The following is a 72,089-nucleotide window of genomic DNA, read 5'->3' as shown; positions in this document are numbered from 1 at the left end:
GTTCCAGCTCGTGCATGGTCTGCTTGACATAAACCATCACTGCCGAGAGAACGGTAATGTTGGTCATGTTTTCACACCGTAGACACCTTCTGATGATGGCATGGGCAATGGTCCTAATCTTATCCCTGGTTTGCCTCTTTCCCATAAGCAGGCGTTTTATCTGATCACTGCATGTTTTTAACGCCTGAGAATCCTGCATATGCTGATTCTTCAGTTGCTGCACTTTTATCTCCATTTGGGCCAACGAGTCGTAACAGCGTCCGCTTTCAATTTGGAAATCCTCAGCCTGCTTAACTGCTTTACCCTCAAGTGTAGTCAGCTTTCTCTTCATGTTGGCAACAGTTTTCTCATGGTCGCGTTTCAATTGATTCAAGTGTCGGCGATGCTTATCTGCTCTTGTACCCCACTGTACTTTGAGCTCTGCCATGACGTTTTCAGACTCTTCTAAACCATCTCGCCATTCCCTGACTTCATTTTTCAGCCCTTTTATCAACTGCTCATCTGATCGACTCCTTGGTTGTTTATCAGGAGCCATTCTCAATTTCTGGATTTGGGCCCTAAGTTCTTCATTTTCTTGGGCCAATCTATTCTTTTCGCCTCGATCCGCAGCAACTTGCATACTGTTATTGAATTTCAGACTTTCGACCTGTTGCTTCAACTAACCGATCTCCGCCCGATAACCCTTTTCCTTTGCTAACCAGTTCCATTGCTCCTGGGATGACTCGGCGAAATCTTTGAGATGAGGTCTTTTAGCTGGTCTCCCGCATGACATGTCACCTCTAAACCAAGCGTGATACCCCGGGGAAACTTCTCCTTTAGACGTATCCAATACACAAGTATTTGCCGTGAGATGTTGACACTCACTCCAGATTTGGCGAACTTCTTCTTCGGGGAACCGACCATCCAGACTGATTTCAACCACTTGGGTACTCAAGTCTTCATCTTTCGGCACTACTTGATACCTCCCAAGTTGCCTCAAAACCCGATATGGTGCATAGGGTTGGATACTTTTAAGTCCCATCAACAGAAAGTGGGGCCTGGTTGCCGGCATGTATATGATTTCCTCCACAGGCAACCATCCGAGCGTCCACTGGTTTGGTTGGCAGTGAAAGTTCGGAAGAATGACGTCCAAGCTGTGACTCCCTCGGGTAGACTAACCCCTTTGATTATTGTGTAGAATTCTCCAATACAAGTCTTCTCGGGCGAACTGTAACCCAAGAGCGGGAGCGGTGGCATAAATGATCGGTCATCCATATTTGCAACAATAGGTTACATCCTTCGAAAAAGTCACCCCCGGCTCAGCAAGCAGTGAGATCCCGGAAGATGTCAACCATAATCATAGGCGCCAGAGTACTTTTATCCTGGGCGAGCAAGGTACTGACGACCCTAACTACTTTCAGATCAATGTTTCTGTCTTTCCTTGGGAACACTATAAGACCCAAAAAAGCTATCATAAAAGCTACTAGCCTGTGTTCATCCCACTTTTGTCGGTTACCTCTACTACATAGTTTGAATTCTGGCTTATTGAACCCGCCCACGTGGCCGTATCTAGCATATATGAGGCGGAGACTGCAGTAACCTTTTGCAAAATCTGGATGGTGAAATGTTTGGGGTATTTTTAGGAAATCCAAAAACCGGTGTACAGTGACGGCCCTAGGTGCAATCAAGTACTTGAACCTTAACGGAGCTTCATCACTTCCGATGTATCCCGCTATTTCTTCCAATGTCGGGGTGAGCTCAAAGTCCGAGAAATGAAATACATTGTGTGCTGAATCCCAGCAAGTGACCAATGATCTGATAACATCACCCCGAGGCTGGATGTCTAGTAGATCAGGGAGATCTTTCATATGCTTCTTTACTTTGTCTTGCCTTTCCTTGCCTAGGTCATTCCACCATAATCGCAACTCAAAAGGGATCTTGGTCATTATTGAAAAGGGTTTGTTTTGTATCGTGCTCATCCTGCATATTTATTAAGGTGACCTTAAGCAAAAAGGATTTGACTCAAAAAAAAAAATATTTCGACGATATTTTAAAAAGGGAGATCCGATTTTCGAACACGGCCTTTCAGCACTTCGGGGATGAAGATTTTAAGGCTATGAGGGTCAACCGATCAAAACTCTAAAAGATGATCGAAAGTGGCCGTTTATGCAAAGTTAACCTTCCATCGTCCCTTTCGGGAACATTTGGCTGTTTTTGACAAAACAGCATCACTTGATTTATTTACGACTCTTTTTTTCAGAATGGTGACCCGACATTGGGAACATGGCCTCGCAGAGCCTCGGGGACGAGGATCCTAAGGCCATTGGGCAATTTGGTCGGATTTTTAAAATGACCAAAAATGGCTGTTTGTGCAAAGTCAGCCTTCCGGCGTCCCTTTCGGGACCATTTGGCTGTTCTTGACAAAACGACATCGCCTGACTCATAAATTAAAATTCTGACATTTTGGCTATTTCTGAAAAAGGGAAGGTTGGACCCGATGAGGGTTGCCTACGTATCTCGCACCCTGTGAGAATCAAACCGGCATAGTTCGGTCCGATCAGGAATAGGGAAATAAACTAAACCCCTTTTTTTAATACAATTTTTTAAGAAAAAGGAGAATTTTTTTTTTTTTGGATTTCTATATTTTATATTTTTGTTTTGTTTTTTTTAGTTATTTTTTTGAAAAGAGATGAAGACTAAAGAAATATTTTTTTTCTTTGAACCCTTTTTTTTTACCTTTTTTTTTTGAAATTTCGAAAAATCTTTTAAGGAAGTATTTGGACTATTAGTCTGAATTTATACAAGAGATACTACAAAAGAAAACAATATTTTTTTTTGAATTTTGAATTTTCCCTTTTTTTTTTACTTTTAAATAAATATACATATTTTTTTTGGATTTTGAAAGTGATTAAAAGGATTTTTTTTATATGTTTTTTTAATAGATCAAACTAAAAGACAAATTTTGTTTTCATTTTTTTTTCTTTAAGAAAATTTCGGCGAGGTTTTGACACTACTTGGACATTGATTTTATTTTTCCAAAATAAGTAATTATCCCTCTACGCTGCTATTTATTTTTTAAGTTTTTTTTAGAAACCGGTCAACATGCAGATCTGAAGCAAATAAATGCGCAAAACAAACGGGATGCAACAGAATGGTCTTTTCATTTCAGGTTGCCTGTCCTAGACGGACCCAACCCCTGTGTTGAGTCCCCTATGTCAAATGCAACATGATGCAAATAAGCATTCCTACTAGGGATCCGACATGAGGTTTCGTTATACTAGGTTTATAACCTGGGTATTTGTTCTAGACTGTATACCCGAGCGGACAACTCAAGTCGAGGAGGGGGCAACTTACCGGGAACCAAAAGGCCATCCGGCTTCGTAACTTGTCCGAGCCTCTTTTTTATTTCAGGTATTGACACTAACAGAATAGGGAGTCTCGACCAGCGAGCTTCTCCCCGTAGGTAAGACGAGAAGGGTTTCGGCACAGTTTATATACAGTTCAGATAATATCAAAGTGGTAAAAGACAACATTTAACACGTTATGCCAAAACATGTAATAAAGATCAGATAATAAAGCCAAATATAACAATTATTCTAAGCTCGAATTCTTGAACCCTGAACCAACGTTCTGGGTTCTAGTCCCCAGCGGAGTCGCCAGAGCTGTCACACCTCTTTTTTGCGCACCCGGCCCCGAAGGGTTAAATGCGCGAGGGGAGTTTTTCCAATTTAAGTGACAATATTCGAAATGAGATTATTTATTTAATTCAGAGTCGCCACTTGGGAAAGGTTTGGCTTTTGGTGTCCCAAGTCACCGGTTTATCTTGAATCCCAAATCGAGGAAAATATTCGACTTTCCAAATGAAGTCTGCGAACCAGAAATTCTAAGTAAGGAATTCTGTTGACCCGAGGGAAGGTGTTAGGCACCCTCGAATCCCGTGGTTCTAGCACGGTCGCTTAAATTGTTATAATGGCTAAATATCTGATTTAAATACATGTTGTGACTTATGTGCTTTTATTAAGTTTAAACCGCTTTTATTATTATCATTTATTTTTATAGAATTGCAACGTCGTGAAAATGCATCTCGAACCACGTCACAATCAATGCACCCGTGGTCGTCGACACATTTTGACTCCGTTGAGATTCGGATTTGGGTCACATCAATGTGCACCCGTGTTTAAGAAGGTTAAATTATTAAAGGTGCGCCTAAAGCAACTAGCGTATTGTTATTTTGGGAAGGCCGTAAAATTCGCTAAACGGCCTGTCCCGAATTCTAAGTATTTTAATATATACATTTAGAGGGCCCCGCAGCTTGTGCATTTTTGTTTGTCGAGGCTCGTCTCATTTTTATTTAAAAGGATAAGCCTACGATGACTACATTTTTCTATTATGTTCGTCTCTAAGAAATGGAAGAGAAAAGGTCTTAATTTATTTACATGCTTGAGTTGTTATAGTTGGGTTTCGAATATGATTCATAAATTCTGAAAATGATACAAGCAGGGCAGTCCGTCGCCAATGCGGGCCCAGGCCCAACGTGTATGACATAAAACTAGATCTGGGCCGTCTTATTCACATGTTACTACCTAGGCATGTTCTCAGTTTGTCAAATTAAAAAAAAAACTTAGCAATCTAATTTTAATCATAAACCATTTACATGCTAAAATTAACCAATATTATTTAACTAAACAATATTTCTACAAGTTCCGAAATGGTCTATTCGTTTGATTTTTAGCTAGACGGAGTTACTACACCCTTCATTTATTTTTAAGCAATATATATAGATAGTTCATCCGATAAGCTATCGTCAGATGTTCCACTATATATATTAAATAGCTACATGATTCTGATTTTTGTAAGCTAAATAATTTATATATACAAATAAAATTCAGAATATAATTAAAATAAATTTAGAACTTCAACTCTTCATTTTTTGTATTCATGCTTCCTGTTTCAGTTTACAATAATCAGCGTGTCAGTTGTGTACCTAATATTGGAAGCAAAGAAAAGGGAGATCAGCAGAAATTCAGTAGCATACAACAACAGCAACCCCAGCAACCAGCAACGAGAAACTTAGTGACAGATTTTAAAATCAAGACCAAAATCCAGAAACACCAACAACAAACAACAGACAGAAGCAAAGGGAACCTTTTCAGATTTTGAAAGACTAGTTAGTGTTTAACCCTTAATTTCTGAATCTGTATATCAGAATATTTGGATTGTATATCAGGTGTATACTATTCTTCTTTTGAATTTCCAGAATGTTTTTCTTTTCATTTTTCTAAAGTCTTAGTATTTTTCGGAATTTTCTCTCTCTTAAAATTTTCTTCTGTATTCTGTCCTCTAAAATCTGATTCAAAATCTCTTATTTATATCCCATCCCAAACCCTTTAATCAATTAATAAAACCACCACTTTCTCCTACCAAACCCACTATCTTCCCACTCATCCCCTTTTAATCCCACTACCTAATGTTTTGTCCCCCACTTTATTAAACAAATACCTCATTATATCTTGTCCCCCATGCTTATTTTAAACAATTGCATTATTCAAAATGTTCAATTCTCAAACTACCCCTCCGACCTTATTGCAATTACCAATTTACCAAACTATCCCATCAGCTATAACCAATTCACCTAATCAATCTCAACCAAAATATAGCCAATATGATCAATTTCTACACAATTTCAACAACAAATCATATGAACACAAATTGAACAACATCAAATTAATGTGAATAAATTAACCATATTGGGAACCAATCCTGGTTAACTTAGACCAAAAATGGATGAGCAAGGAAACAACAATATTAATAACACAATACATGATTCAAACTAAATCAACAAATCAAAAACCAAACATAAACTCACATTAAATCACTGGATGAACTTCAAACAAAGAATAAACATGCATTAAATCCTATTTTAACAACAAAACATGACGGATTCAAATGATTAAACTAACATATTTCCCTATTACAACTAAATTCTTTTAGACAAATAACAAAAACAAAACCGAAGAAGAAACAATTATGAATTTAAACTTGAACCTAACAACATTAACAATTTCTGAAAAATACATAAAACACATGAAACAAATTGAAGAAATAATTAGTTAAATTTCAATTTGAATCTAACAACATTAAACTAACAATTTCTACCTAAAAAAAATAAACAAGAACAATAAAACAAACATGAAACAAACTGAAGAAAAATAAGAAAAATGATAAACACGAATTGGTTAAACAACTAACCGGAGCGGAACGACGATAAACTTGAACAAAACAAATCTGCCCGGAACGAATTATCGTGCCAAAATAACATCGATGCCGAAGACGACCGTGAACGGACCTTGAACGAGAAATCTGTTTTATCCATCACAGCAATGCCATGGTCCGTTTGTGTTCATAGCAACGAGAAAACTGGTCCGTTCACAGCAACGCCATGAACGAGAAAGACGAACTTTTTAAAGGTGAAGCTGAAGATGCGGCGACCAACAGCCATGTGAGCTCAGGCTTGAGCTCGACAAGGCAGCTGAAGATGAAGCAGGCAGCGATGAGGTTCGTTTGGACGTGATGGACATGGTTGGACGTAGTAGAAGCAACAAGGGTTTGTTTTAGGTGGCCATCCGACATGGTGAGGAGGAGCTGCATGTGTGTATTGACAGAGATGAAAATCGAGCAGCTTATGGGAGCTGGGGTATCGAGGGTGGTCGACGACGAGGGGGGGGGGGGGTTGCCGGACTATTCCTTGTTTGAGAAAGCGCAACAGCGTGGTGGCCGGGAGTGGAAAGGCCGTTCATGGCGGAATGACAGTGGAGCATGGAGGTTCGACGTGGGGTGGGGGGAAGCTGGATGAAGCCGTAGGGGTGTGAGGGGAAGGCCTGCCATGGTTGCTTGGGGTGTTTGGGATTTTGGAGAAGAAGAAGAGGGAGGGGGCGGGTAGGTTCTTTAGCATTTTTTAGGGTTTTTTGTTTTGTAAAATGTAAGATAGGGTGGTGTTGGGTATTTGGGTTATGGACTGGGTCGACCCGGTTTGAAATGGACCGGGTCATTTGGGAAGATTGGCTCTATTTGGGCCTATGACTTAAAATTGAAGAAAAGGCCCAATCCGATTTTCTTCATATTTTTTTACTCTATTTTCTTCTACTTTCTAATTAATAAAACTAAAATTCTAAATTAAGTTATAAACTAAATTAACTTATCAAGAAATACTAATTAATTCCAAATAAATATTATCGCATATTTAAATAGCAATTAAAGATAAAATCGCAAAATTATACGTTAAATGCTAAAATGCAACGTACATTATTATTTTTTTTTTTTTATGATTTTCTCATTTTTGTAAAACAAACTTAAATAAGTACTAAATGAAAATGTGACATATTTTTTTTTTTATATTATAAAACAAATAAACATGCACAGACAAAAAATACAAATAATTATACAAAAATACCACAAAAATTCAAAAAAATTGCACACCAAGGAAAATAATTTTATTTTGAATTTTTTTTGGGAGTAATTCTCATATAGGGCAAAAATCACGTGCTTACAGGTATCAGTTATTACCTTAGCCTTTCATGGGCGTTATGGAATATCCATGATACAATCTTCTAACAATTCAATCCTTTGTCTATGCTCTGGGCTCAATTCTTTCTTTTAACGTATATCAGAATCTTCTACGGCTGTATATGCTGCATGTATAAAACTTCGAACATTTAAGTGAGTTCATAACGTAACCAACTCTGGTTCATTGATCGAATAATTTTCTTTGTTCCATTTAGCTTTCTTTCACTATTACTTTTCCTGGTCTTTCTGCCCCTTTGTTGCGTCCATACTTAGCATATCTTAGTACCCACACATGCTAGAGTTTTTGTGCAACTCATATGATCTCGAATATTACTTTTAATTTTACTTCCCGTTCATTAGTCATGGTATGTGCCACTTTCCTTTGGAAGTCTAATAATGTTGTTGTGAGACTGTTTTTACATAACCCTTTTTTTCCTCCTTCGAGTTACCTCTTACTCGCCTTTTCTTATCCTTACCCATGCCTTCTTAGTGGTACTTTATTTTATCCCCATAACACTCATATGGAACGTTTAGCTACCCCGACACCTATTTGAATATATCTCATGTATTATAATGACATTACTGCGAGGCTAAATTGTCCATGTTGGGGTTTACTATACTAATCTTGCATGATCTACTGATTTGTCTGTAACTTCTTGTCTAGCCATTACTAGGCTTTTCCTGAATCAACTACTAAATACTCGTCGACCCATTCTGATATCCATATTCCGCGTAATCTCTCTTGTGCTATTTCGTTTGTCTAACATACCTCTTGCATTGGATCCTTATTTATCACTAACCTTCCGAGCAGGAACCCTTACTTCCTTTTTCTGACATCATGCTTACATAATGTTCTGGAATCATAGCATATCTATAGGATTCGGATAAGTATAATCTCATCCCTTTCTCATTTTTATCGCATTCTTCATTTATCATTTCATATTCCCCCCTTTAGGGGAGTATTAACACCTGGAGCTACAATGACCTGCCTATAGATGCTTTTCCTCTCCTTCTTTGTCGTCCTTTCGCATCATCAATGACTCTTACTCGCCTTGCAGTAATCTTTCTACACCGAGGATGACGAAATTCCTTACTCACGAGGGTAACACTTAGTATAACTGGCACATATAGTCCCTTGAGCTTAACTATGCTTGCATTGCTTTCTTTAGGGAAGCGTCTTCCTGAATGGCCTTTAAAGGTTATCCTTATGTCGCCCATTCTATTATTGTCGGAATGCAATCTCTGAAATTCTCATAATGCCGACCGTTATCATATCACTCAGTCCCTAATTCATGTTTAGTTTATCTTGTTCACCTGCCCATACTAATTTCTATTATTCTGGGGTTTAATTCTCCCTTCTGATAATAACGTTAGAGTCACGAACTTATTCCCCGAAATGAGGATGTGACTGCATGGCCTATACTATTTTTTTCTTAAGGCCCATCACTTTTCGTCTCTTTCTTCATTTGACTATAGGTTCTGTAACACTCTACCATTGTCATCCATGTATCACACCTTATTCATAATGCTTCCTTATCTCTCTTCTCGTTACTCTGCTAATATTTCTGCATATCTCTTTTTCTGTGAAAACTTCAACACGACATTCTTTCGCTTTTAGCTCCCCTTTGCTCCATTCACTGGTTCTTCGGGTTGCCTAGCATTATCTCTCTACTAGGGAAAAGAGTCATGCTAAGATAATATTTATCCTTTCCAGGTTTTTAGCGCCTATCTTTGTAGCACTCATATCTAATGGTACTATTTTAAAATTCACCATCTAGGTATGTCACAAGGAGATCTATTAGTATTTTCGCAATGTCCTTCGAAATTGTCAACTAACGCAAACCATCCATTTATCAATTTGGGTTACCCCAACCCTAGCCGGATCTTGATATCCCGTCCTTCTCTAAACTATACATGTTAGCCCCCACTAGGCATAACTGGAATGGGTGTGACCAGTTGTACATATCTCTATTACTGCTGAATATAACTCAAAAGGCTTATGTTCCCCCGCCCGAATTATAAACATTGTTGACCTTCATTAACTGGGCGCCTCGTACCCTTCTTCATCTTGCTTCTTTTGCTTGTTGAAACTTTTATTTATCTTCTTAATATCTCATTGTCATTCATCATTAAGATGGATAGGCATTCTTGCCTTAAGACTTCTTATCAGGAAGCTTATACCTTTCGGTACACCCATGATCTACTAGAGACCTCACATTTACTTATCGTAGGCATCATACAAAAATCCAATTCCTTTGACTCAGCTCTTCCACAACCATTTCTCTTTCCAACCTTCTTTCCAGATGTAGGTATCGTCTTATTACGAATAAAATAGAATTTTAGAATTTTAATTATCATAAATAAGCTCTACCACACGATCTAAAATAAGAAGAAAGAGTGGAAATCCTAAATGCCCTGTAGCCTCCTGCTTATAAGTGTGGTGCACGACACACCCATAAACAAGACTCTACTAGACACGGCTTGTAGACTCCCTAGGACAGAACTGCTCTGATACCACTTTTGTCACAACCCAAACCGATGGTCCGCGACGGGCACCCGGTACCTTACTCAACCGAGTACCAACGTAACATATCTTTCTTATTATATTATCATATACACGTGACATACGGGCCTAATAGGCCAACGTAATCCTTTATAAACTCAAAACATAGGCCAACAAGGTCATACAATCTTTTCCGTACACGACATATGTCTACAAGCCTCTAAAAGTACATAAACGTCATAAAGGTCGGGACGAGTCCCGCCATACCAAACAATACACGTCTAAATCATACTAACCAAACACGCAATTTCGAAGCAAATGGAGCGCACCAACATCTACCACTAAGCTGATAGCTTACTTGGAGGGTTCTCGACTTGTCTATCTGGACCTGCGGGCATGAAACGCAACATCCCCAGGCAAAAGAGACGTCAGTACGAATGATGTAATCAGTATGTAAGGTACATAAATAAGCACATAACAAACATGGAGGAAATATAGAGTAAATGACTCCACCTGTAAATCTGAAAACTTTGTAAATCATAAATTATTTTTAGCATCATACATATGCATATGGAGTGATTATTAGTGGATCTGGGTCAATATTACAGATCCATCTCCGGTGCGTGCTTCAGGTTTCTTTATCATTTCTCTTAGCCGGCGCGTGAGTTCCCGGCCGCGATTCGACTTTTCCGTTACCTTTTCCAGATGAGACCGTGTGTAATTTTTAGGCTCCATTTATTACTACGTTGCTATTAGCTGAAGTAATTAACTAGCACTGAGGAAGCTGACAGATCTGGAATAAAAATCCAGATTTGAAATTTTAGAAAGGGCTGAAAAGAATAAACAAGAAAAACCAGAAATAAGAGAAGATTTTCGATTTTGTTTCTTTGCTATTTTCGATTTTTGATTTTAGCTTAATAATTTCTGGGAATTTGGCGGATTGAATCGCTGTCCATTGCTATCGAGTTGCACTCGTTTGGTCACCGGTTTGTTGCTGTTATGTTGCCGAATCTCCTTGCCTATTTCAGAAGCTTGCTTGTTGTTTTTCTTCAGTTAATTTCGGCTGCTAGTTACTTTCGGTGCTATACCAGTGGTAGCGGTGACAGCCCTTTTTGGTTTTTGGGTCGTGGTATTTTCTATGTTTTCAGGGAAATTCTCAAAGATTGTTGGAGACAAGTTGGGCACACGAGCACTAGCAAAGGAGAGCAACCTGGACGAGCGTTAGCAAAGGGCGGTGGGAAGCGGTGTGTGAGCTTGCAAGAACATTGAGGGCTGCAAATTACCACAGGTTTGGTTCTCGGGAATTGGCACCTCCTGTTCTACTAGGTTCCTTTTGGTGTTAGCTAAATTGATGTTACTTTAGTTCACGATAGTTAAATCATTCAATAGGTGTACCGGTAGTCACTTGTTTCCTTCTAGTTTGATTCGTTGTCCGTTGTGCACTAGCGAGTCTTCGGTAGATTTGTCGTAGGTGTAGTGGCGGCAGTCTGGGATAATAGATTAAAGGCATGTCCTCAGAAGGGGCAGAGTGTGGGGCAAAGAGTGGGGCCGGGGTCAGGGGGTGGGTCGGGAGGTAGGGGAGGTAGAGGGGGCAAGGGAGCCTATAGGTTGAGAATCGAGTCATGGAACATAGGTTCGCTAACAAGTAAGTCTATAGAGTTGGCGAAGATCCTTCAGAAGAGGAAGATTAATATAGCGTGTGTCCAGGAGACTAGGTGGGTCAGATCGAGTGTGAGAAATACGGATGGGTATAAGTTGTGGTACTTTGGAGTCGTGAGGGGTAAGTATGGAGTGGGTATCCTGGTAGATAGCCATCTTAGGGAGTCGGTGGTAGAGGTCAAGCGTGTGAATGATAGACTAATGACTATTAAATTGGTGGTGGGTGAGTGTACTTTAAATGTCGTTAGCCCGTACGCACCACAAGTAGGTTGTGATGAGGAGATTAAAAGGCGCTTTTGGGAAGGGTTGGATGACATTGTTCGTAGTATTTTGCCTTCCAAGAGGTTATTCATAGGAGGGGATTTCAATGGTCATATTGGGTCGTCTGCAGGTGGTTATACTGAGGTGCATGGCGGCTTTGGTTTCGGGGAACGGAACGGAGGGGGCACCTCACAGCTGGATTTTGCCAAGGCATTCGATCTAGTGATTGCAAACTCGAGTTTTCTGAAACGGGAGGAGCATTTGGTTACTTACCAAAGTTCGGTGGCGAAGACTCAAATTGACTATCTCCTCCTCAGGAGATACGACAGAAGGTTGTGCGAGGATTGCAAATTTATCCCAGGTGAGATGATAAGAAGGAAGCAGAGGTCAGTACGAGGCCGCCCGAGGATTAGGTGGGGTGCCTTGACTAAGGTTAAAGCCCAGGAGTTAGAAGGAAGGTTGTCGGCAATGGGAGCTTGGAGAAGTAGTGGGGACGCAAACACTATGTGGTCGACGACGGCGGACTATATAAGGAAGGCGGCGAGAAAAGTGTTAGGGGTATCTTCAGGCCACACCGGTGGCCACAAAGGAGACTGGTGGTGGAATGCAGTTGTACAAGGTAAAGTGGAAGCGAAGAAGGTGGGTTACCTGCGGTTAGTGGGGAGCACTAGCGAGGAGGAGAAGAGAGCGAATATTGCGAGATATAAGGTAGCTAGGAAGGAGGCAAAGATGGCAGTGACAGATGCTAAGACTGCAGCTTTTGCTCGTTTGTATGAGGAACTAGGGAACAAAGACAGGGAGAAGAAGTTACTCTGACTCGCTAAGGTGAGAGAGAGGACGACTCGGGATCTGGACCAAGTGAGGTGCATAAAAGATGATGACGGCAAAGTTTTGTTGGGGGATGACCAGATTAAGAGGAGATGGCAGACCTACTTTCATAAACTTCTAAATGAGGAAGGGGATCAGGATATTGTACTAGGTGAATTGAGGAATACCGACAGCCCCCATGAACTAAGTGATTGTAGGGACATTGAGGTCGATGAGGTCATGGAGGCAATGCGTAAGATGAGAAGGGGCAGAGCTACCGGACCAGATGAAATTCCGGTTGAGCTTTGGAGGTGTGTGGGTAGAGCAGGCTTGGAATGGCTTACTAAGTTGCTTAATGTTATATCCAAGACTAATAGGATGCCCGAAGAGTGGAGGTGGAGTACAATGGTCCCGTTGTATAAGAACAAAGGCGATATCCAGATCTGTAACAACTATAGGGGTATTAAATTACTAAGTCATACCATGAAAGTCTGGGAGAGAGTGGTAGAAATGAGAGTGCGAAGGACGGTGTCTATTTCAGACAACCAGTTCGGGTTCATGCCGGGGCGATCTACCACAGAAGCTATCCACCTTATTAGGAGGATGGTGGAACAATACAGGGATAAGAAGAAGGATCTCCACATGGTGTTTATCGATCTAGAGAAAGCGTACGACAGGGTTCCTAGGGAGGTCTTATGGAGATGCTTAGAGGCTAAAGGGGCCCCGGTTGCCTACATTAGGGCGATTAAGGACATGTATGATGGAGCTAAGACTCGGGTTAGGACAGCAAGAGGCGATTTCGATTATTTGCCGGTTATTACGGGGTTGCACCAAGGGTCTCCGTTCAGCCCTTTCCTATTTGCCCTGGTAATGGATGCTATAATTCATCATATTCAAGGGGAGGTGCCATGGTGCATGCTATTTGCTTATGACATAGTCCTAATCGATGAGACACGACGCGGCGTCAGCGAGAGGTTAGTTAGAGGTTTGGAGACATGCCCTTGAGTCTAAAGGTTTCAGGTTGAGCAGGACGAAGACGGAATACCTTGAGTGCAAATTTGGGGCAGAGCCGACGGAAGTGGGAGTGGAAGTGAGGCTTGATTCTCAAGTCATACCTAAGAGGGGTAGTTTCAAGTACCTGGGGTCGTTTATTCAGGGGACCGGGGAGATCGACGAGGATGTCACACACCGTATAGGGGTAGGGTGGATGAAATGGAGGTTAGCGATGGGAGTCCTGTGTGACAAGAAAGTTCCACTGTTACTGAAAGGTAAATTTTATATGGCAGTGGTTAGGCCTGCTATGTTGTATGGGACCGAGTGTTGGCCGGTGAAGATCTCACACATCCAGAGGATGAAGGTTGCAGAGATGAGGATGTTGAGGTGGATGTGTGGGCATACAAGGAAGGATAAGATTAGAAATGAAGATATTTGAGAGAAGGCGGGGGTGGCCCCCATAGAGGACAAGATGCGGGAAGCAAGACTCAGATGGTTCGGGCACATTCAGAGGAGGAACACTGATGCACCGGTGAGAAGGTGTGAGCGACTGGCTATGGTGGGTACAAGGAGAGGTAGAGGGAGACCTAAGAAGTATTGGGGAGAGGTGATCAGGAAGGATATGGAGTGACTTAGGGTTACTGAGGACATGGCCCTAAACAGGGAATTATAGAGATCGAGCATTAAGGTTGTAGGTTAGGGGGAATTGTGATTTCTTTTTACAGCGCACTAGAGTGAGACTAGCCAGTTAGGAATTAGTCTTAGGATGCTATTGATCAGCTACTGGTGATGGGCTTTATCTGCTGTTTATTAGTATACCTTACATCTTTCTCGTATTTCCTATATCTCTTATATTGCTGTTATTTTGTTATTTTATGGTATTTATGTTATGTTATGGATTTTATGGTATTGTATGTTATTTTATTATGAGTCTATTGATAGTACTAATATAGTGTCTCTTGTTGCCTTCTTGAGCCGAGGGTCTCCTAGAAACAACCTCTTTGCCCCTTGAGGAAGAGGTAAGGTCTGCATACATATTACCCTCCTCAGACCCCACTTGTGGGATTACACTGGGTTGTTGTTGTTGTTGTATCATACATATGCATATGAATGTCATGTCGTGCATAAGTACATGTTTCATAACATCATCAGCTTCTGAGAGCATCCCATCATATCATATCGGTTATTGTGGGCAAAATCATCAACGTATACCAGCTGATCAGGTGGTGATGCGTATATAACGCCATAACCTTTCCCATATCCCATATACATACATACATATATATATACATACATACATATATATATACATACATATATATATACATACATACATATATATATACATACATACATATATATATATATATATATATATATATATATATATACATATATACATATATACGCGTATATAATGTCATCTGGTCACGAATCAATGTACATGAATGCAATGCATGAAAAGTACGTTAATCATGTCTTTAGAAATGTCATAAGACCATTTTGCCTTTGAGTAATATCATAAAGTAAACTCTTTTCAACTTTCATATTTTTCTGAGACCCATGAACAGATGATAAAATATTATGACACATGAAAATTCAAGAACATAGATATCTCTAATACTTCTATGAATAGAGTCATTTATGGAATTTGTGCATTTGCATGTTTCGTTCGTATCGTACGGATCATGCCAAAAGAAAGAAGGGTTAGCCTTAACATACCTGAGCCGGTTCTCTTAACAATATTTCAACACACTTTAATTGCAACAAAATACGTAACGCTGGATCATTGTAGGGAAAAATCCTTATGATATTCTTGAGAAAGATTACACCGTTCTTCCATAAAATACCACTCACGTTGTTGCTACTACAATATAGATTGATGTTAAGTTTTCCTCTTCAGTAGAGTATTTGAAGATGTTTGAGACTCTTGGCTACTACAATATACAAATCAAACTTTGGCACTTGACTTTTATTATCCGTTGTATAATAAAATTGCCATTGAGGGCGTGGAATATAACAACAAGGAACGAACTGATTCACTCCATTCCTCTTTGAAACTATTGGACTTCCCAGTATCATGGACTACATACCATCACAAGTTGCCATCTTTTTATATAAAAACTCACATAAATGCAATATATAGCTTCTCTTTTCTTAACAAATAGAAAGACTTGATCTCAAAAGAAGAAATTTGATTGCAAATCTTGATTCAAGATTATTAAACGAATTAAACATCATGCTAGATTAGTGGGCTGCCACGTTTTTGAGTTTAATCCTTATCCAAAATATCAATTACTTCACCACTAATTATCAATTAACTAGGTAATGTCATATTACCCAATAATTAACCAATTACCCGCATAGTTAAGAATTATTTCCACTTACTTAAAATACTACATAACTTTTCACATACCTTATACATCTTACTATCATGGCCATGTGTTATCTTGCACGGTACTAGTCCATAAATATCGAGTATTATAGCTCGGACCGTATTTTATCCCAAAATGTCAAACTTTGATAAAATTCATTTTCTTCGATTTGCTTACCCTCTCACCTTCACAAATTTACTTATTACTTGTTTGAAATAACATAATACTTAAAATCTAAAAAATAATCTCATTCCTGAGCTTATATCAATTTACTCATGGTGTACTTTCATGTACGAAAACATGAGGTGTAACATGCACCCGGTGCCATATTGGCCCAAGTGTACCACTCTATAACTGTGAACTCTGGAGGGGTAACCCTCAACTTAGGCCGATGAGGCCATATTTTAAATTATCTTAAAATAATGTCTACAACCAGCAATACCAAATTAAACATCTACATAGGGTTGGTAAAGCCACAATACTGATATAAAAAATATACATGACTCGTCTATAAGCTTCTAGGGATAACTGAACTGTATCATGGTGGGAACAAGGCTTCGACCTACCCATAAAATCAGTATATATAAAATGGACTCTACGGTAGACCTAGTAACTCCGAGGAATGGAGCTTACAAACCAAGCTGATATTTGACTTTGTCTACTGTGAAGGTCTATCCAGCTATCTATTAGGAACTGCAGGCATGAAATGCAGCGTCCCCAGCAAAAGGGTCGTCAGTACAAAATAATGTACCGAGTATATAAGGCAACAGAATAACTGAAAGCTGCAACTGAACTGATAAAATAATAACTGAAAGTACTTGGGCGTCAAATATAATTTGAAGATATGTTTACCTGCTGATACTGACTCATCTCTCTCAATATAGTAAGTAAAATAGCTGCCCGGCTCAATAAGGCTCGGTATGTGTAACTACTTTGTCGTAGTAGGCTCGCTCATAGCGTTCGGTCATACTAGGCTCTGTATCTTTGCCATCTGTGCTCACTCATAGGTGCTCGGCCATAGTAGGCTCGGTATATAACTTATCATCTAATCAGAGGTTGCCCAATAGGGGCCTGCCCATCGATTGTAGCTCGATACTGGTGAAAATACTGTAATATTTTATTTATATAGACTCTCTTCTCTTTTGGCATAAAGGAGACAAACTAAACTGAATATGAAGTCCCGATAAGGGAGAATGTTGTAACTTAGGGGACTAGGACAGTGTACCATGTAGTTACTGGATCAGTATATCTCATTATCAAACACATGTAGTTACTGGATCATGCAAAAATGAAAGAAAGGTTTAGCCTTAACATACCTTAACTCCGTTGAGTCCTTAATACCTTCCAAGCAAATTTTTCAAACAACTCAACTCAATCTACCACAACATAAGGAGATTCAAAATCAGTGCTGAGTAAAGGCTAAGTCCGCAACTTACGCTAGCAGCTCGTTTATGTAAATTTGGGCAGCATCTCCCCTATAACAAAGCCCCCCTCCAATACCATATACCAACAACAACAAGAACACAACAATAAAAATATGTATGCATCATTTTCCAGCCTTATCTCCATCACAATATATCGAAAAACAGTCTACACACCCTAATCACTTCATACATAAAACAACAACTAAAATAATGTCAAACAACCTAAAAAAAGTAACGATGAACGACCAACACTCAATTACATCAATATGTGATATTTCTCCATACTTTTTCTCCTCCAAAACTTCACAAAAATAATAGCAAAATAGACAATCCAACATCAATATGAAACAATCCACAAAACAGTCCCACAAGTTCAGCAACTAAAAATTGATTTTTCAGTTTACGAAACACATTTAGCCTTGTCTTTTCTTTCAAATTGAGCAACCCAAACAACCGTACATAATTAAGCCTCTAATCCATTAAAATAGCTATGAATTCAACTTAAAAATAAGTTTACAACCAGCCAACAATCACACAACAACAAACAACATAACACTCTTTCGAAACTCGCTATCTAGTCTATACGATCGAGTTACAACTCGTACAAGTATAGATAATGGAAGCATAACCTTACCTTGGACTGAGTATAACTCACAAAACCTAATATTGTTTCATCAAAAATCATACCTGCAACACAACTACAAGAAGGAGAAAGAGAAAATAGCATGTTGTCCGGGGATTTCGGCACTAGAATCACATCGTAACACCCGAAATAACCTAGGGTTTGTGTCGGATTATTGGGGAGGAGTTGCAGGGGTTTAATCTAGTTTTCATGGTCTGAAAGATGAGCGAATAAATGAGTTAATTAGCCCTTAAAATTCCCCTATTGGCCGACTTAATTGAGGCCTATCAGTCCACACAGTCTTGCAAAAACACGAATATCTCCCTACTATGATATTGTATTGATAAACGGTTTAATGCGTTAAAAACTGGATTGTAGATATTCAATTTGGTAGGTGGATCATCCCATAATTCCAATAATATTGGGAGAAAAGCTAAGCTACATTTGACCTGATTTTCAGCATATTTATGAATATACCTTGTGATGATCGTTTCCAATCTTTGTTCCACAACTCGCTTGACTTCAAAACATAACACAGAAATATCATACGACTAAAATAACTCATAAAATAATCTCCTTATAATGTTAAGCACCATAGTCTCACTCCAAAAGCACATGCTATAACATTCCCAACTTGTCGACTTTCAACGAAACCTATTTTCTTCAATTCGTTTAAGGTTCTAAGCCTTCAAATCCTCTTGGTACTTGGTATTCATGATCTTATATATTTGTAACCTACAAGTTAATATGATTAACTATTTTTGTAAAATTTTAAAAGATGATTTCATTTTTGAGCTTACATCAATTGACTTATGACGTACTCTTACGTACGAAAACATTGGGTGTAACATCATCCCCCCCTTAAGAAAATTTGTCCTTGGATGTTGGATGATGCGCTTATCATCTCATAACCTATAGCTCTTACAAATACTTTAGTACTATCCTTGACATCTAGGCAACTATTCTATGAATAAATCTAAAGGCCAGGGCATTCCCCGCTTTTACCCCACTTTCTCACCCCACGACTTATGGTCGGAATTCTTCCAATCTTGTGACTGTCACTACCTTCTGTCATGCAGCCTGTACGACTTTGTCCTTGTGTGTGTGCCTATGCGACTCTTCTATCCTTTTCCTCCAGCTTTTAGCCAATCTCTAGGCATCACTTTAGGAACATATACAGAACTATGACAAGTTGTTCCTCCCGATATATATAGGTGTACTGAAGTTCTTTGCTCGGTACTTTGTCGTACTTACGACTATTGATGTATCTTGTTTCATAGCCTCGGTTATCTATCCTTATGGATTTACTATATCTAGGTAGGTCATACTATGCCATAACACTTACTTTGGTTTATTATTATCGAGGTCTACTACCCAACTCTAGGTTACTCTCTCACTGCTTATCTCATATGTAATAATCTAAATCCTTTAATGCTTCCTCATTACTGTTCATCTTAAGAATGACAACCTAATCTCATCTCATACTTTGGAACTTTTATCCATCTATAGTTGATTTACCTTAATGTTGATCTATAATCTACCACTAATAACTTGAAACCTCTTACGTATTATATAGTCACTAGGGCTCACGTTTCATGGGGAACATCTAGAGTTATTTGCCTGATCCACCTAGGGACGATACTATACTTCAATAGCCGTATTTCATCACATCCCAATGTGATTCATCTTATGGGGGTATTCTAATCCCATGCAATTCATGAAATCCCTTCTATATGAATAATTACTCAATCGAAAGCCTAAATGTCATCCTCTTAACATTTATCACAATTAAACCCTTATTCTCCTACCACGGAAGCATTCCATCTCTTCTAGATGCTCATAGTGTTAAGCTCCTCCGAGTTTATTTGTCATGACCCAAACCTATGGTCCGCGACAGGCACCCTGTACCTTACTTAACCAAGTACCAACATAACATATCTTTATTATTGTACTTTCATTGGCAAATGGGCCAAACGGGCCATCATGGGCTAACCAGAATAAACATTAGGGAATACTCAATATAGGAAGACCCAACCTAATATAAAAACTTATACATGTGACATACGGGGCCTATAAGGCCAACATGATTATTTGCAAACTCAAAACATAGGCCGACACGGCCATACAAGCATCCGTATATATGACATCTATCTACAAGCCCCTAAGTGTACATACTTATAATAAAGGTTGGGACAGGGCCCCGCCATACCAAACAATACACGTCTAAATCATACTGACCAAACAAGCAATTCCGGAGCAAACGGAGCGAACCAACATCTTCCAATGAGCTGATAGCCAACTTGGAGGGCTCTCGACCTGTCTATCGGGACCTGCAGGCATGAAACGCAGCATCCCCAAGAAAAAGGGACGTCAGTACAAATAATGTACCGAGTATGTAAGGAATGAAAATCAGTAAACAATAGACATGAGAGAAACATGGAGTAAAAGACTCAACATGTATATCTGAATTGCTCTGTAAATCATTTATTATTATAATGTCATGCATATGCGTATAAATGTCATACCATGCATGGGTAAATGCGTTCATAATATCATCAAGCCTCTGAGGGCATCCCATCATATCATCTCGACCACTGTAGGTAAATCATCAACGTACACCAGCTGATCAGGTGGTGGTGCGTATATAATATTGTAACCTTTTCCCATATCTCATATATATATATATATATATATATATATATATATATACGCATGTATAACACCATTTGGTCATGAGTTAATGTAAATGAATGCAATGCATGAGAAGTACGTCAATAAAATCTTTCAGAGTGTCATAAGATCATTTTGCCTTTGATTAATATCATGAAATAAACTTTATTAACTTACGTATTTTCTGAGACCCATGAACAGATGATAGAATAATATAACACATGGAGAATCAAGAATATAAGCATCTCTAGTGTTTCTATGAATAGAGTCATTTATGGAAATTGTGTATTTGTTCGTTTCGTTTGTGTCGTATAAACCATGCCAAAAGAAAGAAGGGATAGCCTTAACATACCTGAGTCGATTCTCTTGACAATCCTCTAACATACATCAATTGCGACAAATCATATAACGTCAGATCGAAATAGGGAAGAATCCGTATGATATTCTTTGAGAAAGATTGCACCGTACTCCCTTAGAATCGGAAAATCTCATTGCTATAACATCACGTAGCCTCGTATGATCTTTGGTAGAAAAGTCACGATGATAACATTTGAATAAGTTGCTAAAGCTTCGTTCTTCATTTTAAAGATTCTAAAAATGAATTTGAAAGGTTTTCTTAACCTTTAGGAGTGGGCCCCACTTTTTGTCTTAGTTGGCCACCCAATTCTCTAAGAATGACACTATGATCATGATATAAGAGTCATATGTTGTGGCTGCCACGTTTTGGTGGTCAATTCTTATCCAGTAGTGTCCTAATTATTTCCTTAATTAATTGGCTAATCCCCCATTAACCAATAATTACCCAATTATCCACATAATTAGGAATTATCTCAAATTACTTAAAATACTAATTACTTTTAACACACTTTATACCTCGTACTATTATATTCATGTGGTACCTTATATAGCACTAGTCCATAAATACGAGGTATTAGCTCAGACCATATTCTATCCCAAATTGACAAACTTCGACGCTCTACCAAATCTATCCCAAATTGACAAACTTCGACGCTCTACCAGCACTTATCCTTACTCCTATCTTTCTAAAACCTTGTCGCTCTACCATACTTTAGGTTGCGACCTACACATATCCATTTATACTACTCACAACCTTCCTTCAACTTACTTGCACCATTGATTTTCTTGTGTTATTGTGGAACATTAAGCGAGACATCACATCGTCTCTAACTCTTCTTTACTCTCTTAACTAGACCTCTCGCTACGTAGAAACCATAGGCTAGAAGATATTCCACTAACTATACCGATATCATTCCTGGATATTGAATCCCCGCGCTTCTAGCCTTCTATCCGAAGTATGGACTATTCACAACCTCTTGCATTTGAGTATCTCTTACGTTGTTCATATTTACCTACCAACTTTAAAGTCTCGCATCATGTCTTCTATCTCTTTCATGACCTCTTTTTCACCTAGGTATAACTCACATCCACAACTTGAACTTATATTATAATACTTGCACCTCTTTACATGATTTGGTGAGAGCTTCATACTGAATTTTTATGAGGCTAGTACTCTTCTACCTGGATTTATCGTAGAGCCGTTATAGCATATGGTTGTTGTACTATCTCTTTTGTACCTCTAATACTAAGAGTAATCCTGCAATATTCTCAATCACGATTTCTACAATTTTCTGGGTCCAATAATCGGACTCCTGATTTACTTTGTTGATGTAACTCTTTAGTTTCCTCTTCCTTCTGATCAGCCTTTATGTAGGCTTAAGCTATCTTACGATCTGCATCTCATGGTATTACTTTAGCCCTTCATGGATGCTATGGAATATTCAGGATACAATCTTATAACAATTCTTTCTTTAACTTATACCGGGGTCTTTTACGATTGTATGATTGTCAACATATATGCTGCATAGGTAATACTCCAAAATTTTAAGTGTATTCATAACGTAACTAACTCTGGATGATTTACTGAATAATTCCTTTTGTTCCTTCTCAACTTTTCTTAAATGAGAGCAATTGCCTTTCCTGGCCGTTTTGCCGCTTGTTTCATGAATACTTGGCTTATCTTAGTTCCCACACATGCCGAATTTTTCTTTTCTTTTTTGCAACTCATATGGTTTCGACCATTACCTTAGATTTTACTTCCAGTTCATTATCCACGGTAGGTGCCACTTTTTTTGGATTGCTTACAATGTTATTGTGAGACTGTTGTTACATGACCATTTTATCTTTAGGTCATTGTGCTTAGGTTGAAGCCTTATTCTTTATTTCCTTAGCTAGTCATTTATTGTAGTACTTAGGGAGGACCCTCTGACTCTTGTAAAGCTGCGAGCTTATTACCTCGAATACTCGACGGACCTTGATGCCCTTCCTTGCCTATAATTATCCGTAGTTACTTACCACCATGGCCTTATGCTTATAGGGCTGCTTCTGAACTGATATTTTGACTGTCTTACCAATGACACTCTTTTTTATTCCTGTAACATTCATACGGGGCCTTTAACTACCCCGAGTCCTATCTGAATATATCTCAAGTATTACAATGACATTACTGCGAGGCTGAATTCACTATATTGGGTTTTACTGTGCTTATCTTGCACGATCTACTGATTCGTCTATATCCTCTTGCATAGCCATATCTAGGCTCTTCCTGAATCAACTACTAACTATTCATTGGCCCCTTCTCATATCAATATTCCACCTAATATTTCTTGGGTTATTTCCTTTGTCTTAACTTACTTCTCGCACTGGCTCCTTCTCTAACGATAACATCTTGGGCAGTGGCCCTTACTTCCTCTCTTTGACGTCATGTTTGCATAATGTTCTGGAATTACAGCATACCTGTAGGATTTTGATAAGTGCAATTTTATCCCTTTCTTAGTCTTATCGCATTCTTCCTTTATTATTCCATAGTTACTACAACTACTTAATTCCGACTTAATGCAACATCACTCCATACTCCCCCTTTAGGGAAATACTAAGATTTAGCGCTACGATGATTTACCTAGAGATGTTTTACCTCATTGGCATCTTTTCACATCATCGATGACTCTTACCCGCCTTGCGATAATCCTTCTACACTAAGGATAACAAAATTTCTTACTCACGAGGGTGACACTTAGTGTAACTGGCACAGTTAGTCCTTTAAGCTTAACTTTGTTCACATTGCTTGCTTTAGGAAAGTGTCTTCCTGAATGACCTTTCTCTGAGTTTCTTATGAATCTTCTTCTATTGTCCATTCTATTTTCACTGAAACGCAATCTGAAATTCTCATGATGCCGACCATTATCAAATCACTCAATCCCTAATTCATGTTTAGTTTATCTTGTTCACCAGTACATATTGATTTCTATTGCTTAAGGGTCTAACTTTTTCTTCTGCTAATCATGTTAGCGTCACGAACATATTTCTTGAAATGAGGATACGACTTTATGGCCTATACTCTTTTGTTATCTCAAGGCCTGTCACCTCTCGTCTCTCCCTTTTGTTGACTATGGACACTGTAGTACTATCATTTTTTTTCCTACTGTTGTCATCCATATATCACATTTTACTCATAACGCTTCATTAACTCTCTTCTTATTTCCCTGCTAACATTTTTGTCTATCACTTTATTCTGAAAACTTTAACAAGACGTTTTTTTGCTTTCAGCTCCCTTTGCTCCATCCACTGGCTCTTCGAATTGCTTAACATTCTCGCTCTACTAGGGACGTGAGGCACACCTATGTAATATTTATCCTTTCAAGGCTTCCAGTTCCTATCTTTATAGTACTCGTATCCAGTTGTACTATTTTAGAGTGCAACATCTAGATGTCTTACAAGGAGATTTATTAGCTCTTTTGCAATATCCTTCGGAAATGTCAACTAACTTAAACAATTCATTCACCATTTTGGGCTACTCTAACCCCAGTCGGATCCTGATATCCCGTCCTTTTCTTAAAGCACATCTGTTAGTTCTCATAGGGCATAATTGAAATAGGTGTGGTCGATTGTACATACATCTATTACAATTGAAGGTAGCTCAAAATGCTTATATTTTTCTGCTTGAATTGTAAATACTGTTAACCTTCATTAACTGGGCACCTCGTACCTTTCTTCATCTTGCTTATTTTGCTTCTTGAAACTTGTATTTATCTTCTGAATCTCTCATTGTCTTTCACCATATAGGTGGATAGATATTCTTTCCTTAATGCTCCTTATCAAGAGGCTTACATGTCTCAGTACACACATGATCTACTAAAGACCTTATATTTACTTATCATAAGCATCATGAAAAATCGAGTTCCTCTAACTCAACTTTTCCATATCCACATTCAATCTGTTACCACCAATCTTTTTGGATGTAGGCATCGTCATATCATAAATAAGATAGAGTTTAGAAAATTGAGTTCTTACAACTGATCTCTACCACACAATCTAGAATAAGAAGAAAGAGTGACAGTCCTAAATGCCCTGTAGCCTTTTGCTTATAAGTGTGGTGCACGACAGACCCATAAACAAGACTCTACTTGACATAACTTGTAGACTCCCTAGGAAAGAACTGCTCTGATACCACTTTTGTCACGACCCAAACCTATGGGTCGCGACGGGCACCCAGTACCTTACTTAACCGAGTACCAACATAACATATCTTTCTTATTGTATTTTCATTAGCAAATGGGCCAAACGGGCCATTATGGGCTAACCAGAATAAACATTAGCGAATACTCAATATAGGACGACCCAACCTAATATAAAAACTTATACATGTGACATACAGGCCTATAAGGCCAACATGATCATTTGTAGACTCAAAACATAGGACGACAAGGCCTTACAAGCATATCCGTATACATGACATTTGTCTACAAGCCTCTAAGAGTACATACTTATCATAAAGGTCGGGATAGGACCCCGCCATACCAAACAATACACGTCTAAATCATGCTGACCAAACAAGCAACTCCGGAGCAAACAGAGTGCACCAACACCTTCTGCTGAGTTGATAGCCTACTTGGAGGGCTCTCGACCTGTCTATCGGGACCTGCAGGCATGAAAAGCAGCGTCCCCAGGCAAAAGGGACGTCAGGAGAAATAATGTACCGAGTATGTAAGGTATGAAAATCAGTAAACAATAGACATGAGAGAAACATGAGTAAAAGACTCAACATGTATATATGAATAGCTCTGTGAATCATTTAATGTTATAATGTCATGCATATACGTATAAATGTCATACCATGCATGGGTAAATGCATTCATAATATCATCAAGCCTCTGAGGGCATCCCATCATATCATCTCGGCAATTGTGGGCAAATCATCAACGTATACCAGCTGATCAGGTGGTGGTGTGTATATAACGTCGTAACCTTTTCCCATATCTTATATATATATGCGTATATAACTCCATCTGGTCATGGGTCAATTTAAATAAATGCAACGCATGAGAAGTACGTCAATAAAATCTTTCGGAGTGTCATAAGACCATTTTGCCTTTGATTAATATCATGAAATAAACTTTATCAACTTACGTATTTTCTGAGACCCATGAACAGATGATAGAATCAAGAACATAAGCATCTCTAGTATTTCTATGAATGAAGTCATTTATGGAAATTGTGTATTTACTCGTTTCGTTTGTGTCGTATAAATCATGCCAAAATAAAGAAGGGATAGCCTTAACATACCTGAGTCGATTCTCTTGACAATCCTCTAACATAAGTCAATTGTGACAAATCACATAACGACGGATCGAAGTAGGGAAGAATCTGTATGATATTCTTTGAGAAAGATTGCATCGTACTCCCTTAGAATTGCAAAACCCCGTTGCTATAACATCACGTAGTCTTGTATGATCTTTGGTAGCAAAGTCACGTTGATAACATTTGAATAAGTTGTTGAAGCTTCCTTATTCATTTTAGAGATTCTAAAAATGAATTTGAAAGGTTTTCTTAACCATTAGGAGTGGGCCCCACTTTTTGGCTTAGTTGGCCACCCAATTCTCTAAGAATGACACCTTGAGTCATGACATAAGAGTCATATGTTGTAGCTACCACATTTTGGTGGTCAATTCTTATCCAATAGTGTCCTAATTATTTCCTTAAAATACTAATTACTTTTAACACACTTTATAATCCTTACTATCATAGTCATGTGGTACCGTGTATGACACTAGTTCATAAATACGAGGTATTATAGCTCGGACCGTATTCTATCCAAAATTGACAAACTTCGACGAAACTCATTTTCTTCGATTCGCTTACCCTTTCACCTTCACAAATTTACTTATCACTTGTTTGAAATGGCGTAATACTTATAATTCCAAAATAATCTCATTCCCGAACTTACGTATATATAGAGCTTTCTATAACTTACGGAAATCATCAACTCTCTTGTTTTGATGGGCTTAATCCTGAGGATTTACCTATTCCAGTCATCTTCTCAATCACCTCTTGTTATCCTTACTCTTGTCTACCTAAAACCTTGTTGCTCTACCATACTTTAGCTTGTGACCTACACATATCTATTTATCGTATTCACAGCCTTGCTTTAACTTTCTATAACCATACATTTCCTTATGTTATTCTGGAACTTCAAGCGAAGCATCACACCATCTATAGCTCTTCCGTACTCTAGGCCTCTTAGTACCTGGAAACCATAGGGTGGAAGATATGCTAGTAACGTCACCACTATAATTTATGGATACTAAATCATGACGTTTCTAGCCCTCTATCTGAAGTGTGGACTATTACCAAGCTCCTGCACTTGAGTATCTCGTACCTTCATTACCTTTACCTTACTTACCTTTAAATCTCACATCATATATTCTGTCTCTTTCATAACCACCCTTCCACATAGGTGGAATTCGCATCCACAACTTGAAGTTCTACTATAATATTTGTACCTCTAGTGCATATACGATCCGGTGGGAGCTTCATACTGACTTCTTATGAGGCTGGTACTCTTCTACTTGGATTGATGGAATAATTCCTTTCATGCCTTCTCAGTTGTCTTGAAACGTAAACAATTAATTATCCAGGTCTTTCTGGCACTTGTTGCATGAATACGTAGGTTTTTCTTGGTGACCACATATATTGGAATTTTGTGCAACTCATGTGATCACGAATATTACTTTTGATTTTACTTTCCGTTCATAGGTCACGATAGGTGCCACTTTCTTATCGAGTGCATACAATTATGTAGTGAGTTTGTTCTTCCAAGATCATTTCTTCTCCAGGTCACTATGCTTAGGTTGAAACCTTCTTCCCTATTTCCTCAGCTAATCTTTCGTTGAAGTACTTAGGGGAGACCCTATGACTCATGTAAAGCTGCGAGCTTATTACATCGTATACCCAAAGGAATTTTTTATGTTCTTACTCGCCTATAATTATCCTTAGTTACTTACCTCCGCGCCTTTGTGCTTGTAGAGTTTCTTTTGTATTGAAATTTTTGACTATCTCCCAAGTTGCACTCTCTTTCATTTACTTAACACTTATACGGTACCTTTTACTACTCCAACTCCTATTTGAATATTTCTCAAGGATTACGATATTGTTTTTGTAAGACTGAATTTCCTATGCTGGGTTTCACTATGTTTATCTTGCATGATCTGCTGATTTATCTGAGACCTCTAGTCTAGCCATAACTAGGCTCTTCCTGAATCGACTACTAACTACTTGTCAGTCCATGCTCATATCTATATTCAGTGTAATCTCTCTTGGGTTATTCCCATTGTCTTAACTTATCTCTCGTACTGGCTCCTTATGTATCAAATGCTCATTCACACTTATTTATCAATAATATCCTAGCCGGGAACCCTTACTGCCTCTCCCCAGCGTCGTGCTTGCATAATGTTCTGGGGTCATAACATATCTGTAGGATCTGAATAAATGCAATATCATCCCTTTCGCCTTTTTACCACATTCTTCCTTTACTATTCCATAGTTACCTCTTCATCTTTGGTATATTTTCACATCTTCACTAACTCTTACTCGCCATGCGGTAACCCTTCTGTACCAAGGATATCTGAATTTTTTACGCATGAGGGCGACACCTAGTGTAACTGGCACACTTAGTCCCTTAAGCTTAACGCTGCTCACAGTGCTTACTTTAGGGAAGCATATTCTTGAATGACCTTTAAAGGTTATTCTTCTGTTGTCCATTCTACTTTTGCCAAAACGCGGTCTCTGAAATTTTCATGATGTCGACTATTATCAAATCCTCAGGTCCCTAATTCATGTTCAATTTATCTTGTTTACTAGCCTATGCTGATTTCTATTACTTCGGGGGGTCTAACTTAGCCTTCTAGTAATTACGCTGGAGTCGCAAACTCACTTTCTCGAAACAAGGATATGACTTCATGGCTTATACTCTTTATTGTCTCAAGGCCTGTTACCTCTTGTATTTTCCTTCACTTGACTATAGACTCTGTCATCCTGTCATATTTTGATTTATTGTTATCACCAATTTATCACATCTTACTCATAATACTTTATTTACTCTCTTCTTATTCTCTTGCTAATATCTCTGTCTATTGCCTTATTCTGAAAACTTCAACAAAACATTTTTTCATTGTCACGCCTCGAACCAGGGCCTGGACGTAACACGACACTCGGTGCCTGACTACATGTGACCGAGCCAACCAACTGGCTGTCTGAATCAACATGTGATATCATAACATACTAAATGCGGAAGATAAACTAACATATGCTGATATACTGAAAGTCTGGATGATATAATTCAAAGTGCGGAAATACTAAAACAATTCTGAAGCATATTTGCAGCCAACATAGCTTAACATAAAAAGCCTGAGACTCTGTCTAACTGTTACTCTAGTCTATGAAGCCTCTAATGAAGTACTGAAAACACTAACTGTTTGTAAATACTGAAAGACTGTAAAGTAATGATAATGCCCCGAAAGAACTGGGGATCACCAAATAGCTGGTACGGGAATCCTAGCGCTTTGAATCATCAACCTATAAATCATTACCCGCATCATGAGATGCAGGAATTGGGAAAAAGGGTCGTCAGTACATTTGAATTGCACTAGTATGTAAAGTAACTGAAAGAAAGAATTATAAATGCTGAAACTAAAACTAAGCTGATAACTGAGAATTTATAATTTATAACTGAAATGATAACTATTAAAACTAAAACTAAGACTGAAATGATAACTGATAACTGATAACTGAACTGATAACTGGTAATTGAAATAATAACTGATAACTGAAATGATAACTAATAATTGAACTGCACAAAGGAAGTAAGGATATAAGTACTCCCTCTTCTGAATGATGAACAACCTGTTTATTTGAATATTAAACTGCAGCCTCAAGCCCAATATAATAATTGAATATATATATATATATATGTGTGTGTGTGTGTGTGTGTGTGCGCACAACAGAGGCGTCAGGCCCAAGTATACATATACATAACTACAACCTCAGGCCCAAAGATGCATAAAACATAAACTGCAGCCTCGGGCCCAAATACAAGTGTTTAACATTCAGGATTTAAAATCAGGAACTGAGAATCATAATGCAATACATGATAGTGAAATACTGAATCACACTAAGTTACATGATACTGGAATACTGGATCACACTAAGTTACATAATACTGGAATACTGAATCACACTAAGTTACATAATACTGGAATACTAAATCGGACTAGACTGAGACATGTATTCTTGAACTGATGATGAACACTGAAACTTCAATTGTTTATGGCATAATGAGTAATATATTCTAAGACTCAGGGGCATCAATCCCAAGTCTATATTGATTACACACTGATTTCACAACATTCAGAATGAAAGTCATGAACGAGTTACGAAGCTAGAGAATAGAAGTTCTGCAACTATTCAAGGAACTAGGATTAACTATATTTCTGTGGCAATTAGTAACGTGGTAAAAGAAACATAGTGTAGGGAGAATCATTAAAATTTCCAAACATAGAGAGTTAGCCTCACATACGTTAACTTCCTGTTCTTGAGCGTAATACAACGTTTGTCAACCTTTTCAACATTAATCTATAGCAATACAAGTCAAAGGGATTCCATATTAGCTATTATACTTATGTTTTGGTCGCTTAAGCATTTTATCAAACACTTGGTGAGAATAAACCTTTATAGTCCTTATTAATGGTGTCTCCACACTCAATAACTCATTCTCTTGCTCCTAAATAAATTCTAAAGTCTCAAATGGTTATAATCAACATTATTTTTTATCACCCATAAGATAAACAACACCCTTAACCAATAATCAACAATGAACACCCTAAACCTATAATTATGCCTTTCTATCAAACCCATCAACTCATATCTTATGAACTAGAGTCTATAATCATTAATCTAATGCTAGAATCAATTAGAGGGTGAAGACATTACCCTTTTGAAGTTCAATCCTCTTGAATTCAAGCTCTAGGGTTCCTTCTCTAAACAATGATGTCCCAAAATATCTAATGATATGGAGGATTTACCCATGCTAATAAGATGTTGCGAGATTGAAATTAACTTAAAATTACCATTAGAACTTATCTTGGACGGTGGAGGAACCCTTAAGGAGTTAGGTTTTTGAGAGTTCCCCTTTCTAGAGCAAGTTTTTGTGTTTTGGGGGTGTGGGGACAAAGTAGGGCTTTAAAATGACCCTCCAAGTGGGTCCCCCCTTACCTGTAGGCCTGAACACACACCTGACCGTGCAAAATGGCAGTAACACTGCCATAGGTGCTCGGCCGCGCTCGGGGCATGCACTGGGCGCGCATATTGCGCACTATTCTGTAAAATACACATAACGTTTTGCACAGAGAACCGTTTGGACTTCACAATGTATTGTTGGAAAGCTATTTCAAAGTCCTAAAACTTTTATGTTTTGAATTTTCCCAAATACTGTATACATTTTCACTAAATCTTGTTGAAAGTCAGATCTTTCGTAAACTTGGTCGATTTTGTCGAATCGTATGCACTCACTCTCCATCTTAATTCTAAAACAATTATTTTCACCCATACTCATCCCGCTAGGACTTCATATGTCTAAAATATTAAATTAGTACTCATTTAACATATTTACACTTAGTTTGAATGTACGGGGTGTTACATTCACTTTTAGCTCCCCTTGCTCCATCTACTGATCTTCAGGTCGCTAACATTCTCTCTTGACTAGGGACGGTAGCCATACTAAGGTAAATACTTATCCCTTCTAAGTTTCCGGTGCCTATCTTATAAAATTTCTTAACATTCTAGTATTCATATCTCACTGTACTACTCAGAGTGCACCGCTTGGGTGTCTCTCAAGGGGAACTATTATCGCGTTTACAATATCCTTTAGAAATGTCATCTAAACCTAATAATCCATCCACCATTTTTGGTTACTCTAACCCCAACTGTATCCTAATATCCGATCCTTCTTTTAAACTGTTACACCTTGCAATATTACGTTGATATTACGTCCTACAGTATTATATTACAATGATGTTACATTTTGCAGTATTAAAATACGATGATGTTGCACTGTGTAGTATTGTACGTTGAATTTGTCGTAAGGTAATTGACATCAGTCCAAGGAAAAGATAATTATAAGGATTATGTTATTTCAAATAAGTGATGAGTAAATTCGTAAAGGTGAGAGGGAAAGCAAGTCAAAGAAAATGAATTTTCGTCCAAGTTTGGCATATTGGGATAAAATACGGCCCGAGCTAAAATTCTCGATATTTATGGACTAGTGCCATACAAGGTACTATATGACCACGGTAGTATGATATATAAAGTATATTAAAAATAAGTAGAATTTTAAGTAATTTAAGACAATTTTTAATTATGTGGGTAATTGGTTAATTACCGGGTAACGGGACATTACCTAGTCACCTCATAAGTGATAAAGATCATAAAGAACCCCACCCCACTCCACGTGGCAGCAAGCCACTAGCAATTAAGTGACTCATGGTCACATTAGAATAGGTGACATCTTGATAATTTAATTTGAAGACACCTTAAATACCTTAAAGACTTCCAAACCAAATCATGTCATAATTCTTGCAAAAACTCTTACTAAGGCACTAATAGAGAAGGAACATGTTAGCAATCTTAAAAGCTCTTTCAAATTTCCATTCTCAAAGACACCTAAAATCAGATTTTATACTCAAGCAACATGATTTTTTTTTACAAGTTTCAACAATTTCAACTAGCACTTTTAGAGTATTAGCAACGGAGAAATTTTGCGGTTCTAAATAAGTACGGTGCAACTTTTTCAAGAATATCATATGGATTTTTCCCTACTCCAGGTGTGTTAAGGCTAAGCTCTTCCTTCATTTTGCATGATCTCGTAAGTACAAAAGTTTGATAACGACTCATAAAGAAAAATTCATATCCCGGAATTTACGTATATTTTGCTAGTCTTTCAAGTTATGTATATTTGCGTGGTTTTGTAAGTTATGATATTCCCCTTATCGGGACTCCATATTCAATTGAGTATTTTCTTCTTCTAGTTAAGAGAACAGAGAATTTATATATACAGTATTAAAATATTTTCATTACCATCGAGCTATAATCGATGGGCAGTATATATATATATATATACCGAGCTTTATGGGGCCGGACAACTATTTTACTTACTATATTGAGAGAATTGAGTCAGTATCAGTAGGTAAGCTTATCTTCAGATTATCTTTGACTTCCAACTACTTGCAGTTACTATATTATCAGTTCAGTTTCAGCTTTGAGTATATTGTCTTACATACTCGGTACATTATTTCGTACTGACGTCCCTTTTCCAGGGGCGCTGCATTTCATGCGTGCAGGTTCAGACAAAAAGACGGGTAGGCCTCCTCATGAAGTGTTGCTCGAGTTCAGCTTGATCAGTAAGCTCCATGCCTTTCGGAGTTGCCGGGTCTAGAACCTTATGTACATCTTGTATATATATATGTATACATGTTACGAGTAGGTAGGGAAGCTATTCCGATCACAGTATATCCATCAGTAGAGGCTTGTAGACATATCATGTCAGTTAGTGCAATATGTTAGGCTTGCATGCCCTGTATGTATATCTGGTTGGTTTGTCAGCTGCAATAATTACGACGGCCTTGTCGGCCCAGCTTTATATTGATATTTAGTCAGCATTTGTAGTTGTCTTGCAATGTGGCCCATGGCCCATGTATGACATCACATGTTCAAAGTTCCTTAGTCGCAAGTTGGTACGCGAGGACAGGTGAGGCACCGGGTGCCGGTCTCGCCCCCAGGTTCAGGGCGTGACATAAACTATATCTGTTAGCTCCCATAGGGCATAACTAAGATAGGTGTTACCAATTTTACATACCTTTGTTACTGTTGAAAGTAACTTAGAATGCTTATATTTCTTAGTCTGAATCATAAATACTGATAATCTCCACTAACTAGGTACCTAGTACCCTCCTTCACCTTCCTTCTGTTAATTGTTGAAAGTTGTATCTACCTTCTGATTCTCATATTTCTTTTTACCATATATGTGGGTAGATATTCATGCCTTAGGGTTCCTTATCAAGAAGCTTACACGTCTTAGTACACCCATGATCTGTTGAAGACCTCAGATTTACTCATAATAAATATGATGCAAAATCGAGTTCGTCTGACTCAACTCTTCCACAACCATATTTAATCTTGTACCAACTTTCTCTCTCTATGTAGGTGTCGTTGTATTACGAATAAAATAAAAATTAGGAGTTTGAATTCTTACAACTGAGCTCTACCACTTGATCTAGAGTAAGAAGAAAGAGTGACGGTCTTAAATACCCTGTAGCCTCCTACTTATAAGTGTGGCGCACAACACACCGAAACAAGACTCTACTAGATACGGCGTGTATACTCCCTAGGACAGCACTGCTCTGATTCCAAGCTTGTCACGCCCCAAACCTAAATGTCACGACCCAATTCCAATCTAGGTCGCGATAGCGCCCAACACCGAGGTTAGGCAAGCCAAACTCAACCAACTAATGGGTTCCATTTATATCACCCAAAACATTTCCAACATTTACATAGATAAAATATAAAACATTCAGTGATAATAAATAGTTTAGGCAAATTCAAAGCTGAAGTGACCAAATGATGTCATAATTAAGTGATTACATCCTAAAAGAATAGTCTATTAATGTGTATGCCAAAACCTGGTGTCACAAATATATGGGCATCTAGTAGAATATATCAAAGTACATAAACAATATGTATCCAGAAATTACCTAGTCTAACCTCAAAGAAGTAGTGACGAGGAGTCGACTTGACACTTACTAGGGTCAATAATATGATAATATGAGGTTCAATATTTCAATTCACAATGTACATATATAGAAACTAGTTCAAATAAGAAATAATACTAAAACCTTTCTCATCAATTAATAAGTCTAGGCATTTACTTCTTTTAAAACAAGTAGTCTTTCAAACAATAAATCATACGATTTCCGCCAAAGATGTTTGGCCCGATCCAACATAAAAGTAAACTATGTACTGCCGAGGGTCGAAAGGCCTAAACCATATATATATATATATACCCGGGCTTGCCCGGGCCCAATACTTTGGATTAGAGTGTGAGCAATTGAGAAAGTCAGATCATATCTATCAAAGACAATGTATAATAGCGTCACAAATTCATCAAACTCAACCATGTACTTCTTATAGCTAAAGAGTGCCATTGGGAAAGAGTTCATTTATAAGCAAGTGACTTGTATAAATAGACTACACATTGCAAAGTTCAGCGATGTACAGTTCTAGCCTCAATCAATCCACTAAAGATACATTCTTGATAGCAATTACTGAATCTTTGCATAGAACAGCATGTTTGTAACATTAATGTCAAACAGACAAGATATACAGCAACACTACATTCAGTTTCTACATTTCAATAAACAGACTGGTATGTACAACATCTAGAGGCCACTTCAATATCCAAAAATAATACCAATTGCCTTCAAAAACATAGGCACATACTACTGACAACTATTTACGCAAAAAATGTGGAACAGTTTGTTAAAGTGGCCAAATATCTAAACTTTGTTGAAAGATCGGTATGATCTGCCAAAATGTTATCAAAATGTGTCTATACATCGCAGACCGTCTGAGCGAACATCACTGCTTCGACAATCTGTACAAATAAAATATTCATTTTAAGAACATTAGTAGATGGTAAAATATGGTGTTTGAGTTTCTAACCTTGACTGTGGCTTTGGTAGAGTACTTGGTTCCCTTTTCTGTTTCTTAGTTGCTCTTGCATCAGTTACAAGTATTGGCTCTTCTTCCATAATTCTGCCGGCACCACTCATAGATGTTGACTCTTCTAGTAGAAACATGGTTGGTTTTTCAGTGTATGACAAAAGAACCAAAGAACATGCATTTTTGTCCGGTGTTCTGGATGATGACCTTTGTAGCTGAACTCTGAATAGTGTATCAGCAAGTAGTTGATTGATATGGGCAACAAGGAATAACTCATTCTACAAAAAGATATTAAAAATAATAGATTTCATATCAGAGTAGTTTGTTGACCTATGTTAACTGCGATGTTGTATGTGTATGTACCTTAACACCGGTGATATCATATATCTGTTCAGCTATCATTGATAATATTCTTTCGCCCAAGCCTTCAGACATTGTTGCTGTTATTGTGCCAGTTTCGCCTGTAATTTCTACCTCAAAGTGCCACCTATGATGTGGTACGTTGTAAATTATTTTAGTTGAGGTACAATAGATGGCATACAATGTCAAATATTGTCAATGGTATAATCTTATTAGTAGTAGTTATTACATTGGAATTAACATTCGTGGCAGCCTGCAGTTTATGCATTGAATCTCCCTTTTTATTTTGTTCCGAACAAGATGGTTACATTCAGAGCAACCTAGCAGGTAAAATCGTTGGAAATTCTCAGGTAGCGAAATTTCTCCTTCGACGTAAAAACTTCCACCTGCAAAGTGTTAATATGGAGAAATAATAGAAGGAAAACTTAGTGGGTAAGAGACAAAATGACTTGATTTTTTGTTCTTTTTATCTAGGTAAAAGCACGTGAAACAATGTGCATGTTGAAATAAACTGTGCACCCGTAGTTGTAAGTAGCGCGAGTTAAGTGACAAATAATGATACATATTTACGTATAGTTTATCCTACATAATCAAATTATAGATGAGAAAGCAATTTCATCTTTGTATAACTATAAATAACACCTATTGTACATTAAACAAAAAGAGCAATATTAGATCAATAAATACTGCAAATAACATGAAAGGGAAAAAAGTTTGTTCCACTTCTGAACAAATCTGCTCAGAGTCTATTTTAACTTTGAGGAGGCTATCATTTCTACCTAAGACTCATCTTAACTTTAGCTATGTAATTAAGAGAAGCTTTAGATAATACTTCCAATAATCTATGGTGTCGGAAATAGCAGCCAAATCGGTAATAGTATTTTACCTAAAATTTTCTGGAAGTATGGGGTTAAGCAAGAATCGACTTGACACAAAGAATTTTCACCTCAATCAGGATAGAAAATACAGAAATGAAAACATATAACGAAAACGGCCAGAGTGGATACAGTATTAGTCAAAAATGATTGAGAAGCCACTACTATATGAATATCCTTTTTGTCACATATAATTGTGCTCATTCATAGGCAATTGTAGGACAATTTTCAGATGTTCTTTAATTTTTTTCTACAGTAAAAAGTAAGGGAAAACATAAAGGTAAATACTAATATGAATACTCAGTTAACCATCTGCTCCAACCTAAAATTCATTTGGTAAAGGATTTCCTATTCTTTAATCCAACCCCTATATATACTTCTCATTTGCATCTTCTTTTCTTCACATACAAGTTTAATGTACTGGTTATAAGTACACTTCTTACATAAAAAACAAACCAACAAAGCAATACTTTTAGTTTCTTGTCTTTTTTAACTCCATTTGTTTTCCAAGTTAGAAGCAATAAAATACCAAAGATGATGATGTCTATATTTATTTCCTTTGATGCTTTCTCTGCTGAAGTTTTTGGACAGAAGGTCACAGAGCTTATGTAGCAAGGCCACTGAAGATAAAATTGTATATAATTTCACAAATATTTGCAACCAAACACTTATCCAATTTGAACAATTTTTAGTCAGCAGAAATTCTGAAAATTAGGAAAAGAAGAAAGCAAAACCTATCTTATAACTATAAGCGAAGCATAAAGAGCAAAGACATATAATTTCAAGGAATTTTTAGTCAGGTAAATTAACTGTGAATAAGAGCTCTGTAAGTTTAACCTAATAAGCTATAGCATGTTTTTCACTGTACTATCTAATACCATATTTCTTCTAAACCTTTGTCAAGGGAAAAAAACTCTCAAACTATTTGAAAAAGAATTCACAAAATTAGTCTTTTGAGTTGGGAGGGGTAGATAACATGTTATTTCAATATTCCAAAAACTTAAAAACTTTTGAATAAAGTAAAGAATTTCAAAAACAAAAAATATTGAAACACTTTTAGAAACAAACACCATCGAATTCTCTCAAAAATAATTTTTATATATGAATCCTCATATTAAAATTTATTAAACTGTTATCCATATTGTATAAAAGATACATTCTGTGGCAGTTTTTGGCATTTTATTTTGTAATTTAGTGAACCCACAGTGGAGGTTTGCGTAGCAATAGCTGAAACAATTAATATTTCATCGTCAACAGCTACAAGATTAAGCGATGAAGCTGACTCTGCTGAACTCTTCACTGTGTATTCGATTAGTATTTGTTTGTTCTCATTTATCCTGTAATTCGCACAGAAAATGTCAGACAATTATTTTTCCACGGAAGAAATAACAGTTAAATAATAATGTGGTACATTTTATTTTAAGCACAGTTTGTACTGTACCAATTCCGTAATTCAGTTTCTTGCACATATAAGGGATTGATTAAGATTATTGAGTTGTATCTTGTTGCGAAACAGGTAACTGTGTATGCAAATTTTATTAATAACCAACGCAGAACCATAATCCATATGTAGGAACAGGAGCTGCGTGAACTTACTACCCTGATATTTTGTGGTACCTATCCGTTTCTCGAGAATAATAAGATATTCTTGTAGTTGCCTCACTTGTCTCAGAACCTCAGCTCCTTCATTGCTTGCTAAGTCTTCCCATATAGTGAAGAAGAGAGGTTTCTTCCTGTACATGTTACTAATATAAGTGTCAGGTAGAGATTTTGTTATGTAACAGAAGATTAAATGACTCACATTTTTTTCATAACTATGGCCTCTTGAAATCTCTTACTCTGATCAGCGGTGTGTTGCATTGCCCCACAGTTTGCCACCACAGCTAATAGATCTGTTTGTTATAAACAAAAAACAAATGTACGTAAAACCAATATACTTGCATTCAGCATGAGTTTTAAGCAATTAAGTTGTTATAAGGCATAGGGTAATTTGAAACATACCAAACTCAACACCGGAAGGCTGTTGTGCAACGTCAGCAAATGAAATCGTACTCAGTATTGACGGAGGAGGTAACAGTGCCTCCTTTTTATTATTTTTTGGGATAGACTCCACAATACTAAATCTGTCAACAATCCACTCAAATTGTCCTATATGTAGTGAATAAGGTTACGGATTTCTAACCTTGGCAGTTGAAATTAGATATGTCTCAAAAAGTTCGAACAAGTTATCACATCTTCTAATATCGTCACCATAAAGTATCACACAAACTTGTTCCTCCTACAATATTATTAAGAATGATAACTAAGTAATTATTGGAAGAGTACAAGTGAAAAGAACTTATGTTACAATTATAGTTGTAACTTGACTTACGTTTACATCCAGCACAATTATTGTCTGAAAATGAACTCGCTGATCTTTACTGTCTCGCGACAGAAATTTGTCTACAGTCTGGACTTTGCAAGTCCATTCTGTAGTTAGTGGCGTAATTTCACTAATACTAAGTCTTTATTCCATTTTATTAATATAACCTGCATATTGGTAACTGTAAAATTGCAAGAACAAACCATCCCATATTATAAATATGAGGCAGCAAATATACGTAAAATACACTTGAATTTTTTTTGCAACAATTAGGAATTTCTAGTAAAAGTTGGATTTGGATTTTTTTAATCACTATATTTCTGAGTGTTGGAACTCCCTGCGTCAAGAAAGAATTGAAAACTTTGTTAAAGATATTTAAGAACTTTTGGTAATACGGAGAAAGGCAAATGTTAATACGATTGGCATGATAAGTGAAATTCATAGGCCAAAATCCTTTGAAGTTAGGCAAATATACAACCTTAAATCACGGTTCCTTTCACTCTACTTTCAGATTTAATTCAAACACACATGAAAAAAAGAATGTCCATCATGTTCTTCACTATCGATTTGTTTATTTTATTTATTTTTGTCAAAATGGGATTTAAGAACGAACTCAAAGAACTGATTCGATTATTTTATTGAAGTTAATTCTGCCGGCAGTTAAGCATATCATCCAGAGTCCTTAAAGTAATGCAAAGTTTTTTAGAATGATTCTGAGCTAAAATGTCTCGAATTATATCCCTTCTTGAATAGAAGAAACGAAAGTCTTGTATTCGAATATTTTCTCTGTCAACATTACAGTTCCTCCCATGAAATCTGACTTCTATTCCTTTAGGAAAAAGTAAAACTAAAATGGCTTGAAGTGAAGAAGTTTCAAATTTTTCATGAAGTTCCTTTCCGCTGGACTATTATGTATAGTTGCTTGAAAGGTTTATTCAAACTTATGTATTCCTGCAGCTTATAAAGAGAAACGGCATAGGCTATGCTTTTATTGGGTTTAGAAAAGCTATGTGGAAGTTTCCTTCTAGTGACTTCATACTAACTCTTCTTTCTCAAAATTGACTAAATATATCATTGATTGTGTGATTTCCTTTTTCAGAAGCAGTCATTTTCTATTTTTCTTCTTTTGCATACATGCGTCTGTCCGCGTCTTTATGTGTTTCTATTGTAATTGGTTCCATAATTGAAGCCTGTACATTATAGAATTAGATACAATCTCAAGTAGCCATTTCAGCATTGTCATAAGGGTATTAGCACAGAATTTAAGTGTAGTTGAAGCTTTGAACTGGAAAAAACACAATAAAGCTGAAAGAGAAATTTTATCAAACACTTACAACAAAGAGAGTAAACAGCAGCACCACAGGTTTAGGTCAAACAAAAAGCAACATGAACCCAACCCTACTACGCATAATATCCATTAAGAAAACCAAATTTTGATTAACAGAGCAAAATACAATATTCAACTAAAAATAATCATAAAGAATACAAATAAGGTGGCAAAGAAGGTCTTACAGTGAGAAGGAGTTAACTTTGGGGCTTAAGCTACAGGTAGCTTTTTCTTACCAAAATGCCACCCAAAAACAGACGCAGAAATACCTAAATCACTCAGATAGTTTAACCAGAGAAGGCAAATTAGAGTACAAAGTAATACCCTAATTTATACTGAAATCTCTCAAGCCTGCTCTAACCACTAACCTTCATGTCAAATAGATGCGCTTAGAGCACCACTAACCTTCATGTCAAATAGATGCGCTTAGAGCACCACTAACCTTCATGTCAAATAGATGCGCTTAGAGGAAAAAATAGAAGTAAATCCCCTTTGTTACTGTAGGAGCCAAAAATCATCAAAATCCCAGGATCAGACACAAACCAAGAAGCAAAACCTAATATTTCAAGAAATAATAATGAACCTATTTAAACAAATAACTCAAACCTTCAGAAAACCCAAAACTTTAACGCAAAACTTCACCAAAACCAATAAAAACCCAACTAATTGGGAAATTGCAGCAACCTCTATTTTGAGCCCTAAATTCTTCCTTGAGATTCTAGTGGAAACTTGTGCAATTTGTGCCCCTCGAAGGGCATCCAATTGAAAAGAGTAAAACTTTGATTTAATGTCGTATTTCACTTATGATTAATATTTCACCTTTTAATTAGAATATTAAATCCTAGTATCTTATGAAACATGGAAGTCATCGTAGAAGAAGTAGAAAGAAGAATAATTACCACAGTTATTGAAGTTGAGATAAGAACAAATCTGAAGATGAATTATTCGCGGTGAGATACAAAGAAAATTGAACATGAAATAACCGAAGAAAGAGGATAAACAGAGGGAGACAGAGGAATTAATCGCTGGCATAGGGAGGGATTATATCTTACCACCTGTCAGAGTTACTCTATACGTGTTAGCTATTACTAAAACTTAGGAAAAGACTAAAGTAGCCCTTGGGAAGCAGGCATGTCAACCCTGACCTGCTTCCAAGTGGCTTGTATATATATATATATATATATATACACACACAATTATCAATCTGCCAAGGCGAACAGCCCACTCCCATGAGAGTAGTGAAATAATTACCCCACCCGCGGAATATACTTGCAACGCGGTTAAGTATAAATACAACTTAAATGCTCCTTTAATTCCTTCCAAAATAATTATTTGCTTGAAATCCTTGAAATCATAACATTCTCAATGCGGTTTCAATCAATGCAATCCAACAATTTACGATCATATAACAATACCCAAAAAGCATGGTGTAAGCCTAGAACTACCCAGACATAGATGGAATAGTAGCCACGTAGGGACTCTCATCACTTTATGCGTAACCCCCCCCCCCCAATCAAATCAAACATTAATTAAGTTTACCTATGGGGAGATTTCCCTCTTACAAGGTTAGAAAAGAGACTTACTTAGCTTCACGACCTACTTTCGAATCCAAGCTTAAGCCCAAACCCTCAATTTGGTGCCAAACAGTCCAAAACTATCCAAATAGCATAGAAACTAATCAATATAGGCTTAAAAGTTCATATCCCAACCATTAGAGTGATTCTCCAATCTAAATTACAAGATTCCTAAAATTCGTCCCTACCACGTGCCCGGGCTCCGCAAATGTTTGAAGAAAGTTGTTACTCATAGCCTAAGGATCGAGAATATATGATTTTTACTCCATTACATGACAAATTTTGGGGTTAAATCTTGTATTTATCAAAATCCTAGGGTTTTACTTAAATCCCATGATTTTCACTAATTTTTGTGTGTTAATCTACCCAAAACCCAAGTATTAAACTCACATTAAGTAGAAATAACTTACTTCACAATGCTAGGTCGAAATCCCCTTTTTGAAAGCTCCTAAATCGCCCAAGTGTAGAAGTGAAATGAAATAAATGGCCCAAGTCCCATTTTTAAAAGCTGTGTCCAAGCCTCTAGTGTCGTATTTGCGACATCAGGTTCGCAAATGCGAAGTCGCAATTGCGACAAAACGATCGCAAATGCGAACTGAGCCTCCCTCTGCCTTGATCGCAAATGCGACAGAAGGGTAGCAAATGCGGACCCTGCTGGGTTCGCAAATGTGAAGAAAACATCGCAAATGTGACCATTGCCCCCAACAAATCTTCTTCGCAAATGCGATGCTTTCCTCGCAAATGCGAGGTTCGCAAATACGAACATTTTCTTGCATTTGGGAGACCTACAACCTTGCGTAGAAACACCTGAAAACTGGGGTGTTTTTCACCCCCAACCCCGTCCGAAACTCACCCGCGCCCTTGGGGCTCCACTCCGAATACTCACACAAGTCCAACAATATCGTACAAACTTGCTCGAGCGATCAAATCGCCGAAATAACATCTAAAACTACGGATTTAACACGAGAACACATGAAATTCTTAAGAACATTCAAAATTCCTATTTTACAACCGGACTTCCAAATCACGTCAAACCAGTCATGTTTCTTACCAAATTTCACAGACAAGACTTAAATGCTATATTGGACCTGTACCGGGCTCCAAAATCAACATACGGGCCCGATACCAACATGATCAAACATTATTCAATTTCTTTAAATCCTTAGATTTTCAGTTTAACAATGTTTTAACAAAAATTCATTACTCGGGCTAGGGACCTCAGAATTCGATTCTGGGCATACGCCCAGGTCCCATATTTTACTACGGATCCTCCGGGACTGTCAAAATATAAGTCCGGGTCCGTTTACTAAAAATGTTGACAAAAGTCAAACTTGGCCTTTTAAGCCAACCTTAAGGAATCAAGTGTTCCGATTTCAATCCAAACTCTTCTAAATCCCGAACCAACCATCCTCGCAAGTCGTAAATCAATTAAAGCAAGTACGGGAAGTCTTATTTAGGGGAACAGGGTTCTAGAAAGCAAAGCGATCAGTTGGGTCGTTACATTCTCCACCTCTTAAACAATCATTCGTCCCAGGTTGCCTCCTCAACTGGTTGGCCCCTCCACTAGACCTTTACCGCGCAAATCCTCTTGGATCTCAACTGGCGAACTTGCCTATCAATAATGGAAACTAGCTCCTCCACATAAACTAAACTCTCATCCAGCTGAATAGTACTGAAGTCTAACACATGAGACAAGTCGGCATGATAACTCTGAAGCATAGACACGTGAAAAACTAGATGAACTTCTGATAAGCTGGGAGGTAAAGCAAGCTCATAAGCAACCTCCCCAACTCGCCTCAACACCTCAAATGGGCTAATAAACCTTGGGCTCATATTGCCCTTCTTCCTGAACCTCATGATACCCTTCATCGGCGAAAATTTCAAGAGGACCTTCTCGCCGACCATGAATGATACATCACGCGCCTTCTGATCCGCGTAACTCTTCTGTCTGGACTAAGCTTTGCGAAGTCTTTCCTAAATCAATTTTACCTTCTCTAAGGCATCTCTCACCAAATATGTACCATATAACTTAGCCTCTCCGGGCTCAAACCACCTGATAGGAGAACAATATCGCCAATCATATAAAGCCTCAAATGGGGCCATCTCGATGCTGGATTGGCAACTATTGTTGTAAGCAAACTCGGCCAAAGGCAAGAACTGATCCCATTGTCCTCCAAAGTCAATCAAACATGCTCTAAGCATGTCCTCCAACATCTGAACTGTCCGCTCTGACTGTCAGTTGGTCTGAGGATGGAATGTTGTGTTGAGCTCCACACAGGTCCCCAACTCACTCTGAATAGCTCTCCAGAAAAGCAAAGTGAACTGAGAGCCTCTATCTGATACGATGGAACGGGCACACCGTGCAACCGAACTATCTCCCGAATGTAGATATGTGCCACCTCTCTGAAGTATAAGTAGTCCCTACCGGAATGAAGTGTGCCGTCTTGGTCAAACTGTCAACAATGACCCAAACTGCATCAAACTTCCGCAATGTCCGTGGCAACCCAACTAAGAAGTCCATAGAAATGCGCTCCCACTTCCACTCTGGCATAGGCATCTGCTGTAGTAGGCCACCTAGCCTCTGGTGCTCATACATAACTTGCTGGCAATTCAAACACCTAGCCACATACTCAACGATGTCCTTCTTCATCCTTCGCCACTAATAATGCTGCCTCAAGTCACGATACATCTTCGTAGCATTTGGATGGATAGATATCGTGAACTGTGTGCCTCTTCCAGAATCCTCTCTCTCAAACCATCGACATTAAGAACACATAGGCGACCCTGTAGTCGCAAAACACCATCCTCTCCCATAGAAACCTCCTTGGCACTACCTTGTAGCACCGTCTCTCTGAGAATTGCCAAATGTGGATCATCGAACTGCCAGGCCTTGACCTGCCCCAACAATGAAGACTGAGCAACAACACATGCAAAGACTCGGCAAGGCTCTGAAATGTCCAACCTCACAAGTTCGTTAGCCAAGGACTAAATGTCCAAAGCTAGTGGCCTTTCCTCCGCTGAAATGAATACCAAGCTACCCATACTCTCTGCTTTCCTACTCAAGGCATCTGCGACTACATTTGCCTTTCCTGGATGATAAAGAATGGAGATATCATAATCTTTTAGTAACTCAAGCCACCTACGCTGCCTCTAATTAAGATCCCTTTGTTTGAACAAATGCTGTAAGCTTCGATGATCAGTATAAACATCACACGACACCCCATACAGATAATGCCTCTATATCTTAAGAGCATAAACAATCGCTGCTAACTCTAGGTCGTGCATAGGGTAATTCTTCTCATGAATCTTCAGCTGACGTGAAGCATATGCAATAACTCTCCCCTCCTACATCAATACACATCCCAAACCAACACGTGAAGCATTGCAATATACCGTATACATCCCCCAACCGGAAGGCAACACTAGAACCAGTGTTGTAGTCAAAGCCATCTTGAGCTTCTGAAAGCTCGCCTCACACTCATCGGACCAAAGGAAAGGAGCACCCTCTGGGTCAATCTAGTCAGAGATGATGCAATATATGAAAAGCCCTGCACGAATCGACGGTAATAACCTGCTAGCCCCAGGAAACTCTTGATCTCGGTCACTGAAGTAGGATGTGGCCAACTCTGAACTGCCTCAATCTTCTTGGGATCCACCTTAATACCCTCTCCTGACACAACATGCCCCAAGAATGCCACTGACTCTAGCCAAAACTCACATTTGGAGAACTTAGCATATAGCTTCTGCTCTTACAAGGTCTGAAGCATTACTCTCAAATGTTGCTTGTGCTCCCCTAGGCTATGTGAGTATATCAATATGTCGTCAATGAAGACGATGACAAAGGAATCTATATAAAGCCTTAACACCCTGCTCATTAATTCCATAAACACCACTAGAGCATTAGTCAAGCCAAAGGACATCACCAGAAACTCATAGTGGCCATATTTGGTACGGAAGGCAGTCTTCGGGACATCTGAGTCCCGAATCTTCAGCTGATGATACCCTAATCTCAAGTTGATCTTACAAAACACCCTAGCACCCTACAACTGGTCAAACAAATCATCGATATGGGGAAACGAGTACTTGTTCTTGATGGTAGCTTTGTTCAGCTGGCAGTAATCAATGCACAACCGCATAGTCTCATCCTTCTTCTTTACAAACAACACTGGTGCACCCCAAGGTGACATACTTGGTCTAACAAACCCCTTTGCTAGCAACTCCTCAAGCTGCTCCTTCAACTCCTTCAACTCTTTCGGATCCATACAGTACGGTGGAATAGATATAGGCTGAGTACCTGGCGCCAAATCAATGCAGAAATCAATATCACGATCCGGTGGCATGCCAGGAAGATCAGAAAGAAATACATCGGCAAACTCCCCGGACTACTGGTACTGAATCAATCGTCGGAGACTTTGCGGTGGTGTCCCGAACATATGCTAGATACGCCAAACAACCCTTCTCGACCAAATGTCAAGCCTTCAGAAACGAGATAACATGACTAGATAAACTAACGGAGGAACCCTTCCACTCTAACCTCGACAACTCTGGCATTGATAAAGTAACAGTTGGTATGGCAGTCAAGAATGGCGTGATATGGAGATAACCAATCCATGCCCAAGATGCCCTCAAAGTTGATCATGTCAAGTAACAGGAGATCTGCTCTAGTCTCGTAACTACAAAAGGTAACCATATAGGACCGGTAAATCCGATCCACAACCACAGAATCACCCATAGGAGTGGACACATAAACAAGAGTACCCAAGCACTCACGAGGAATATCTAGAAAGTGGGCAAACAGAGATGACACATATGAATATGTAGACCCTAGATCAAACAATACCGAAGCATCCCTACCGGAGATAGAAATAGTACCTGTGATCACTGCATCTGAAGCCACTGCATCTGGTCTGGCTGGAAAAGCATAGAATCTGACTGGAGCGCTGGCTGGCTGGCCTTTACCGAGCTGAGCAATGGCTTATTGACCTCCCCCAGTCTGGCCTCCACCTCTAGGACGGCCCCTGCCATCCTGTCCTCCACCTCTAGGCAGCCGAACGACTACCACTGTAATCATAGGCTAATAACCCTACTATAGTGCCTTGCCCTGAAGTCTGGAACAAAATCGCTTCATATGACCTGAATTCCCACACTCATAACAACCCCGCCTTGCCATAGACTGTTGTCCTGAAGCCTGAACCTACTGGCCTGAATACCTACTAGATGAACCTTGAATGGCGAGTGGGAGGTTCGAACTCTTTGGCATAGCACTGAAATGAGAAATAGAAGAACCCGGATGGCCAGAGTACCCGCCAGAGCAACCCTAAATAGCTAGTGGACGATAAGAACTCTCCGGCATCGCTCTGAAATAAGGCCCCACCGGTGCACCTCGAGAAGGGGGTGGTGGTGCTAAATATGGGGTCCTACTAGGATGACCCATCCCAAAGTGACCTCTGCCCCTAACTGGGGCACCTCTGAACTCTTCAGAAAATCGGGTCCTCACGTCCTGCTGAATCTGCTCTCTACCCCTCTGGCTATAGCCCTCAATCCTGTGAGCAATCTCTACCACTAGCTGATACACAGTACCCATGTCCATCTCTCAGGCCATGCTAGCTCGAATACTGGGGTGTAACCCCGCAACAAATCTCTGCACTCTCTTTGCATCCGTAGGGATTATCAAGAGTGCATGGAGAGACAACTCAGAGAATCTCACCTCATAGTCGGTCACAGACATCTGACCCTATTCGAGCTGCTCGAACTGGCACCACAACTCTTCCGTCTGAGAGGGTAGGATATACCTGTCCAGGAAAAGCTGTGTGAACTGACCCCAAGTAATGGGAGGAGAACCCGTTGGCCTGCCAAGAACATAAGACTGCCACCATCCACAGGCCCTGCCCTCCAGCTGGAATGTAGTGAAGTCAACCCCATAAGACTCCAATATCCTCATGTTGTGCAGTCTGTCCTTGCACCTATCAATGAAATCCTGAGCATTCTCATGACGCTCACCTCCGAAGATGGGAGGGTGTAGCCTAGTCCATCTGTCCAGTAACTTTTGCGGATCGTCGTCCGTAGCCGGTCTTGGCTCGGGTACCACTACAGAAACTGGCTGAGCCCCATCTACTGGTAGTGCACCTAGAGTCTGATACTGATAACAACTAGGTCGGGAATCCAAATTAGAGTAAGAATTTGAGAAGTAAATGCGGAAACAATAACAACAAGGAATTGAACAACTAGAATTAAAGAGATGAAAATAAAGGATATGGGACGAATTCAAGGAAAGAATTCCAAGAACGTAAGTTCTATAGCCTTGACAAGATCAAAGTAACAACGTCTTGATTTATGGAAGAAATCAAACGCCTTTACTTAAAAAGCAAATCAAAACAATAGATTCGGATCTTGACCACTTTACGAGTAACTTGAGACAACAATTAATAACTAGTATTAATCGCCTTCTAAGAATACCACAAAGGAATCAAAGATATCATAAAAGAGAAGTAATCTTACTACCTTGAACTAAGAACTAGTAAAGGTTGAAAGATAAATCTCAAAGCACAAGTAACAAAGGTTCAAAAGAACTCTCAAAGTATGATATACTTAATCAATAAATGTTGTATCTTATGAATGAGAAGAACTCCCTATTTATAGGAATACTAAGGCATAAAAGTCCTTAAAATTAGGTAGGGTGGTTGCTAAGGCATACAAAGTCATTACAATTAGGTAGGGTGGTTGCTAAAGAGTAAGAAAAGTCATTAAAATTAGGTGGGGGCGGCCAAGACCCTTTGGGGCAGATTTGGGCCTTAAAACAACTAGTTTGGGCCATTGGTTTGGACTCCAATTGGGCTCCTTTTGAAACACCCCCTTTTGGACCTCTTTTAAGGTCATTTTGAGCCCTATTGGTGGACTTCAAGGGCTGATTTGGTAACCCAATTTTCCTCCTCTTGGACTTCAATTTGGACTACCAAATAGTTGTAAAACTTGGACAATTCATCTCCTTTGGGCTTGAGCTCTTCCTCTACAATTAAAAGCTTCTTTATTTGCCATTGAAGTCTAGCAACCTTAGCTTGCAACTCTTTAGCTTGAGATCTTGTAAATGGCCTTAGAGCTTCCAAAACTCTATCATCTCTATCATTGTCCTTAACTATATCCTTGTTCTTGATGCTATCATTCCCCCCTTCTTGAAAAGAATTCGTCCTCGAATTCGATCCTACATCAAACAAAGATAAGTCAGCAACATTAAATGTGGCACTTACTTGGAACTCACCAGGAAGGTCCAACTTGTAAGCATTGTCCCCAATCCTTTCAAGGACTTGAAATGGGCCATCTCCTCTAGGATGCAACTTTGACTTCCTTTTGGAAGGAAATCTCTCCTTTCTAAAGTGAACCCAAACTAAATCTCCAGGTTTAAAAATAACTTGCTTTCTTCCCTTATTCTTTCTCAAGGCAGTTTGCTCATTTTTCTTCTCAATTGCAAGCCTTGTTTGTTCATGAATTTTTTTCATCATCTCAGCCTTTGTCCTACCATCAAGATTAGCAATATCATTAGTTTGTAATGGTAATAAATCAAGGGGAGTGAAGGGATTAAAACCATAAACAACCTCAAAAGGAGACATACCTGTAGAAGAATGGATTGTTCTATTGTAAGCAAATTCAATCATAGGTAAGTGATCTTCCCATGAAGTTAATTTACCTTTCAAAACAGCCCTCAACATGTTTCCTAAGGTTCTATTAACTACTTCAGTTTGTCCATCAGTTTGTGGGTGACAAGAAGTAGAAAACAACAATTTAGTACCTAACTTCCCCCAAAAAACACGCCAAAAGTGGCTCAAAAACTTAGCATCCCTATCACTAACAATAGTTCTAGGTATACCATGAAATTTGACAACCTCTTTTACAAAAAGACCAGCAACATGTGAGGCATCATTAGTCTTTAAACAAGGAATAAAGTGAGCCATTTTGGAGAACCTATCTACCACAACAAAAATACTATCCCTACCATATCTTGTTCTAGGCAAACCTAACACAAAATCCATGGAAATATCAATCCAAGGCGAAGTAGGAACAGGTAATGGCGTGTAAAGACCATGTGGTAACACTTTAGATTTAGCTTGTTTACATTCCAAACACTGTGCGCACATTCTTTCAACATCTTTTCTCATTCCAGGCCAAAAGAAATTTTCGGCCAATATGTCTAGTGTCTTTGGGACTCCAAAGTGTCCCATAAGCCCTCCACAATGTGCTTCCCTTACAAATACTTCACGTAAAGAGCAATTAGGAATACACAACTTATTTTCCTTAAAGAGAAAGCCATCTTGGAGGTTAAACCTCTCAAAAGGACTCAACTTACAATCTGCAAAAATTTTGCCAAAATCAACGTCATTAGCATAAAGTCCCTTGATTTGATCAAAACCCATTAATTTAGAAGTCAGGGTAGAAACTAAGATATACCTCCTTGAAAGTGCATCAGCAACAACATTTTCTTTCCCTTGTTTGTAAGAAATTACATAAGGAAACGTTTCAATGAATTCAACCCACTTAGCATGCCTTCTACTAAGCTTACCTTGACTCTTCAAGTATTTCAAGGATTCATGATCAGTTTTAATGACAAACTCTCTTGGCCACAGGTAATGTTGCCATGTGGCTAAAGCCCTTACCAAAGCATATAACTCTTTGTCATAAGTGGAATAGTTCAATGTGGCTCCACTTAACTTTTCACTAAAGTAGGCAATAGGTTTAGAATCTTGCATCAAAACAGCACCTATTCCTTTGCCCGAAGCATCACATTCAATTTCAAAAGATTTAGAAAAATCAGGCAATTGTAACAATGGAGCAGAACATAACTTTTCTTTCAACAAGTTAAAAGCATCATCTTGTTCTTTTCCCCATTTAAAAATCTTATCCTTTTTAATAACTTCAGTTAAAGGAGAAGCAATGGTACTAAAGTCTCTCACAAACCTCCTATAAAAACTAGCAAGTCCATGAAAACTCCTAACTTCAGTTACACTCTTAGGTTTAGGCCATTCTTTTATTGCTTTGATTTTCTCTTCATCAACCTCAACTCCTTTAGAACTAACTACAAAACCCAAGAAAATCACACGATCCACATAAAAAGTACACTTTTTAAGATTAGCAAATAAAAATTGCTTTCTAAGAACTTCAAAAACTTGTTTTAGGTGTTCTACATGCTCTTCTAAAGTGTTAGAAAAGACCAAGATATCATCGAAGTACACCACAACAAATTTTCCATGAAAATCCTTAAAAACATGATTCATTAATCTCATGAAAGTGCTAGGTGCATTAGTCAAGCCGAAAGGCATAACTAACCACTCATAAAGCCCATATTTGGTCTTAAAAGCAGTTTTCCATTCATCTCCAGGATTCATTCGAATCTGATGGTAACCACTTTTTAGATCAATTTTAGAAAAGATTTTGGATCCATGTAATTGATCCAACATGTCATCAAGACGAGGAATAGGGTGGCGATACTTTACCGTAATCTTGTTGATTGCTCTACAATCCACGCACATCCTCCAAGTTCCATCCTTTTTTGGTACCAATAGGACGGGAACCGAGCAAGGGCTCATGCTCTCTCTCACAAAACCTTTCTCAAGCAACTCCTCAACTTGCCTTTGAAGTTCTTTTGTCTCTTCTGGATTACTCCTATAGGCTGGCCTATTTGGGATTTGTGATCCAGGTACAAAATCAATTTGATGCTCAATGCCACGTAAAGGTGGCAATCCATTAGGAATATCTTCTGGAAAGACATCTTCAAAATCCTGCAAAAGAGAAGAAATACTACTTGGCAAAGAAGAAGTTAGCAACTCAGAATTAATCAAAGTCTCTTTGTAAGTAAGTAGTATTATGGGCAGCCCCTCTTTTCTTGCATTTAAACACTCTTTGGTTTTTATATAAAAACTCTCTTTTTTTCTTTCCTTAACCTCTTTCCTCTCACCAAGACTGTCTATTTTTTCATTCAAACCCTTTTTTATCTCTTCTCTCAAATTGCTGCCCTCTCTCTCTTTCTCTCGGCCATCTCTCTTTTTTTCTAATTCTTGGCCTTCTTTCTTTTCTTTTTCCTCAAGCTCACTTTTTATCTCTCCCCTTGGTTTTCCCATTGTTTCTCTTAATCTCTTTTGATCTTCAAACACTTGAGAAGGAGATAAAGGTGCAAGAGTAAATTTCCTGCCATTTAGTTCAAGAGAATATCTATTCTTTCTTCCATCATGAAAAACATTCCTGTCATACTGCCAAGGACGACCCAGTAAGATATGACAAGCTTGCATAGGTATTATGTCACAAAGAATATCATCCTCATATCTACCAACATTAAATGAAATCATGCACTGTTTGTTTACCTTTAGTTCACCACTATCATTTAACCATTGGAGTCTATATGGAGTAGGGTGTTTCATGCAGGCAAGTCCCAATTTTTCCACAAAGTATGAACTCACCACATTAGCACAACTACCACTATCAATGATCATAGAGCAAGTTTTTCCCTTTATCCCACACCTAGTATGGAATATATTCTCCCTTTGTTCTTCACTATTGCTTGCCAAATTGATAGTCATAATCCTTCTAACTACCCCAATCATGCCCTCATTAGGTAGTTCTACATCATCTTCATCACTCACATCTCCCTCTTCTTCTCCCTCACCTCTTTCACTCTCATATCCTCCATCTTCTCTAAGAATGATGTTTCTTCTACTTGGACATTCATGCATCATATGTCCCCTTCCTTTACATTTATGACATTGAATAGAACTAGAAGGTGTAAAAGGTTTAGGGTTAAAGGTTTTACCTCCCTCTTTGTTCTCAAATTTACCTTTACCCTTGTCTTCTTGAGGTCTAGAAGAACTCTTCATCTCATGATATGGCCATGGATTCTTGGAGATGGTGCTTGTCCGACCTTTCCACGAGCTAGTCTGCTTTCTTTTATTTTGATTTTCTATCTTTACAGACAAATCAACTAACTCATCTATTGTTACATATTGTTGTAATTCTACTACATCAGCTATTTCCTTATTTAAACCATTTAAAAACCTAGCCATTGTAGCCTCTTCTTCCTCTGTACAATTAGCTTGGATCATAGCCATATCCATAGCCTTAAAGTACTCATCCACAGACATGGACCCTTGCTTCAATGTTTGAAGACGTTGTTGTAGCTCTCTTTGAAAGTGTGATGGCACGAATCTCTTCCTCATCACCCTCTTCATCTCAGCCCAAGTAGCAACTGGTGCTTGTCCTTCTTGCAATCTGTCCCTAGCAAGCTTTTTCCACCAAATAGCAGCATAGTCAGAAAACTCAACAACAGCAAGTTTAACTTTCTTACCCTCAGAGTAGTTGTGACAATCAAAGATGGCTTCAACCTTTCTCTCCCAATCAAGGTACAAGTCTGGGTCCCTTGCTCCCTTGAATGATGGCATCTTCATCTTTATACTACTTATATTGTCATCTTCTACTCTACCTCTTTGTCCCCTCCTATCTCTTCCCACCCTATCAAAATCAATATCATTAAAATCATCTATAGGGTTTTCTTGATTTACAATGGGAGCATGGGGTACATTTCTCCTAGCTTGGGGTCTAACATTATTTTCCCTCCTAAGTTCAGCTATTGTATCATTTTGATCAGCAATGGTATCCCTCATCTCTTGGAGTTGCAAATTCAACCTTTCAAATTGTTGATGCATAGCTTGCAAGGTAAAATCATTTCTTGCTTTGATTTCAGCTTCTTGGAGAACCCTTCGTTCATCATCACTACCTGTACGCGACATCTTTTAAAAAAAAGTGTAAACTGTATCACAAAAATTAGCTCTCTTTTTTTTTCTCGGAATAACCTTTGAACAAAATACTTTGTAGATTTATAATTAAACCCAACTCGTATGAAATTCTTAGTAGTAAAATTCAGATTTTTGGGGAACTAATGAAAGAAAAACCAAATCCTAGAACTATTAGGCTCGGTTGAAACATGACGCGAACAAAAAGGAAAGGATTATATGTTTAGATTAGAAAGAGTAAGAAAATCTAGGATCCCCTCTTCTTGTTTCCTTTGTTAATTTTTGGTAACAAATTAGATACAAAAGAAATATCCCGGAGAGCACTCAATTCTATTTTTTTTGTTCTAAAAACTGATTTTCGCTTCTTCTTTTTTTTTTTTTAATTTTTTTTCTTTGCTCTTAGTATTCAAGAAATCCCAAGACTTACCAAGAACGAAATCTTGATAAAAACCGCTCTGATACCACTTGATAACAACTAGGTCGGGAATCCAAATTAGAGTAAGAATTTGAGAAGTAAATGCGGAAACAATAACAACAAGGAATTGAACAACTAGAATTAAAGAGATGAAAATAAAGGATATGGGACGAATTCAAGGAAAGAATTCCAAGAACTTCCAAGAACGTAAGTTCTATAGCCTTGACAAGATCAAAGTAACAACGTCTTGATTTATGGAAGAAATCAAACGCCTTTACTTAAAAAGCAAATCAAAACAATAGATTCGGATCTTGACCACTTTACGAGTAACTTGAGACAACAATTAATAACTAGTATTAATCGCCTTCTAAGAATACCACAAAGGAATCAAAGATATCATAAAAGAGAAGTAATCTTACTACCTTGAACTAAGAACTAGTAAAGGTTGAAAGATAAATCTCAAAGCACAAGTAACAAAGGTTCAAAAGAACTCTCAAAGTATGATATACTTAATCAATAAATGTTGTATCTTATGAATGAGAAGAACTCCCTATTTATAGGAATACTAAGGCATAAAAGTCCTTAAAATTAGGTAGGGTGGTTGCTAAGGCATACAAAGTCATTACAATTAGGTAGGGTGGTTGCTAAAGAGTAAGAAAAGTCATTAAAATTAGGTGGGGGCGGCCAAGACCCTTTGGGGCAGATTTGGGCCTTAAAACAACTAGTTTGGGCCATTGGTTTGGACTCCAATTGGGCTCCTTTTGAAACACCCCCTTTTGGACCTCTTTTAAGGTCATTTTGAGCCCTATTGGTGGACTTCAAGGGCTGATTTGGTAACCCAATTTTCCTCCTCTTGGACTTCAATTTGGACTACCAAATAGTTGTAAAACTTGGACAATTCATCTCCTTTGGGCTTGAGCTCTTCCTCTACAATTAAAAGCTTCTTTATTTGCCATTGAAGTCTAGCAACCTTAGCTTGCAACTCTTTAGCTTGAGATCTTGTAAATGGCCTTAGAGCTTCCAAAACTCTATCATCTCTATCATTGTCCTTAACTATATCCTTGTTCTTGATGCTATCAGATACACTACTACTGCATGACCTGGAGCCTAGGCAGTAGGGGTTTGTGCTCTCCCTCCCACCTGAGATGTGGCTGGGTCCGCTGGAAATAAACCAGCCTGAGTCATGTTGTCCATGAACCGCAACATATGGCCTATGACCTCCTGGAAACCCGGTGCTGTCATGAAGTCTGTCGAGGTAGGATCAGTTGCGGGCACCTCGCCCTGCTCCTCTATGATAGGATCCCTTGTAGGATCCATCGGTGGTGCAATTGGGGCAGCTCTAGGACGCTGTCACGACCCTGGTTCGCCCTCTATGAACCATCGTAATGGCACCTAGTCTCTACGACTAGGTAAGCCTAAATTGCGGAAGATAACCAAAACTTGCGGAAGTAAACAATTTAAAAAAAGAAATAAGGCAATAACCGTGTTTAATTATGCCGCTCGGCATACACCATATATAAATCTCAAAACCAATATCCAAATCCAAGACCCGGAAACCCACGAATCACAAGCTAAGAAAAGGAAATACGACATAGCTCTAACTCTGGAATTTGTCTAATAAGAACAGAAAGTACAAAAGGGCTAAATACAAAAATGCAGGAATAGAAAGGGACTCCTCGTTCTGCGGACGCGGCAGATGTACCTCGAAGTCTCTAAGTAGTCGCCTCCCTCAAGGATGGTAGGCCTGAGTTGAAGTACCTAGATCTGCACATGAAAAACATGCGTAGAAGAGGCATGAGTACACCACAGCAGTACTCAGTAAGTGCCAAGCCTAACTTCGGTTGGGTAGTGACGAGGAAGGTCAGGGCCCTACTGAGATTAAATAAATATAAAGATGACAAGATAAGATAAGCAATACAATTAAAAATCTACAATAAAAATATACACAGGATAATAAGAGTGCAATAATGGAAACAGAGATGAAGGCAAACCACAAGGAAATACCACTCAAAACAAGGATGATAACCGGGGTTCTCTTGGTATTCCGAGGATCTCTTGGTATCCTCAATATATTCTAGGGATCTCTTAGTATCCTGAGGATCTCTTGGTATCCTCAATATAGGCTTGGGATGTATCCCGAGGATCTCCTGGTATCCTCAATTATATGCTAGGGATCTCTTGGTATCCCGAGGATCTATTGGTATCCTCAATTATATGCTAGAGATCTCTTGGTATCCCGAGGATCTCTTGCTATCCTCACATGCTAGGGATCTCTTAGTATCCTCAATATACGTGTCAGGGATATCTTGGTATCCCATACCTCAATTCAAATCATAAATACATACAGGGGATCTCCTAGGATACCGTCCCGTAGTCCCAAAGTAAAAACACACAGTAGCAACACAAGAATACCCAATTAAGCTAAATTTCGTACCAAGTAAACAGTTAATTCTAGCCTAACATGCTTCACATAATGCAATTAAGGCAGTTTAAGCAAATAGGCAATTAAGTCAACTAAACATGTTTTATCTAAACTAGCAACAGGCTAAATTTGCAAGTAGAATAAAACAGGAAAAAAGAACTCAATTGAAATACTTAAGGAAAAACCGGATTTTCAACAATTAGCTCAAGTACGCGCTCGTCACCTCATGTACAAGGCATTTCAATTATCAAATATATCATATCCTAAGGGTAAGGTCCCCCACACAAGGTTAGACAAGCCACTTACCTCGAACCGGCTCAAAGTCAACCCGAAACTACGCTCTTGCCACGAGTACTCAACTCCAAATGGCCCAAATCTATACAATTCAATCACATAATGTAAATAACACTTCAAGTAACTGATTCTACAATTAAATTCTAAGCTAATAAGCAAAATTATGTAAAATGACCAAAATGCCCCTTGGGCCCAAGTCTCGGAATCGGGTGAAATTTGTATTTTTGGAATCCTCATACTCTCATGAATCTATGCATAATAAGAACGTTAAAATCGAAGTTCAATTGACCCCTCAAATACCCCTTTTTGTTTCTCTTAAACTCAAGCCCTAATTACCCATTTCTCCCAAATTTTTCACCACTAATTAGGTATTTAATCACATAAAAACGAGTTATGAAGTCAAAAATGTTACCTCTAAATGATTCCCCTTGAATCCCTCTTCAACCCTCTTCAAAAAGCTTCAAAATCGCCTAACAATAGGGGAAACTAGGCTAAAATTCGTGAAATAACCCTTTTTAAACATTCTGCCAAGGTATTTTAATTCCTTCTTCGCGAACGCGGTCAAGGACTCGCGTTCGCGAAGCACATAAAGTCATTGACAAAAGTCGTCTTACGTGAAAGCGACACTGCTCTCCCGAATGCGATGCTTCCGCTGACCAACCCTTCGCGAACACGAAGAGCAATTCCACCTCGAACCCAGCTGACCACTTCCTTCTACGCGAACGCGATACCCTTCCCGCGAACTCGATGCTCAAACATCACCACCCTTCACGAACGCGAAGGTGAAATCCCTCTGCAATAGCTGAACAAAAACCTGCAACTTTTTAACAACATGAAATGATCCGTTGAGCATCCGACACACACCCGAGGCCCCCATGACCTCAACCAAACCTGCCAACCAATCCTAAAACATCATTCAAACTTGTTCCAACCTTCGGAATGCTCAAAACAACATCAAAACACCTATTTTTCATTAGATTCAAGATTAAAATTCCAAAAACTCTAAAAACACACTTTCGATGAAAAAGTCCACCAAACCTCATCCGAATAACCTAAAATTTTGCACACACATCCCAAATGACATGACAGAACTATTGCAACTCTCGGAATTCCATTCCAACCCTCGAATCAAAATCTCACTATCGAACCGAAAACTTCAAAAAATCAACTTCCGGCATTTCAAGCCTAAATTAGCTACGGACCTCCAAAACACACTCCGAACAAGCTCCTAACCCTGAAATCACCCAACGGAGCTAACAAAACCATCAGATTTCCATTTCGAGGCCGTCTTCACACTGTTCCGACTACGGTCAACTTTCCAACAATTAAGCTCTCATTTAGGGCCTAAGTGTCCCAAAACTCTCCGAAACTCAAAATCGAACATCCCGACAAATCGAAATAGCATAAATAAACTTGGGGAAAGCAGTTAATAGGGGATCAGGGCATTAATTCTTAAGATGACCGGCCGGGTCGTCTCAACCTCCTACACTTAAACATTTGTTCGTCCTCGAATGAGCATAAAGACATACCTGAAGCAGTGAAAAGATGAGGGAAACGACTGTGCATATCCTGCTCGGTCTCCCAGGTCGCCTCCTCGACCGGACGACCCTGTCATTGGACCTTCACTGATGCAATGTTCTTTGACCTCAGCTTTCTAACATGCCTGTCCAATATTGCTACTGGCTCTTCAATATAAGATAGATCCTTGTCCAACTGGACTGAATTGAAATCCAACACGTGTGATGGATCACTGTGATACCTCCGGAGTATCAAAATATGGAATACCGGATGAATTCCGGCCAAGCTGGAAGGTAAGGCAAGCTCATAAGCAACCTCCCCAACACGCCTCAATATCTCAAAAGGGCCAGTAAACCTCAGACCCAACTTCCCTTTCTTCCCAAATCTCATAACGCCCTTCATAGGCGATACCCGAAGCAGAACCCGCTCTCCAACCATATAGGAAACATCACAAACCTTCTGGTCCGCATAACTTTTCTGTCTAGACAGGGCTGTAGGGAGCCTATCGTGAATCACCTTAACCTTTTCCAAAGTATCCTGAACTAAGTCCGTGCCCAATAATATAACCTCACCCGGCACAAACCAGCCCACCGGGGATCTACACCGTCTCCCATATAAAGCCTTATACGGTGCTATCTGAATGCTGGACTGATAGCTGTTGTTGTAAGCAATCTCCGCCAGTGGCAAGAACTGATCCCAAGACCCTTCAAACACAATCACACACACACAGAGCATATCCTCAAGAATCTGGATAGTGCGCTCGGATTGTCCGTCCGTCTGAGAGTGAAATGTTGTACTCAACACTACCTGAGTACCTAACTCATGCTGAACAACTCTCCAGAACTGTGATGTGAACTGAGTACCTCTATCTGAAATGATGGACATTGGAATACCATGCAGACGAACAATCTCCTGGATATAAATCTCTGCCAACTACTCTGAAGAATAAGTAGTACACACAAGAATGAAATGAGCGGACTTGGTCAGCCGATCCACAATCACCCAAATAGCATCGAATTTTCTCAAAGTCCGTAGGAGCCCAACTACAAAGTCCATGGTGATCCGCTCCCACTTCCACTACGGGATCTCTATCTGGTGAAGCAACCCGCCCGGTGTCTGGTACTCATACTTCACCTGCTGACAGTTGAGACACCGAGCTACAAATCCAACTATATCCTTCTTCATCTGCCTCCACCAATAGTGTTGTCTCAAATCTTGATACATCTTCGCGTCACCCGGATGGATGGAATACCGCGAACTATGGGCCTCCTCTAGAATCAACTCTCGAAGCCTATCAACATTGGGTACACAAATCCGACCCTGCATCCTCAATACTCCATCATCACCAATAGTCACATCTCTGGCATCACCATGCTGAACCTTGTCCTTGAGGACATGTAAATGAGGGTCATCATACTGCCGCTCCCTGAACGATCAAATAAGGAAGACCGAGAAACCATGCAAGCTAGAACCCGATTGGGCTCCGAAAGATCCAATCTCACAAACTGGCTGGCTAAGGCCTAAACAACCATCGCTATAGGTGGTAAATAAGCCAAACTCCCCAAACTCTCTGCCCGGCGACTCAAAGCATCGGCCACCACATTGGCCTTGCCCGGGTGGTACAAAATAGTGATATTATAGTCCTTTAGCAACTCTAACTACCTCATTTGGCGAAAATTTAGATCCTTTTGCTTGAACAAGTGCTGCAAGCTCCGATGGTCAGTGTAAATCTCACAAGGAACACCGTATAAGTAATGGCGCCAAATTTTCAGGGCGTGAACAATGGTAACTAACTCAAGGTCGTGAACAGGGTAGTTCTTCTCATGTATCTTCAACTGTTTGGACACGTAGGCAATCACCCTACCGTCCTGCATCAGCACCACTCTAAGGCCAACCCTCGAGGCATCTCAATAGACCGTATAAGACCCCGAACCTATATGCAATATCAAAATTAGGACTGTGATCAAAGCTGTCTTGAGCTTCTAAAAGCTCGCCTCACACTCCTCCATCCACTGAAACGGAGCACCCTTCTGGGTCAACCTGGTCATAGGGGCTGCAATCGATGAAACCCCTCCATAAAACGACGGTAGTAGCCCGCCAAACCAAGGTAACTGTGGATCACTGTAGCTGAGGATGGTCTGGGCCAACTCTGCACAACCTCTATCTTCTTCGGATCCACCTGAATACCCTCACTCGATACCACGTGGCCTAAGAATGCCACTGAATCCAACCAAAACTCACATTTCGAGAACTTAGCATATAACTTCTTCTCTCTCAGAGTGTAAAGCACAGTCCTCAGGTGCTGCTCATGATCTTTCCGACTCCAGGAATACACCAGAATATAATCAATAAAGACAATAGAGAACGAGTTAAGATACGACCAAAACACACTATGCATCAAATGCATAAAGGTTGTTGGGGCATTGGTCAGCCCAAATGACATAACAAAGAACTCGTAATGGACATACCGAGTCCTGAAAGCAGTCTTCGAGATATTTGGCTCCCAAATCTTCAACTGATGGTAACCTGAGCGCAAGTCAATCTTAGAAAACACTCGTGCGCCCTGAAGCTGGTCAAACAGATCATCAATACGAGGCAAAGGATAACGGTTCTTCACTGTAACCTTGTTCAACTGGCGATAATCAATACACATACGCATAGAACCATCCTTTTTCTTCACAAACAAGACAGGAGCACCCTAAGGTGATACATTGGGTCGAATAAAACCCTTATCAAGCACTTCCTGTAACTGATCCTTCAACTCCTTCAACTTAGGAGGAGCCATACGATACGGAGGAATAGAAATGGGCTGAGTGACTGGCAACAGATCAATGCCAAAATCAATATCTCTATCATGTGGCATGCCTGGAAGAACAACTAGAAACACATCGGGAAAATCCTGTACTATTGGGACTGAATCAACTAAAGGGGTATCAATGCTGACATCTCTCACATAAGCTAAATATGTGTCACACCGCTTCTTAACCATACGCTGAGCTTTAAGAAAAGAAATAACTCTACCGGGAGTGTGATCTAAAGTACCCCTTCACTCAACAAGCGGTATACCTGGCATAGCCAGCGTCACGGTTTTGGCGTGACAATCAAGAATAGCATAATGGGGCGACAACCAGTTCATGCCCAAGATAATATCGAGATCTACCATGCTGAGCAACAATAAATCGGCTCTGGTCTTAAACCCACTAAGAGCAACCAAACACGACCGATAAACGCAGTCCACAACAAGGGAATCTCCCACAAAAGTAGAAATATAATAGGGGAACTCAAAGAATCTCGAGATACACCCAAATGTAGAGCAAAATAAGAAGACACATAAGAGTAAGTAGAGCCTAGATCGAATAGAACCGATGCATCTCTGTGACAAACCAATATAATACCTATGATGACAGAATCGGAGGCAACAACCTCGGTACAGGCAGGAAGACCATAGTATCTAGCCTGGCCTCAACCTCTAGGGCGACCTCTACCTTCCCAACCTCCACCTCTAGCTGGTTGAGCAGGTGGGGTAGCAACTGGAGCTGTAACCATAGCCTGAGAACTCGTGGTTGAGAAGTCTATGGAGGTTCACTCATCCTAAGTCTAGGGCAATCCCTCACCACGTGGTGTGTGTCACCACACTCAAAACAAGCTCTAGGAGGACGTGGCGGCTGTGACTGGCTCAGACCAGATCTGCTGGACTGACCTTTGAAAGCACCCCATGCAAGAGGCGCGCTAGAAACCAGAGGTGTAAGGCTCCTAAGGCCTAGGAGGAGTTGGAATACCACTGGCTGCTGGAAGAGCTAAATAAAAAGGGCAACTCATATAAACCCTACCATGATGACCTGCAACTGGGGTACGGGCACCAGAATAATAGCCCGACTATCGAGACCTCTTGGCCTCCCTCTCCTCTTTCTCCATAGCATGCATACCCTAAATCCTCCTAGCAATGCTCACCACCTACTAGTAAGAAATATCCATCTCCAACTCATGAGCCATGCTAGATCTGATGCTGGGAATAAGGCCCTCAATAAACCGGCGAACCCTCTCGCGAATGGTAGAAACCAAGGCTGGTGCATGTCTAGCCAAGCTGGTGTAACGGACAGCATACTCTGAAACAGTCATAGCACCCTGGCGCAAATGCTCAAACTTTGCGTGCCATGTATCCCTGAGGCTCTGAGGAACATACTCCCTCAGGAACAGATCTGAAAACTGAGCCCAAATCAGTGAAGCAGCCTCATCTGGACTGCCTAGCCCATAGGTGCGCCACCACTCATAGGCGGCTCCTCGAAGCTGGAAGGTAGTAGCAGTAGGTGTGTTAGGTGCCTGGACGCTGGCTGGATCTGCTGGTGGTACCTCGGCGGCAGCTCGCGCAGGTGCTTTGGCTGCACCACGTGCGCGTCCTCGGCCTCTACCCCGGCCCCGACCTCTAACGGCTGCAGTAAGGGGCGCGGGTGCCTGATCATCTCGGGTAGCACATGTCCTCACCATCTATTAGAGAATAGAAGATAGAAGTTTAGAATTGGGATGTCAAAATATCGCACGACAAGGAAATCAAATGAAGTGGAAGTTTTCCTAACAGTTACATAGCCTCTCATAGATAAGTACAGACGTCTCTGTACCGATCAGCAAGACTCTAATAAACCGGCTTGTGATCCATGACTCCTATGAACCTAGAGCTCTGATACCAACTTATCACGACCCCGGTTCATGCTCCGTGAACCATAGTGACGGCACCTAGTCTCTACGACTAGGTAAGCCTAAATTGCGGAAAATAACCAAAACTTGCAGAAGTAAACAATTTGAAAATAGAAATAAGGCAACAATAATGTTTAAATGTGCCGCTCGGCATACACCATATATAAATCTCAAAACTAATATCCAAATCCAAGACCCGGAAACTCACGAATCACAAGCAAAGAAAAGGAAATACTACATAGCTCTAACTCCGGAATTTGTCTAATAAGAACAGAAAGTACATAAAGGCTAAATACAAAAAGGCAGGAATATAAAGGGACTCCTTGGTCTGCGAACACGGCAGATGTACCTCAAAGTCTATAAGTAGCCGCCTCCCTCAAGGATGGTAGGCCTGAGTAGAAATACCTAGATCTGCATATGAAAAACATGCCTAGAAGAGGCATAAGTACGCCACAATGGTACTCAGTACGTGCCAAGCCTAACCTCGTTTGGGTAGTGACGAGGAAGGTCAGGGCCCTACTGAGATTAAATAAATATAAATATGACAGGATAAGATAAGCAGTAGATCGAAAATCCACAGTAAGAATATACACCAGAAAAGAAGAGTACAATAACGGAAATAGAGATGAAGGCAAACCACAAAGAAATACCACTCAAAACAAGGATGATAATCGGGGATCTCTTGGTATCCCGAAAATCTCTTGGTATCCTCAATATATGCTAGGGATCTCTTAGTATCCCGAGGATCTCTTGGTATCCTCAATATAGGCTAGGGATCTCTTGGTATCCTCAATTATATGCTAGGGATCTCTTGGTATCCCGAGGATCTCTTGGTATCCCGAGAATCTCTTGGTATCCTCAATTATATGCTAGAGATCTCTTGGTATCCTCAATATACGTGCCAGGGATCTCTTAGTCTCCCGCACCTTTGTTCAGATCATAAATACGTATAGGGGATCTCCCGGGATGCCGTCACGTAGTCCCAAAGTAAAAACACACAATAACAATAAAAGAATACCCAATTAAGCTAAATTCCGTACCAAGTAAACATTTAATTCTAGCCTAACCTGCTTCACGTAATGCAATTAAGGCAGTTTAAGCAAATAGGAAATTAAGTCAACTAAACATATTTTTCTAAACTAGCAACAGGCTAAATTCGCAAGTAGAATAAAACAGGAAAAAAGAACTCAATTGAAATACTTAAGGAAAAATTGGATTTTCAACAATTAGCTCAAGTCACGCTCGTCACCTCACGTACAAGGTATTTCAATTATCAAATATATCATATCCTAAGGGGAACGTCCCCCACACAAGATTAGACAAGCCACTTACCTCGAACCAGCTCAAAGTCAACCCGAAACCACGCTCTTGCCACGAGTACTCGACTCCAAATGGCCCAAATCTATTCAATTCAATCGCATAATGTAAATAACACCTCAAGTAACTGATTCTACAATTAAATTCTAAGCTAATACGTGAAATTATGTAAAATGATCAAAACGCCCCTCAAGACCACGTCTCGGAATCGGGTGAAATTTATATTTTTGGAATCTTCACACTCTCACGAATCTATGCATAATAAGAACACTAAAATCGGAGTTCAATTAACCCCTCAAATACCCCTTTTTGTTTCTCTTAAACTCAAACCCTAATTACCCATTTCTCCCAAATTTTTCACCACTAATCAGGTATTTAATCACATAAAAATGAGTTATGAAGTCAAAAATGTTACCTCTAAGTGATTCCCCTTGAATCCCTCTTCAACCCTCTTCAAAAAGCTTCAAAATCGTCTAACAATGGGGGAAACTAAGCTAAAATTCGCGAAATAACCCTTTTTAAACATTCTGCCAAGGTATTTTAATTCCTTCTTCGCGAACGCGGTCAAGGCCTCGCGTTCGCAAAGAAAATAAAGTCGTTGACCAAAAGTCGTCTTACGCGAACGCGACACTCCTCTCGCGAATGCGATGCTTTCGCTGACCAACCCTTCGCGAACACGAAGAGCAATTCCACCTCGAACCCAGCTGACCACTTCCTTCTACGCGAACGCGATACCCTTCCCGCGAACTCAATGCTCAAACATCACCACCCTTCGCGAACGCGAAGGTGAAATCCCTCTGCAACAACTGAACAAAAACCTGTAACTTTTTAACAACATGAAATGATCCGTTGAGCATCCGAAACACACCCGTGGCCCTCAAGACCTCAACCAAACCTACCAACCAATCCTAAAAACTCATTCAAACTTGTTCCAATCTTCAGAACGCTCAAAACAACATCAAAACACCTATTTTTCATCGGATTCAAGCTTAAAATTCCAAAAACTTTAAAAACATACTTTTGATCAAATAGTCTACCAAACCTTGTCCGAATGACCTGAAATTTTGCACACACATCCCAAATGAAATGATGGAACTACTGCAACTCTCGGAATTCCATTTCGACCCTTGGATCAAAATCTCACTATCGAACTGCAAAATTCAAAAATTCAACTTCCGGCATTTCAAGCTTAAATTAGCTACGGACCTCCAAAACACACTCCGAACACGCTCCTAACCACGAAATCACCTAACGGAGCTAACGAAACCATCGAATTTCCATTCCTATGCCGTTTTCACACTGTTCCGACTACGGTCAACTTTTCAACACTTAAGCTCTAATTTAGGGACTAGGTGTCCCAAAACTCTCCGAAACTCAAAACCAAATATTCCGGCAAATTGAAATAGTAGAAATAAACTTGGGGAAAGCAGTTAATAGGGGATCGAGGCGTTAATTCTTAAGACGACCGGCCAGGTCGTCATAGACGTCCTCTAGCAAAAGGGGGAGTAGCTCCTCCCGGATCTGGAACATCTGTCGTGCGCGTCCTCACCTTCTGTGAGAATAGGAGAAGGGAATTTAGTATACCATCAACTGCACAATAGGAGATGAATAAAGAGTAGTTTTCCGAACAACCTATAGCCTCTCGAAGATAGATACAGACGTCTCTGTACCGATCCGCAGGACTCTATTAGGTTTGGCCAAGACTTGTGAGACCTACGTGAACCTAGTGCTCTGATACCATGTTGTCACGATCCAAATTCCAATCTAGGTCGCGATGGCGCCCAACACCGAGGTTAGACAAGCCAAACTCAACCAACTAATGGGTTCCATTTATGTCACCAAAATATTTCCGACATTTACTTAGATAAAATTTAAAACATTCAGTGATAATAAATAGTTTAGGCAAATTCAAAGCTGAAGTGACCAAATGATGTCATAATTAAGTGATTACATCCCTAAAGAATAGTTTACTAATGTGTGTGCCAAGACCTGCTGTCACAAGTATATGGGCACCCAGTAGAATATACAAAAGAATACATCTATCCTACTTTCTGAAATAGAATAGACATTAAAAAACAAAAGAGAGACTCCATCATGCTACTGAACGGCATAGGAAGGGAGCAGCTCACCGAGGAATCTCGACCAACTATCAAGAATGCACACCAGATGGGTAGCCAGATGCACCTGCCTCAGAACCTGTACAATTAAGTATAGAAGCGTAGTATGAGTATATAAACAATATATACCTAGTAAGTATCTAGTCTAACCTCGAAGAAGTAGTGATGAGGGGTCGACTTGACAGTTACTAGGGTCAATAATATGATAATATGAGGTTCAATATTTTAATTCACAATGTACATAGATAGAAACAATTTCAAATAAGAAATAATACTGAAACCCTTCTCATCACTTAATAAGTCTAGGCATTTCCTTCTTTTAAAACAAGTAGTCTTTCGAACAATAAATCATACGATTTCCGCCGAGGACGTTCGGCCCGATCCAACATAAAAGTAAATTATGCATTGCCGAGGGTCGAACAGCCCGAACCATATATATATATATATATATATATATATATATATATATATATATATATACAATTACCAACCTGCCGAAGTGAACGGGCCGCTCCCACGAGAGTAGTGGAATAATTACCCCGCTCGCGGAATATTCTTGCGGCGTGGTTAAGTATAAATACAACTTCAATGCTCCTTTAATTCCTTTCAAAATAATTATTTTCTTGAAATCCTTGAAATCATAACATTCTCAATGCGGTTTCAATCAATGCAATCCAATAATTTACGATCATAAAATAATACCCAAAAAGCATGGTGTAAGCCTAGAACTATCCGAACATAATAAGAATAGTAGCCACATACGGACTCTCGTCACTTCATGCGTACGCGGCCCCCCACAATCAAATCACACATTATTTAAGTTTACCTATGGGGATATTTCCATCTTATAAGATTAGAAAAAAGACTTACTTCGCTTCACGACCTACTTTCCGATGCAAGCTTAATCCCAAACCCTCAATTTTGTGCCAAACACTTAAAAACTATCCAAATAGCATAGAAACTAATCAATATAGGCTTAAAAGTTCATATCCCAACCATTAGAGTGATTCCCCAATCTAAATTACAAGATTCCTAAAATTCGACCCCGGACCCATGTGCCTGGACTTCGGAAATTTTTGAAGAAAGTTTTTACCCATAGCCTAAGGATCGAGAATATATGATTTTTACTCCATTCCATAGCAAATTCCAGGGTTAAATCTTGTTTTTATCAAAACCCTAGGTTTTTACTCAAATCCCATGATTTTCACTAATTTTTGTGTGTTAATCTACCCAAAACCCAAGTATTAAACTCACATTAAGTATAAATAACTTACCTCACAATGCTAGGTTGAAATCCCCTCTTTGTAAGCTCCCAAATCACCCAAGTATAGAAGTGAAATGAAATAAATGGCCTAAGTCCTGTTTTTAAAAGCTGTGTCCAGGCCTCTGATGTCGCATTTGCGACATCAAGTTCGCAAACGTGAAGACGCAATTGCGACAAAACGATCACAAAGGCAAACTGGGTCTCCCTCTGCCTTGATAAAAAATGCAACAGAAGGGTCGCAAATGCAGACCCTATTATGTTCACAAATGCGAAGAAAACGTCGCAAATATGACCACTGCCCCCAGCCAGCCTTTAACACAAATGTGAGGTTCACAAATGCGAACATTTCCTTTCATTTGCGTGACATGCAACCTTGCCCAGAAACATAGAAAAAAACTGGGGTGTTTTCCTGTCACGACCGAAAAATGGGCCGCGACGGGTGCCTGAGTCCTACCTGTCAAACACTCCTAAGCATGCGTCTAAGATATGAATCTAAATAGCATCTGCTACATTACGAAATTAACATACGTGAAGGAAACCTGCCATCAAGGCATATATATGTATACATGCAGAATACAGTGGGCGAGCCAGCAAGGCTGCTATAGACAACTATACATCCAAAACTGAAAGCCGAGGGCATATAAATGTCGTGCCATGCATAGATATGGGTGTAAATAATAACATCAAGCCACTGAGGGCATCCCATCATATTGTCTCGACCACTGTGGGCAACATCATCAACATATATCAGCTGATCAGGTGGTGGTGCGTATATAATGCCGTAAACTTTTCCCATATCCCATATACATATATTTACATATATACGTTTATATAACGTCATCTGGTCATGGGTCAATGCACATAAGTGAAATGCATGAAAAATAGGTAATAATTTCATTATTCCTTCCGGATAAACTTTTCCAACTGCATATTATTCTGAGACCCATGAACAGAAAATAATAATAATTTTCATGGGGAATCAAGAATATAGACACCCCTAATAATTCTATAAATAGAGTAATTTATGGAAAATGTGTATTCACTCGTTTCTTCAATATAATTTGGATCATGCCTAAAGAAAGAAGGGAGGGCCTTAATATACCTGGAGTAGGAACTACTCCGTATAATTATCCCGTTGGAAACCTTTGTGGATTGAACTTAGAACCCAAAAATCGGATTTAAGCTTCTGCGCTTTTGAACTTGAAGAACGGAATTGGCTTGGTTTCAATGCCAAAGTAACGAAATGAAGCCAAAGATTTGGATGAAAATGATTCTGCTTCAATAGTTCTTGGTTTCAATGCCGAAGACATTAAATTTGAAACGAAGCCAAGGCACTAAATGAAGCCTACGACAGATTTGGATAACATTTTACTAAGTCTTTCCAAGACTTGACTTTAAGTTATTGCTATGTAGCCACCTAGCATTATGATTACTTAGTCATTTTTCTAAGTTTGTGGCTCTTTGCCACGTGTGGGAGGAGGGTTAATTTATTATTATTTTTATCCACTTATTAGTTAACCGGGTAATATTTTGTTATCCGGTAATTAATCAATTACCCGTATAATTTAAAAATTACCACAAATTACTTAAAATTTTATTTATTTTTAAAATACTTCATATATACTTTATATATTATACTACTGTGGTCATATGGTACCTTGCATTGTACTAGTTCATAATTATCGGGTATTATCGCTCGACCCATATTTTATTCCAAATTAGCCACTTTCAACGAAACTCATTTTCTTTAATCTGTGTACCCTTTTATCCTTCATAGCACTTATTTATCACTTGTTATAAATAGCATAAGTACGTTAACGTCAAGATGATCCCATCTCCGAGTCTACGTCGGTTAACTGAAAACTAAATTTTGACGTAGGAAAACGCGAGATGTTATATCCTTCCCCACTTAGAAACATTCTTTCTCGAATGTTCAACTCCCCGTGATCCATATGACTTGGCAGGGTCGCCTTTGTTACAACACTACTACCAACTCTCCCTGTAGAAGCTTAATTATCCAATGCCATACCTTACCACAATTATCAATAACGGTAATGGCCTCACATGACCAACGACAATAACCAACACAAGAATTTATACATGTACCTTATGATTATGATATTTCAGTCGGACCCTTCTTTGGAGGAGGAAATAGGTGGGATATCTAGACTTCATGTTTTCCTCGGCCTCCCAAGTCATTTCTTCTACATTGTTGTTCCTCCAAAGTATTTTCACGGAGGCTACCTCCTTATTCCGTAGCTTGCAGATTTGTCGGTCCAGGATGACAACTGGAATTTCCTCATATGACAAGTCCTCTATAATCTGTACATCATCTATGGGCACCACTCGGGTAGGATCGCTAATGCACTTCCGTAACATAGATACATGAAAAACCGGATGGACAGACTCCAATTCCGAGGATAATTCTAACTCATAAGCTACTCGGTCCACTCTCCGAATGATCCTATAAGGCCCAATATACCGTGGGCTAAGTTCGCCTTTCTTGCAAAACCTCATCACACCCTTCATAGGCGACACTTTTAAGAATACCCAGTCATCAACCTCGAACTCTAATTCTCGTCGCCGCATGTCAGAATATGACTTCTGACGACTCTAAGCTGTCAATAGTCGATCCCGGATAAGCTTTACTTTTTCTAGAGCTTGTTGAACTAGGTCTAGCCCATGTAATTCAGATTCTCCAACATCACACCACCCTATAGGCGACCTACACTTTTGTCCGTAAAAATCCTTGTATGGAGCCATCTCAATACTAGAATGGTAGCTATTATTGTATGCGAACTCAACAAGCGGCAGATGATCATCCCAACTACCTTTAAAGTCTATTATACAAGCTCGTAACATATCTGATAACAACTAGGTCGGGAATCCAAATTAGAGTAAGAATTTGAGAAGTAAATGCGGAAACAACAACAACAAGGAATTGAACAACTAGAATTAAAGAGATGAAAATAAAGGATATGGGACGAATTCAAGGAAAGAATTCCAAGAACTTCCAAGAACGTAAGTTCTATAGCCTTGACAAGATCAAAGTAACAACGTCTTGATTTATGGAAGAAATCAAACGCCTTTACTTAAAAAGCAAATCAAAACAATAGATTCGGATCTTGACCACTTTACGAGTAACTTGAGACAACAATTAATAACTAGTATTAATCGCCTTCTAAGAATACCACAAAGGAATCAAAGATATCATAAAAGAGAAGTAATCTTACTACCTTGAACTAAGAACTAGTAAAGGTTGAAAGATAAATCTCAAAGCACAAGTAACAAAGGTTCAAAAGAACTCTCAAAGTATGATATACTTAATCAAAAAATGTTGTATCTTATGAATGAGAAGAACTCCCTATTTATAGGAGTACTAAGTCATAAAAGTCCTTAAAATTAGGTAGGGTGGTTGCTAAGGCATACAAAGTCATTACAATTAGGTAGGGTGGTTGCTAAAGAGTAAGAAAAGTCATTAAAATTAGGTGAGGGCGGCCAAGACCCTTTGGGGCAGATTTGGGCCTTAAAACAACTAGTTTGGGCCATTGGTTTGGACTCCAATTGGGCTCCTTTTGAAACACCCCCTTTTGGACCTCTTTTAAACTTATTTTGAGCCCTTTTTGATGGACTTCAAGGGCTAATTTGGTGACCCAATCTTCCTCCTCTTGGACTTCAATTTGGACCACCATATAATTGTAAAATTTGGACAATTTATTTCCTTTGGTCTTGAGCTCTTCCTCTACAATTGAAAGCTTCTTTATTTGCCATTGAAGTCTAGCAACCTTAGTTTGCAACTCTTTAG

The 72,089-nt window shown here is 39.0% G+C and overlaps 3 protein-coding genes across 4 annotated transcripts; 1 reads left to right on the top strand and 2 right to left on the bottom strand.

Moving 5' to 3' along the window:
- Positions 1–11,905: 11,905 nt before the first annotated feature.
- On the top strand, positions 11,906–12,781 carry LOC138885378 (uncharacterized). The gene is made up of 2 exons (XM_070166322.1): positions 11,906–12,351; positions 12,637–12,781. The coding sequence occupies exons 1-2, from the start codon at positions 11,906–11,908 to the stop codon at positions 12,779–12,781; spliced, it is 591 nt and encodes a 196-aa protein (XP_070022423.1).
- A 22,921-nt stretch (positions 12,782–35,702) lies between these two features.
- LOC104224508 (uncharacterized) lies at positions 35,703–40,621 on the bottom strand. 2 transcript variants are annotated; one of them, XM_009776178.2, is made up of 8 exons: positions 39,586–40,621; positions 39,216–39,492; positions 39,016–39,106; positions 38,811–38,947; positions 36,569–36,725; positions 36,343–36,466; positions 35,980–36,257; positions 35,703–35,911 (listed from the first exon to the last, which is right to left on the bottom strand). In XM_009776178.2, exons 3-8 carry the CDS (start codon positions 39,072–39,074, stop codon positions 35,896–35,898), a joined length of 771 nt encoding a protein of 256 aa, XP_009774480.1. In that variant the 5' UTR covers positions 39,075–39,106; positions 39,216–39,492; positions 39,586–40,621; the 3' UTR covers positions 35,703–35,895. The 2 variants fall into 2 exon arrangements, with proteins under 2 accessions (XP_009774480.1, XP_070023559.1); XM_070167458.1 differs by having other exon boundaries at positions 38,832–38,947.
- Positions 40,622–58,987: 18,366 nt separating this feature from the next.
- Positions 58,988–59,332, bottom strand: LOC138885377 (uncharacterized). The gene has a single exon (XM_070166321.1). The coding sequence runs from the start codon at positions 59,330–59,332 to the stop codon at positions 58,988–58,990; it is 345 nt and encodes a 114-aa protein (XP_070022422.1).
- Between the last annotated feature and the right edge of the window lie 12,757 nt (positions 59,333–72,089).

This window comes from Nicotiana sylvestris, chromosome 2 (assembly GCF_000393655.2).
Source record: "Nicotiana sylvestris chromosome 2, ASM39365v2, whole genome shotgun sequence".
Lineage (NCBI taxonomy): Eukaryota > Viridiplantae > Streptophyta > Magnoliopsida > Solanales > Solanaceae > Nicotiana > Nicotiana sylvestris.
The sequence above is the reverse complement of the archived record's forward strand: the minus strand, read 5'-3'. Positions and strand labels throughout refer to the sequence as shown.

Coding starts and splice junctions, on each gene's coding strand:
- LOC104224508 (XM_009776178.2), bottom strand. CDS start 39,074: ATGCAACACACCGCTGATCAGAGTAAGAGATTTCAAGAGGCCATAGTT. Junction 36,467..36,568: donor CCACGAATGTTAATTCCAAT/GTAATAACTACT, acceptor ACCACATCATAG/GTGGCACTTTGAGGTAGAAA. Junction 36,258..36,342: donor ATGATATCACCGGTGTTAAG/GTACATACACAT, acceptor ATCTTTTTGTAG/AATGAGTTATTCCTTGTTGC.
- LOC138885378 (XM_070166322.1), top strand. CDS start 11,906: ATGACTATTAAATTGGTGGTGGGTGAGTGTACTTTAAATGTCGTTAGC. Junction 12,352..12,636: donor ATGATAAGAAGGAAGCAGAG/GTCAGTACGAGG, acceptor GGGGAGCACTAG/CGAGGAGGAGAAGAGAGCGA.
- LOC138885377 (XM_070166321.1), bottom strand. CDS start 59,332: ATGGTTGGAGAGCGGGTTCTGCTTCGGGTATCGCCTATGAAGGGCGTT.